Source organism: Coenobita brevimanus, chromosome 108 (genome assembly GCF_032717465.1).
Source record: "Coenobita brevimanus isolate Jiangsu-jjx chromosome 108, ASM3271746v2, whole genome shotgun sequence".
Taxonomy (NCBI): Eukaryota; Metazoa; Arthropoda; class Malacostraca; order Decapoda; family Coenobitidae; genus Coenobita; species Coenobita brevimanus.
In genome coordinates, this window is record NC_137061.1 from 8,846,127 (window position 1) to 8,907,074 (window position 60,948).

At 43.6% G+C, this 60,948-nt stretch overlaps 2 protein-coding genes and 1 pseudogene across 2 annotated transcripts; all 3 read left to right on the forward strand.

Moving 5' to 3' along the window:
- Window positions 1-30,840: 30,840 nt before the first annotated feature.
- LOC145416955 (putative sugar lactone lactonase YvrE) lies at window positions 30,841-33,840 on the forward strand (annotated as a pseudogene).
- A 6,221-nt stretch (window positions 33,841-40,061) lies between these two features.
- On the forward strand, window positions 40,062-49,040 carry LOC145416969 (regucalcin-like). The gene is made up of 7 exons (XM_080285816.1): window positions 40,062-40,142; window positions 40,403-40,484; window positions 45,854-46,069; window positions 46,211-46,317; window positions 46,761-46,875; window positions 48,216-48,331; window positions 48,777-49,040. The coding sequence occupies exons 1-7, from the start codon at window positions 40,062-40,064 to the stop codon at window positions 49,038-49,040; spliced, it is 981 nt and encodes a 326-aa protein (XP_080141942.1).
- A 2,600-nt stretch (window positions 49,041-51,640) lies between these two features.
- On the forward strand, window positions 51,641-60,588 carry LOC145416971 (regucalcin-like). The gene is made up of 7 exons (XM_080285817.1): window positions 51,641-51,721; window positions 51,974-52,055; window positions 57,392-57,607; window positions 57,749-57,855; window positions 58,309-58,423; window positions 59,764-59,879; window positions 60,325-60,588. The coding sequence occupies exons 1-7, from the start codon at window positions 51,641-51,643 to the stop codon at window positions 60,586-60,588; spliced, it is 981 nt and encodes a 326-aa protein (XP_080141943.1).
- The last annotated feature ends 360 nt before the right edge of the window (window positions 60,589-60,948 follow it).

The window sequence follows — 60,948 nt, forward strand, 5'->3', positions numbered from 1 at the left end:
TGTTATGGATTCAGTGGGGGTGTTTTGAGACGTGCTTTGAGGCCATAGGGGAAAATTCAGATCCACTAATTGCTCTGTGCTGCTTCCAAGATCGAACTCGGGACCATACAGTTATTCGGTCACCCCTCTAACCACTCCACTAACACCTGAAATATCAGGTAAAAATAAATGCCCACAAGGACATGGCCGTGAGCGTGTGTGTGTGTGTGTGTGTGTGTGTGTGTGTGTGTGTGTGAAAAAAAATTTGTGTGCCTGTTTCTGTGTATTATTGTGTATGTGTATGTGTGTATGTATGTGTGTGTGTGTGTGTGTGTGTGTGTGTGTGTGTGTGTGTGTGTGTGTGTGTGTGTTGTGTGTTGTGTGTGTGTGTGTGTGTGTGTGTGAAAAAGTTTGTGTGCCTGTTTCTGTGTATTATTGTGTATGTGTATGTGTGTATGTATGTATGTGTGTGTGTGTGTGTGTGTGTGTGTGTGTGTGTGTGTGTGTGTGTGTGTGTGTGTGTGTGTGTGTGTGTGTGTGTGTGTGTGTGTGTGTGTGTGTGTGTGTGTGTGTGTGTGTGTGTGTGTGTGTGTGTGCGTAGAGTAACAGGTAAACGGATAGCTGACGTGCACTCACTCTACCGTTACCTGTACAGTCAGGGACATCAGTTCGCTTCACCCCTTCACCTCGAGGACAGGTGTTGACGAGGAGCCTGCACGCGGTGGCATTGTGTAACCTGCGTGGAGTGATGCAGTGCGGCGTCCACCCGGGAGCCATACCTCCTCATATTTTCCAGCACCTCGCCGTGAGAAGGACCCTGGTGAGACAATGTCTAGCACAGGGGGACGCCTGATCCCTAAGCGGCGTATGTACCAGTAGGACGGCCTCACAGAACAGTTACTTGTCTGTGGTCGACGGGTCTTTTCGGTCTGGGAGGAGAGTGACGGACATGCCTTGAATATAAACACAATGAATTACGGGAAAATTTTTGACTCTCTCTGAGTCAAATTAGGTACAGGGTCTCTCTTTCTCTCTCTCTCTCTCTCTCTCTCTCCATTATCTGTCAGTTCAGATATAGGGCAAGGCTGACATTTTGGCACTACGGCTTGGGCAGTTGAGTCAGGGGCTTGTTTTCATACCCAGAATTTACCTCTATGAATATTTGGTCACCTCTCTCACGACTGGGGCAACTCTAATACTGTAGTCTAATGTAATACTCTAATGTAAAGGTCTACTCTAGGTAACGTCATGCACTTCTGTTCAGGTGGATGTGACACTAAGAACCTAGGAGTGTTAATACTGGCACCATTAACCCTCTCGTAGTCAGGAATATCGTACCTTATATTACCTATCGCCAGGTGACTTTATTTACCTGAGTCAAAAGAGCCTGAGTGACGGCATAGGTAGTGTCGCTGTGCTGCCTTCCAGTAATCTCTCATACAAGTAAATAAAAGGGGAATGAGAGGAAAGATGTACAGTCATCATCATCATCATCATCATCATCATCATTATCATCATCATCATCATTATCATCACAAGCCTGACTTTCCTCCCTCACCTACTGAAATGATGTCTTAGTCTTAGTTTATATCCTCACTACTCTTTTTACTTGAAGCTGGAGAGGGACGCCTTCACGTGGTGGCACCGATCAAATCAGGCTACTTCGGGTTATGCAAACGTGCCTCAGCCCCCTCCCTATCTTATGAGGCGATGGTGGGCTACCGGAGCAGGGTAACTTTATCTTGCAGTCCACCGGTGTGTGTGTGTGTGTGTGTGTGTGTGTGTGTGTGTGTGTGTGTGTGTGTGTGTGTGTGTGTGTGTGTGTGTGTGTGTGTGTGTGTGTGTGTGTGTGTGTGTGTGTGTGTGTGTGTGTGTGTGTGTGTGTGTGTGTGTGTGTGTGTGTGTCCATATGATCCTGGGACCGAAACAAAAACATGTCTGTGCTTCGTGAAAAATAAATAAATAAGTAAACAACTAAATAAAAACAGTAGAGTAACCCCTGCCATGCATCGGTCTAGTGGTCAGATAGGTCAGTATTCCCCCCCCCTCCCCTTCGGCCAGATCATTGGTGTGGGGAGAAGCGCCCCCTAATAACCCCCTTGGCTAATGAATAACCAATATGTAGGCTAATTAGGAAGGCCAGTGTAATTTGTAGGCAATGGGCCGAGTACCAATACTGTCATGCACCTCGCCTCTGTCCTCGTCTACCTCATTTTCCCTCTCCATCTCCTTCTTCTCCCCTCTGTCCCCGTCTTCTCCCCTCTCTCTCGCCTCCTTCTCCCCTCTCTCCCCTCCTTCTCCCCTCTCTCCCCATCCTCCCCCATTAATAACCACCATCAGCAGTCAGTGGACCGAGTAGTACCACTTTCATACATTATCTCTCTCTCTCTCTCTCTCTCTCTCTCTCTCTCTCTCTCTCTCTCATCTGTATGTATGTGTGTGTGTGTGTGTGTGTGTGTGTGTGTGTGTGTGTGTGAATGACTCGAGGTCGATCTTACTGGAGCAGTGAACATTTGTCGGATGTGAACTTAAAATCTGTATTTATTTTTCATAGGTGGTGGCGACCATCATTCACTCACTTGATGTGGTGCCGCCTACTTCTTCCTTCACCTTTATCATTCTTTTTCTGTGTCTGCTCTCTTCTCTTCCTATTTCTTCCATCTATCTGTAACTTTTACTTACTCCTCTGTTCTTTTCAGGTGGTTTTACATTGAGTGAGAAGCCTAATGGTGTCCTGTATGCCAGGAAACCATTTACAGCGCTGAGTGGTAACCATATTACCAACCCATACGTGTTCCCTACATGTCAACAAGTGGGCTAGCCAAGGGTTAGTGCCCCTCCCCGTAAAACACCTAACTCAAAGGAAAACGGTCACCCCTTACGGGATTATGACGTCTGGATATAGATAGATAAATAGATCGATAGATAGATAAATAGATAGATAGGCAGATAGATGAATAGATAGACAGATTCACCAACACGTCATAGAAACACCCCTGCCAACCAACACACCAGTCCTGCGTGCATTCAATATGGACGGTGGGCATCAGCGTCCAGTCGGTGACATGTTGAGGTGTGTGAGGTATCCAGCGAAAGAGTAATACTGGGCCTCAGAAAACGGACTGCCCGGTCTATGCTCAGAATTGGATACACAAACAAGTACTTTCGACGACCGTGTACCTGCGTCATCAGAACCTTTATAAGAACCACAGTCGATATGGCTAATGATATCTCAGCTTGAAGTAATTACCAGTAAATTAGTTGTCAAATGAGGCCACTTAAGGTAATCATTACATTGAGTTTCGAGGTCTGACGAGGAGAGTGTATGTGAGTGAGGCGGAAGGCGGGAGAAGGAGGGGGAGGCCAAGGATGAGATGGAGGGATGGAGTGGAGAAGTATATGAGAGAGGGGGGTGTGAGCTGGGAGCAGGACAAAGAAATGGCGGGGGACAGGGTGACATGGAGGCAATTTGCTTGTGGCCACTCCTTACAGGATTAAGGCGTCTGGCAATAGATAGACAGACAGATAGATTTTTGAAGTCATAACAGTCGTGTTTAGATCAATGCATAGTAAACAAGGACCAGTTTTAATCAGTTTACGTCCAGTTCAGATTTCGTTCATTACATTGGTTCAGGGACACTTGGGTACAATTAGATCTATTAAGGTCAATTTTGCACCATTAGGCCATCTCTAGGTCAAGCCAATTAGGTCCAGGTAGGTTAATTCATGTGCACGTAGTTTCTCTCTCTATCTCTCTGTCTCTGTCTCTGTCTCTCAGTCTGTCTGTCTCTGTCTCTCTGTCTGTCTGTCTGTCTCTGTCTCTGTCTGTCTGTCTGTCTGTCTGTCTGTCTGTCTCTGTCTCTGTCTCTGTCTGTCTGTCTGTCTGTCTGTCTGTCTCTCTCTCTCTCTCTCTCTCTCTCTCTCTGTCTCTGTCTCTGTCTCTCTCTCTTTTTGTCCAGCCCGGCTCAGTGAGGTTTGTCTGTATATCTTTCTGTTTATAGCCAGAACCCTTAGTTCCATAAAGGGTGGCCACAAACAAATCGGCTTCACTTCTCCCTGTCCTCTGTCATTTGGCTGTCTTCTCCCCAACCCACACTCTCTCTTATATCTCTTCACTCCATTCCTCCACCTCATCCTTCATGCCATAAAGGGTGTCCACAAAGAAATCGCCTCCACGTCGCTCTGCCCCTTACAATATGGCTGCCCTTTCTCCAACACACATACTCTCTCTTCATCTCCCGACTCCATCCCTCAGCCATAGTTAATCCTGTTTATTCAGGACCAGTCGCTAAATGGTCCCTCAAAGACCAATTAAACCTCTGGAGATAATTCATGCCTCTTTACATCCGGTCATACATTCATTTTGTCCTAATTATGTCATTTTAGGTCAGCTCAGGTCATTAGGTCGATTCAGGTCATTAACCCTTCAAGTTTTGGTCAGAGTAAAACGTTATTCGGTTCTTATTTATTTTTTTTTTTTTTTTTCAGTCCCCCAGGAAAATGCTTCTCCTTCAAGTTTGACTCCTCCATGATCGGGACAGTTCATGTATTGTATTTCAGCTTAAGACAGACGATGTTATTAAGTTATTTGTGAGTCATATGGCCAGTAATTAAGAGATGGGAGGAGGGCCCCTTGTTCCTCTCTCTCTCTCTCTCTCTCTCTCTCACACACACACACACACACACACACACACACACACACACACACACTTAAAAAAACCATTAAGGAAAAACACAGTAAACAGGAAGGCAGGAGGAAACGGTAATAACAGGGCTCCGTGGGTCGGTGTTGAAGGTACAATATACGCCATTGTTTCACCTGCCGACGCCACCGCCCTCCCGCACCCATTACGACGCCGTACCTGGGGATTAATTGGTCGCAGATCCTGGCGTCGGGCACCGGAACTCCACACCTGAGGGACAAAGCAGATATTTCCTTTCCATCCCTGTCATTTCCTTACTCTCTCTCTCTCTCTCTCTCTCTAACTTATCCCCTGTTCCCCCCCCCCTCTCTTTCCATTTCCCTGCCTCCACTTCCCCCTCCCCCACACTACCCATTCCCTTGCTTCTCCTCCCCATTCCCCTTCGTCCCTCAACCTTTTCCCCTTTCCATTTCCTTGCCTTCTCTTTCCTCCCAGACCTCTTTTCTTGCTGTTCCTCCCCTCTCCATCAATTATTCTCCCTTTCTCTCTCCCCTTCCCCTTCCCTTCCCTTCCCTTCTCTCTCCTTTCCTCCACATTTCCTTGCTATCTCACATCTCCCATTTTTAAATCTTTTCTTTCCCTGTTCCCTTAACCCTTCCTCCTATTCCACCCTCTCTCTCTCTCTCTCTCTCTCTCTCTCAGTCTGTCTGTCTGTCTGTCTGTCTCGTCTCTCCTCCACTTCCAATACCTGTTCCATCCATCTTCTTCCCTCCTCTGTCCCCCTCTCATCTCCCTGTCCTCTTCCTCTCCTTTCCTCCCTTTCACCCCCTCCACACCTGTCTGTCTTCCTGCAGGTGACACAAAGGAGGGGAGGCGAGGGAAGGAAGGGTGGGTGAGGGGAAATGAAAATGATAATTACATACACGACATATATTTATTTTTTTTATCTGTCCCGCGAGAAGCCTGTTTTTCAAGATGGTAAGAGCTTGCTTTCTTCTTTGTGTGTGTGTGTGTGTGTGTGTGTGTGTGTGTGTGTGTGTGTGTGTGTGTGTGTGTGTGTGTGTGTGTGTGTGTGTGTGTGTGTGTGTGTGTGTGTGTGTGTGTGTGTGTGTGTGTGTGTTTTAATTCTTCTGCTTCTAGAATTTTTTTTTAAAGTCATACCATTACTACGTCCAGAATGGCAGACCTGCAAAAAGTCCTATTCCACCTATCCCACTTTTCCTTTTTATCTATTTATTTGTTTATTGATTTATTAATTAGTATTTATTTATTTATTTATTTATGTAGCAGCCGTGGCTCAGTGGGTTAGAGCGCTCCTCTCTGACCGAAGAGTCGGTGGATCGAATCCACCCAAGGGTCATTGGTAGACATCAGGAAGGGCATCCGGTCATAAAATGCTACACGCTCCAGTCCAAAAGTTCTCTACCCAGGGGCAACGCCTTAGCCCTTCAGGGATACCTGGCGTAAAACCAAATTATTTATTTTTTATTATAAAAGTATTTATTTATTTGTATTTATTTATTTTGTACTTATTTGTCTCTATTTATTTATTTGCTTTTTACATTTATTTATTTGTGTTTTTATCTCTTAATTAATTATTTATTTATTTGTATTTATTTATCTCTTTACTTATTTATCTCTTTATTTATTTCTTTGTTTATCTATTTATTTCCCCTCTCCTCAGCATAGTACTTATAACCCTTCACTCTCAGGAGGTAGTTTTAATATTAATCAGGGCGTCATTAAGAGATTTGATTCGGTACAAGATCTCTAGCAGTGAAGATATTAAGGAAGGCCTTATTACCCAACCCCTTCAGGTCCAAAAGGAAATAAAATCGTCTGCAGGGAGCCAGAATATAAAGTAGATGTCGTCGGTCTGAAAGAGTTAAGAGGACTGAAGGCGCTGTAGCAGTAGCCCAGCACCTGAAGCTGATGCTAGTCACGAAGAAGTGGTATGGTCTTCTTTTGCCACTGAACTACGTGAAATAAGCATCAAAACGACAGAAATTTGGGCCAGGTTAAAGTGAAAGGAGTAGCATGCTTTCCCCAGATGAATGTATATGTATATTTTTTTTATGCAAGGAAGAAGGAACCAAAGGCCAGAAACCCGCAAACTGATCCTGCCAAGAAAGAAACAAAATCAGTACCAAAGAGAGCGAAATTCAAGATCCGATCATTTCGAGAAAGACTGGAGATCACAGGAAGTAGGATATACAGACAAAGGGAGAGTTCCAGAGTTGACCTGTTGCATAAATAAAGGACTGGGAGTAACGGTTAACTCTTGCATTAGAGAGTTGGACAGAAAAGAGATGAGCGTTTGTTGCTAGACGGGTGCTACGCTCCCGTCGTAGAGGTGGAGGGATGCAAGCAGACAGTACAGAGGAGCAATGACCATTGATGCAGCAATAGAAAAGAGATAAAGATGCAACAGTGCAGCGAAGAGACAGAGGTTGAAGGGAACCAGTAAGAGGAGGAGAGTTAATGAGACGAAAAGCCTTTGACTCCACCCTAATGAGAAGAGCTGCATGAGGGAAGCCTCCACCACATATGAGAGTTGTACTCTACACAGGGGCGAATAAAACCCGTGTATCAAGTCAACAACTGTAAAGAAGGTACGGAGTCGGCTTAGCACACCTAATCTCTTGGAAGCAGATTTTACAAGAGATGTAGCTGATAACAAGAAGAAGAATAAATTGGGTCATTGGAGTGAAGAGGCTTAGAAATGAAAACACCAAACAGCACTTATTTAAAGGTCACATTTTGGCTGGGGTGAGACGGAATGTGCAGTGGGGTAGAGAGAGCATCAGGCACATCCCATGGACCAGAACAGGTATCGCTAATAAATCACAATTGCACGTGCGTCATGGCAAGGTGAGAGGGTGGAGGTTATTGAGGAAGGGCGGGGGTGACTTAAGGTTGAGGTCAGGGGGTGAGGGAATGTGAGAAAGTGAGAAACTGAACAAATGTGAGTCAGTGTCAGAGTGATATTAGGTAAGTGTGAGGAAGTAAGAATGAACTCGTGTCAGAAGAAGCCAGTATGAGAGTGAGAGTTAACCAGAGTCAGAGTAAGTTAGTGTGTGTGTGTGGTCAGGTGAGAGTGAGGGGATGAGTGAGAGTGATTGATCTAAACACCTGTATTACGTGCCTCACTCCCATCCTGTTGGCGGCAGGTTAACACTTACAAAGGCAAATAACAACCCCATTACGTGAACCCAAACTTTGCTGTCATTAGCAGACCATCATAAATGAGATATCTTAATACAAAGTTTATTGTTAAGGTAGACGTATTCATAAAATCTCAAGGCTTCTCATAATCCATTGCATGATAGCACCTACACTAAGCAAACTCCGAATATTTAATCAGCATTTCTAAGGACGTCATTATGTATGCAGTATTTACACACATGCATAAAATTTGTAATAAAACGATCTATATATTTTTGTATCTTTTCACATAGCATTACATAATGTCACTGTGTGTGAGAAATATTTCTCTTGCATAGTTTACATTTGGAGTCAGCACAAACACAATTTCTTCCTAAGGTAATCTATAGCCGACTCTAAGCTTAGCAGTAGTGACATCCAGGTGTGTTCTCACTTTTGGATGATTCATAAATATGGAGCTCCTCCTGTGTCATAATGATGATAAACAGACAAACAAGAGTTTATTTATCTGTTTCGTCGTTGTAAGAACGCTTGCTGTTGTCCATTTATGCAACTGTCTTCATACTATCATAACAGACCCAAGTTGTAATATACTGTCTCTTTCTGGATAGAGGCTTTAGCCGGCTCATCCTTTAAGCTTCCAAAGCTCAGGACGGCTGCATGTTGGATCTGGTGTCCAGGGCACTTAGCGTACTGCCCTTCTCCTATTGGCTCTTAGTCGCGAAGCTAACAGGTCCTTACCTTGGGGATCCCTCTGTTTTGAAAATGACCCAAGCCGACACTTTTCAATGGCCCTGGGCTCGATAGAGTTAAAGTGTACAATGGTGAGTGAGCGAGCATGGGAGTGGATCAGTGAGAGTGCTAGAGTGAGCAAGAAAGAGTGAGAAACTGAGCGAGCAGGAGTGAACGAATGCGAGTGGACCGATGAGAGAGGGAGGGAATTAGTGAGTGTGAACGAGTTTAAGAACAGAGCATGAGAAAATGTGAAGACAGCTCGTGTGAAAGTGAGCCAGGGAGACAGTAAGTGAAAGTAAACAAGTGAGAGAGCGCAACTGTGAAAATGAGCCAGTGTGACAGCGAGAGAGCGAGGTTCCCCCATCCGGAAGTGCATGGAGGGGATTCAGCTCACCTTGCCGTGAACGAGGCACCTGTCAGAGCAAGGTTGGCACTGTGGCACACCTGACATTAGCTCTAAGAAATTTTTATATCTGTCCAGAGCTAAATTTTGATGACCAGCAGGATAAAGTCTGGCCATAACTATTCCAGAGACTATTTGCTAATGACTGAGTTTTGTCTGCGGTACCCAGCCAATTAGTTAGGCGATAAAATGTCTATTACGTAAGGGATATTAATGAAAAATTCTCTTTCAGTAAAACTGAAGAAACCCAAGACTGACAATCAGCAAAACTTTTCCTAGTCCCCCCCAAAAAAAAAAAAAAAAAAATTGAGGAGGTGACGTTGCGCAACCACTTCTTTTTTCTTTTTCTTTTTCCTTTTTTGCCACACTGTCTTCAAACCGTGTCAAAACTATATGAGATTGTTTTGCATCCATTTCAACTTAACTTGGCCCAGATTTTAGTTCTTTTGCAGCATATTTCACGTCGTTCAGTGACAGAAAAAAAACAATACTACACCATTCCACAGCACTTCTTCATGACGAACACCATGTTCTAGTGTTAATCAACTCAGCATTCATGATATAAAGATGGCAATTCTGGGCCAAGTAAGAATAAAAAGAGTATAACCGACCTATGAACTTCAGAGGAATTTAAAGGTTTAAAATGTCGACATAATTAGTTCGGTGTGTGACTGACAAGGAGAGCACCAGAAAATGTTGGAGGCTAACCACCATGTCGGAAGGAAGGAGAGGGACAGGCGATGCATTAGCTGGTGAGGAAGTGAGAGGAATTCATGACGACTCCAAGAATACCGCCACTGTACATTTTGTAGTTACAATTTGTGCCAGCCCTACAAATGTTCCCTGACAAGCTGCGTATCTAGGGTTTGAGAAAGAAGCAAGATTTATTGTCCAAAGGTAAATCGCGAAGGGATGTGTTTGTCTCTCTGGCCACCAGTGATTCTCCTCGATGTGACGCGTCAGGGAGGAAAGTGGCGGAGAGGATCCAAGCTTGAAAGAAAACAGAGTAATAGTGGGCGATATTGTGCCCCTGAATTTACCTGCCAACTTTCTATTCTGTGAGTCTACCCTGGAGTGAAATGAAGAAAGTGGCCCCTACACAGAAAAAGTCTTCAGAATAATGCCTATCAAGTACACGTGAGTCATTAGGGGAAACAGTGAATTTTTCTAAGGCTCAATCTTGCCCTTGAATACGACTCCCAACCATCGAATTTACATCCAGGTCCCTCTATTGTACTCTTGGGCGATCAGGGACAAATGAGGATGCAAACTTTCTCCAAGAATCTGAACGCCCTGGAATCGAACCCGGGACCATGCTAATCACAACGCCACCTGCTCCCCACCTGTCCCCCACTCAGGTAAATTCCTTCACACGGTCCCCCTCCCCCGGCCTTGTAGGGGCGATGCTTCCCTTTGTTTCTGGCTAGGAGTGTGGGCGGATGGGCTGGGCGGGTGTGACGCTGGATGGTGGTTCCTCCCTCACACCAGGGTCTTGGCCATCCACCGTCACATACCACCACACCGCACCGTTAATATATACATACATACACTTATACCACCATACCACACCATAAATCTATACATAAATCCTCTTATACAATCACACCACACCATAAATATATATACATACACTTTTACCACCACACCACACCATGAATATATACATACATGCAAGTATCACCACGCCACTCCAAGCATACATATACATATACACATAGACACGCATGCACACACATACACATCGGTACACATACATACATATAGATAGACAAACAGATAGATATGTAGATAGATGGATAGATAGATACAGTAGATATACCACACACACACACACACACACACATACACAGAGTCAAGATTCGCTGCTTAACATAGACAAAGAGCGCATCCTTTTGAACTCTTCACATATCAAGTGAGTCTCAAGAGTAGTGTAATATCTGAACCACCCTGTTTATTTCTGTATGACTCTAGGCTGTGTTATATGAGGGAGGGTGGAGTGTAGGAGGGGAAACTCTAATGTAACACCCCCTCTGTCAAACTATACGATTATTTTTATTCCCACCACCGTCAGTTTAAGAGAGAGACCTTGTATTTACGGGCTCGAAGCAGTCCATTAGGAAGTTTGTGTTATGGTGAGAATGTGAGGGTAATGGTGTATGGTAGGCGTGGTGGAAGGGAAACCCCGAAAGGTGGTGGTATTCAATTAAATCTTTAAATCTTTCCTGCTGATTCGGTTTCTCATATTTTATCTAGTTCAAACGCAAGAGGTAAATGCCACATACTGAAACTTTAAATCTTTCCTACTGATTTGGTTTATATTTTTGTGTCTATTCAAATACAGGAATAAATTACACATACGGAAATTGCTTAATGTAGTGATTCAAAAATTTTCAGTCTGACTTCAGCCAAAACTGTAGTATGTCATGCAATAGATTCGTTTCATTATTTGTGTGTGTGTGTGTTTTTTTAGAGATCAATAAATTACTATTGTGTGTCTATCTACCTGGCTATCTATCCGTGACGCAACGTGAGAGCAGCGTGAGAGAAGCCTTATGAGTGACGAAGGTCTTATGGTGTGACGGAGATCCAATGGTATATTTACGATGTGACGGAGATCCTGTGGTATGCTTATGGTGTGACGGAGATCCTGTGGTATACTTATGGTGTGACGGAGATTCTGTGGTATGCTTATGGTGTGACGGAGATCCTGTGGTATACTTATGGTGTGACGGAGATCCTGTGGTATGCTTATGGTGTGACGGAGATCCTGTGGTCTTCTTGTGTGACGGAGCCTGTGGTATATTTATGGTGTGACGGAGATCCTGTGGTATACTTATAATGTGACGGAGATCCTGTGGTATACTTATGGTGTGACGGAGATCCTGTGGTCTTCTTGTGTGACGGAGATCCTGTGGTATACTTATGGTGTGACGGAGATCCTGTGGTATACTTATGGTGTGACGGAGATCCTGTGGTATACTTATAGTGTGACGGAGATCCTGTGGTATACTTATGGTGTGACGGAGATCCTGTGGTATACATATAGTGTGACGGTGATCCTGTGCTATACTTCTTGTGTGACGGAGATCCTATGGTGTTCCTGCCTCACACATGCCAGCAAGGTCTGTGGTGACGCCGTGCAGCCCTGGATGTTTCGGTAAATGAGCGTCACCGTCACCGCATCACCACATAATCACATAGCGTCATCCACACATAATCACATAGCATCATCCACACACATAATCACATAGCATCATCCACACATTCAATCATATAGCATCATCCACACACCTTTTCACATAGCATTATCCCATCACATAATCACATAGCATCATCCACACACATAATCACATAGCAACATCCACAAACATAATCACATAGCAACATCCACACACATAATCACATAGCATCATCCACACACATAATCACATAGCATCATCCACACCCATAACCACATAACATCATCCACACCCATAACCACATAGCATCATCCACACACATCATCATAGAGCATCATCCATACCCATAACCACATAGCATCATCCCATCACATAATCACATAGCATCATCCACACACATAATCACATAGCATCATTCCATCACATAATCACATGGCCTCATCCCATCACATAATCACATAGCATCATCCCATCACATAATCACACAGCATCATCCACACACATAATTACAGCATCATCTACACACATAATCACATAGCATCATCCACACACATAATCACATAGCATCATCCACACACATAATCACATAGCATCATCCACACACATAATCACATAGCATCATCCCATCACATAATCACATAATATCATCCACACACATAATCACAGCATCATCCACACACATAATCATATAGCATCATCCACACACATAATCGTATAGCATCATCCACACACATAAGTACATAGCATCATCCCATCACATAATCACATAGCATCATCCACATCCATAATCACATTCCATAATCCTCACATATAATAACATGGCATCATCCTACCACATAATCACATAACATCATCCACACACATAATCACATAGCATCATCGACATAATCACATTGCATCATCCACACACATAATCACATAGCATCATCCACAGACATAATAACAGCATATTCTACACACATAATCACATAGCATCATCCGCACACATAGTCACATAGCATCATCCACACACATATTTACATAGCATCATCCATATATAATCACATAGCACTATCCACACATAATCACATAGCATCATCCACACACATAATTACATAGCATCATCCCATCATATAATCACATAGCATCAACCACACACAAAATCACATAGCATCATCCACACACACAATCACATAGCATCATCCACACACATAATCACATAGCATCATCCACACACATAATCACATAGCATCATCCCATCACATAATCACATAGCATCACACGCCGGACACTGAAACAATCACTAAAAGTAGCCCAGATTCTCGTCAGTTAAGGAAGCTCCCTAACAACTCTTCCTTTGCGACTTATTTTTAGATATGGGTGGTTAATATCCTTTGGCACGTTATGCATGTAGTGTGAGGCGTTATGGAAAGAATTTACATAATACAGTGAAGGACAGTAAGGTGTAATGAACAGAATAAATCGCTTAGGAAAAGGTGTTAGGGAGCTTCCTTACCCCTTCGAAAATACGGGATAGAGAGTTACCTGAGACCTTTCTTTTCGTTCACACCTTTATACACACCTTTATACACACCTTATTCACACCTTTATACACACCTTTATACACACTTTATACATATCTTTATACACACCTTTATACGCACCTTTATACGCACCTTTATACACACCTTATTCACACCTTTAGACACACCTTTATACATACCTTTCTACACACCTTTATACACACCTTATTCACACCTTTATACACACCTTTATACGCACCTTAATACACACCTTTATACACACTTTATTCACACCTTTATACACACCTTTATACGCACCTTTATACACACCTTTATACGCACCTTTATACACACCTTCATACACACACCTTTTTCACACACTTATACACACCTTTATACCTGTATCATGGGACGCAGGTAAAGCAGGTGTGCATAAATCTACCTGTGTTTGATTACGGATTTTTTTCAGCAATATCTTTCATTATTTTAACAAGGTGGATATTTTTTTGTCCTTTTGCTTCTTATTTCCCTTAGCTCAGTGGCAGAATTAGATATCGACTCAAAGGCCCCTCCATACAACTTCTTCGTGACTAGCACCATATTTAGCGTTATTTACAGCTCAACGTGCTAGATGGAAAAGTGAGAATTTTGCGCCTACTTGAAACGAACAGAGTATGGAATGAGTCTACGCTGACGTGAATGGATTTGACTTAACGTGAATGGAAATACTTGTGGCTCTGATGGCAACAAAAAATAAAGATTATATATAAATTTGACACGTGCTTGCAATGACTGACTAATGAGGTCTCGCTATGCTGGAAATTATGCTCTGGTGGTATTAATAATCTGTTTACCTATCCCGCAAAGAGTGGCCACAGACAAAACTCCTCCAAGTCGCTGTCACCCACCATTTGACTGCCCTCCCCTCAACGCACTCCCCCCTCCGTCATATACCTCTGAACTCCATAATAATAAAGTATAAATAACGCCATCGTACTGAAGAGCCAAATGACATAACCGGGTGACACAGACTGGGTCATTAAGGTGAATTATACACGAGGTAATTAGGCTGTGGAAGACAGTAATTAGCACATCCACTCCCGCTCTGAGGATAACGGGATTCAACCCTTCAGTTTAGCGATTTATTTACCCACGCCACAGCAAAATGTGAGTGTACGAGACACAGCATTTTTCCAGGAGCAGGGAAGGGAAGAGGAGGAGGATGGTGGTAGATGGAGAATTTTTCCAGAAGGAGGAAGAAGAGAAGGTAGATGGTGGTAGACACAGAATTTTTCCAGAAGGAGCAAGAAGAAGAGGAGGAGGATGGTGGCAGACACAGCATTTTTATAGGAGATGGGAAAGAGAGGAGGAGGATGGTAGCAGACACAGCATTTTTCCATGAGCAGGGGTGGGAAGAGGAGGAGGATGGTAGTAGACACAGCATTTTTTCGGGAGGAGAGAGAGGAGGAGGATGGCAGTAACGAAAAGCATTACCTATCAAGAGTACAATTTTAGGGCTAACTATGCTATTGTTACAGAAATTGGTTTAAGGCTTCCCATTATATTGCCTGTGTTTGCTTTGAGTCTGTATGTTACGTAGTGTCCTGCTGGTGAGTGGAGCATGCTATGTGATTATGTGTGTGGATGATGCTACGTGACTGTGTGTGGATGATGCTATGTGATCATGTGTGGATGATGCTATGTGATCATGTGTGGATGATGCTATGTGATCATGTGTGGATGATGCTATGTGATCATGTGTGGATGATGCTATGTGATCATGTGTGGATGATGCTATGTGATCATGTGTGTAGATGATGCTATGTGATTATATGTGTGGATGATGCTATGAGACTATGTGTGTGGATGATGTTATGTGATTATGTGATGAGATGATGCTGTGATTATGTATATGGATGATGCTGTGTGATTATGTGTGTGGATTATACTATGTGATTATGTGTGTGGATAATTCTTTGTGATAATATGTGTGTGGATGATGCTATGTGATCATGTGTGTGGATGATGCTATGTGATTGTGTGTGGATGATGCTATATGATTATGTGATGGGATGATGCTGTGTGATCACATGTGTGGATGATGCTATGTGATTATGTGTGGATGATGCTATGTAATTATGAATGTGGATGATGCTATGTGTTTATATGCGGATGATGGTATGTGATTATGTGATGGGATAATGCTATGTGATTGTGTGTGTATTATGCTATGTGATTATGTGTGGATGATGCTACGAGTATGTGCTTGTGTGTGGATTATGCTATGTGACTGTGAGCGGATGGTGCTGGAGTGGAGCTTTACTTATCAATAGTTATTCAGGCTTCCTCCAGACGATTTTATTCAGCTCAGGAAACCCCCCTAGCCGTGAAGGGGTTGCGAAGGCCTTTATCTTACCCCTGAGACTCATAAACCCTCCCCTGAGTTAATAAATCGTCTGGCGGAAGGTGGAACAGGTAAAAATAAACACACCAGTGGACTGAAGGGATTTACGTCGCCTGTAGATTGTGTTGTTTGGGGGAGATTTTTGTCTCTCTCTCTCTCTCTCTCTCTCCCTCAGTCAGTTCCAGTCCATTCACACCCAGTTAGGTCAGTTTACAGTAGGCCTGTTCTGGTCACTGTACCTCATTTCAGCTGCGGTTCGTACCTAAGTCAATTTTTAAACAACTTAAGTCTTATCACGATAGTTCAAATCCATCAAATCATTTTAGGTCAATATACGAGGAGTGATTGATTAAGGACATGCCTATTTGTGTGTTTGTATGTGTGTGTGTGTGTGTGTGTGTGTGTGTGTTAAAACTCAGCCCTATCGGTGTAATGTATTTTGAGGTGTTCGCACAGGTCTCTCAGGATGGGGTAGGATGGACAGAGGAAAAAGAGCAGGATGGGTCTGGATGGTGATGGGTGGTGGGAAGCGATGGGGGGGTGGGGGTATACCTGAAAAACATGGACTTTGTAGAATGGGTGGGAGTTAAGAGAGTCATTGTTTTGATATTTACTATACTCTTTTTGCTCCAACTTGGCTTAACAGTGCCATATCTCCATGAATGCTGAGTTTTAACACTAGGCCAATACCAGAATAGGATGCTAGTCGCGAAGAAGTACAATGGAATGATGTAGAGCTGTAGTATTCTTTTTCTGCCATATAGCTACGTGAAATAAGGAGCAAAATGACAACACTAGGCCAAGTTAAGATGAAAGAACTATAGTTACATATGAGCAGCAGTGTGTGGAATGGGAGGAGAGGAGTGAGCAGGATAGGCTGAGATGGTGGTCGGTGATGGAGTACGCTGGGGGAAGTATAGTGCTATGATGAGTGTTGCAGGTAGGCAGGCAAGGTGAAAATCAAGGACTCTAGAACAACAAATGGGTAAGATGGACGGAAATGAGTGGAGAGAGTTGGGAAGGGGTTTAAGATGGTGAGTAGTGAAACAAAGCAGTACGTATACACCCTGTGAAGTGGGTGTTGCATAAGTTGTGAAATGTAAGTCACAGAAATTCGATGTAAAGGTGGCTCAGAAAAAGGTAGGGCTGGTGCAGAGGAGTAAGTGGGACGAGCGAGAGTGGAGCTGGATGGTGGGTCTGGATGGGGGTAATATTCCCTGCAGAGATGGGCGTTGTGAGTCGGTCGGTATGGGCGTAGCGGTGGATTTACCCCAAACTTTCTCCGTGGACAAGAAAAAAAACTTTACAGTAAGCACGCGACGCTCTTATATATCAGTCCAGCTTCCCACCATGCTTCTAGTGATACAAATGATTCCCTCGACAGTCAGAATTATCGAACATGACACAGGGGCAAATACTACGTTTTTCTGATTCCAGGCAATTACATTTTTCCCTCACTGCTGGCACCACACCTCACACTCACACGTCACGCCACAGACCTGCACTGACTAACCCTTAACCCCTGCAGTACCATGACCTTTTTTCTGTATTTGATTCTGGCTACATAAAAAAAAAAAATGTTTATTAAAATTTGGGATGAGTTCTCGTAGCAAAAAATAAATCTGTTTCAAATGATAGGCTACTCCATTTCATCATCTGCATTGAAATATAACATACAAAATGAACGGATCTTGAATTTGGCTTTCCGTTATCTCTTTTTTTATTTGTTTATTTATTTTTTTCGTGGAGGGAACAATTTGTGAATTCCTGGCCTTTGGTTCCCTCTTTCTTGTATAAAAAAAAAAAATACTCTAAACTGATCAAATGAGACTAACATTTTATTCCGTGTGATAAACTTCCCTTCATCTTTCTGCAATATAAAACAAAAATCTTGGAGTAATTATTGAAGACTCTAACTTCTTCATCTAGAGAGGAAGATAGACTGCACCACCGACTCCCCCAATAATAATAATAAAAAAAAAAGCGATGAATGTCCATAAATCAGTGACGTCATGCGGTGTTTTTCACGACACAGGAGGGATGGTTACGTCCTTGGATTTCACACCTGGTGGTCTGGAGAAATTACCTGCCCAGGGAGACACAGACACACCCGGTTTACTGCAGGACAGAAGGGGGAAAAAAAGAAAAGAAAAAAAAAGAAACACTCTGATGTGGTTCGGCCATGTGGAGCGGAGGAAGTGAGTGAAAGACTATACTCCTTCCACCTTAACTTGGCTCAATTTTTCATCCTTCTTCGTCTTGTGTCACGTAGCTTAGTTGCAGGATAAGGCAATACAGCGGCTCTACATCCTTCCCATAGCACTTCTTCGTGACTAGCACCATAATCCAGTGTTATTCTATCTTTACAGCTTAGCATTCAGGATGGGAGGATGAAAATTTTAGGTCAGGTTAGAGTAAAAAGGTACAATATTCGTTTTGTAATTACCTGTAATTTGTACCTATTATTACCTGTTCTTGTAGTAGTAGTAGTAGTGGTAGTAATAGTAGTAGTAGTAGTAGTAGTACTCCTCGGTATGGTGGGCAGCTCTCATCTTAAATCACTCTCATCTTAAATGTCAGGAACAACTTGCCTAGCCCCGGGTTCCTACGCTCCTCTATGGGGTGACATAGGATTGGATGATGGATGGATGGATGGATTACCTGTTATTTTGTTACTACCTATTATTATTATTACCTGTTATTATCTGCTATTACCTGTTATTTTTACCTATTATTACCTGTTATTATCACCTGTTATTACCTGTTAATATTGCCTGTTATTACTTGTTATTATTGCCTGTTATTATAACCTGTTATTATTACCTGTTATTTCCTGTTATTGCCTGGTATTACATGTTATCACCTGTTATTACCTGTTATTATTACCTCATATTACCTGTTATTTTCACCTGTTATTACCTGTTATTTTTACCTGTTATTACCTGTTATTTTCACCTGTAATTTTTACCTGTTATTATTACCTGTTATTACCTGTTATTCTTACGTGTAATACCTGTTATTTTTAGCTGTTATTACCTGCTATTACCAGTTATTTTTACCTGTTATTACCTGATATTTTGTTATTCATTTTCTTTTTAACTGACCTGGGATATACTGATTGAATATTAGGCCGTGGTATTCAGTGAGCCATAATTATGAAGTAGGAATGAATCTCCTTGGTTACTATCACAAATTTTTACCTAACAGATCTATGCTACCTTCACAACTTGAAATTTAAGTCGTGGCTGCATAAAATTCGATCTACCCTGATTACGAAATAGGCATGAGTCTCCTTGGTTACTAATCAACCCTCCAATCTGACTACACCTGGCCATTAATTGAGGTGAGAGTGGTTAGTGATCGTTAGGTTAGAGGAAACGTCTGAAGGAAATATACAACTGACGAAATACAATGAAAACCCTCTATTTACTAATGCGTGTTCCAAATGGTTCGTTTTTTTTCCATATATATTTGATCAAACTTTGGGAAGACACTAATTGCTCTCTCTCCCTCTCTGTCTCTGTCTCTGTCTCTGTCTCTCTCTGTCTCTGTCTCTGTCTGTCTGTCTGTCTGTCTGTCTGTCTGTTTCTCTCTCTCTCTCCCTCTTTCTCAGGTGTGTCGTGCGAGGAGGGGTCGTTGCTGAGTAAGGTCAGATGCTCCTTAAGGTCCTCATGTCGAGGCCAACCGCTCATGAGATGTGGCGTCAAGGAATAGATAGATAGATAGAGAGATAGGCAGATAGACAGAGATAGACAGAAACAGTAGATAGATGGATGGCTAAATGGATGGATGGATGCATGTACAGGTGGATGGATGGATGGATGGATGGATGGAAAAATCAATGGATGCATGGATGGATGGACATATAGATAGAAGATAGATATGGATTGAATTATGGATGGATAAATAGACAGTTAGACAGGAGATAGATAAATAGATGGATAGAAAGACAGATAGAGAGATAGGGAAGTACAGAGATAGACAGACAGGCAGATTGACGGGCGGAAGAGAAAAAAAGAACGGGACAGGGGGACACGCACACCCCCCCTGACCCCCACCCACACCCCCTCACTTACCCCTCCCCACCACCACCCACACCCACTCTCTTCTCTTACCCCTCCCCACCCACACCCACACCCCCACGACCTCTCCTACCCGTCCCCCACCCACCCGTCCCTCTCCCTATCCCTCCCCCACCCACCCCTCCCTCTCCCTACCCCTCCCCCACCCACTCCTCCCTCTCCCTACCCCTCCCCCACCCACCCCTCCCTCTCCCACACCCTCCCACCCCACCCCACCCACATACCTCAAGCGCACACCTGGCCAATTTAGTTTACCTGTAATTTGTTCATCTTACCTTGGCGGAGATTTTTTGTCATCCTCAGTGGCCAAATTGTCAGTACTAGGGATCTACATCTTTTCCATAGCACTTCTTCGTGACTAGCACCATCTTCTACTGCTAATTTCACGGTATAGCTCAGTGCCAGAGGACAGTACTACAGCTCATAGCACTTCTTCGTGACCAGCATCATATTCTAGTGGCAGATTAAGACAGTAACACAGCTCTACATCCTCTTCATGGCACTTCTTCGTGACTAGCACCATATTCTAGTGTTGTTCTCTTACTACAGATCAGTATTCAAATTGGAGAGACGTCAGTTTTTAGGCCAAGTTAAGGTGAACAGAATATAGCTACATTTTCATAGCAAATTTAGCAGCATCTGACAAGATTGCAGTATTACGGGTTAATTCCTTTCTATAGCACTTCTTCGTGACTAGCACCACCTTCAAGTGTAGTTACAGTTTAGTAAAGGTGGGGTGACGGCAATTTTAGGCCAAGTAAAAGTGAGCAAAGATATTCTGTAGCAAGTTTAGCAGCATCTGTTCTCCCTTCTCGCCTCCCCTTCCCCTCCTCCTCCCGCCACGCCCTCTTGCATCTCATCCCCGCCCCTTCATGCCCCCCCCCACCCCGTAATGGCGGCAAGAAGGGCGAAATTTCCATGGCCACAAGGACGACGGGCTTAATTACCGTAAATGATAGCCTCTCCTGGCGGGGAAAGCAAAGGAGGAATCGCAGTTCAAACGCATCCTCCCCCGCCACTGTCCTTCTGAGCTAACCACTGTGGTATTGATCCCTTCAGCTCGATGACGCGGTGCTGGAGGGGGACGCCTTCACGTGGTGGTACCCATAGTTCAAGGCGGTGGGGCTACCCGGTTATATAAACGTTGCTCAGTCCCCTACCTATCCTCCGACAGTTTGATGGTGGACTGCATAAGAAAGGCAGGTTGGGGATATTGAAGGGAGGGAGGTAATGGAGGGAGAGAGGGAGGTAATGGAGGGAGGGAGGGAGGTAATGGAGAGAGGGAGGGAGAGGTAACGGAGAGACGTAAGATAGGAGGTAGTGAAGAGAGGGAGCAAGGTAATGGAGAGAGGGACCGAGGTAATGGAGAGAAAGGGCGAGGTAATGGAGAGAGGTAGGGAGGTAATGGAGAGAGGGAGGGAGGTAATGGAAGGAGGGAGGGAGGTAATGGAGGGAGGGAGGGAAGAAGAGGGAAGAGGGAAGGAAGAAAATAATAGAGGAAGAGAGGGAGAGAAGGAAGAAATGTAGAGAGAGAGGGAGGGAGGGAAGAAGATAATGAAAGGGGAGAGGGAGGGAAGAAAATAATAGAGGGAGAGCAGGAGGTGATGAAGAAAGGGAGGAAGGTAATGAAGGGAGGGAAGAGAGAAAATAATAGAGGGAGAGAGGGAGGGAAGGGGGTGCTGGAGAGGGAGGGAAGAGAGAAAATAATAGAGGGAGAGAGGGAGGGAAGAGGGTAGTGAAGAGAGGGAGTGAGTGAGATAATGAAGAGTAGCCTACAGTCCACAGGGTTCACATTAAGATGAGCCTGGTGTTGCAGCTACACCACCACGTAAGGGTTTATGTATAGGAAGAACGTGACAAAGACATCATCGAACTGAAGGGCCTATGACTCATCCAAGGAGAGTGTGTGGGTAAGCTTGTAGATAATGAATTTTAAAAACGTGGGTCCATTTTGCTTACCTCTATACTCTCTTCACTTTAACTGGGCGTAAATTTACCATGTCACCTTTACTTAAGAAGAGATTAGCAGTAGAATATACAGTAGTTCCAGTCACGAAGAAGTGCTGTAGAAAGGATGTAGAGGCATATTATTAATCTCCCACTGAGGTACGTGAAATAAGCTGCAAAAGGACTAAAATCTCCGGCTGTCGCTAATATACAACTTAACCCTTGTGACTGGAAAAGCTTTAACTCACTGTCACCCACACTGCAATAGGTCGAGGTGTGTGGGCACGATAGGAAGAATGACATAATTACGTGACGGCCACACTTCTCTTACACCTGCAGTGGCGAGGTGGGTTGGAGCACCACGCAGACGAGGATTCTTTACGGTACCAACTACAGAGAACTGTACCAGTTTAGGCCTCATGTTTTAAAGCAGAAATACAGAAGAAGCATTTCCCATCGCTGTGGAGAACCAAAGATCATTTTCCTGTCGCAAATTTGAGTGTTTGCAGATGTCATGAAAGAAGAGATGTAGATTCCTCCCCTTTACTCTTTGGTCTTCCTAGGATGAGGCAATATACAGTCTGGGGATTTCAGTATCGTAAGAACAGCAGTAAATCATCTCCCATGGCACCCCTAGACATGTCATAAAGTCACCCCTGCTGGCACCATCACACCAGTTCAAAGTGAGATAGTCCTGGCGTGTAAGAGTGGTTAGTAAGGTCCAAGTGGTGAAATGTGAAGTTATGCGGGAGTGTTTGTTACACGCGCGAGGACTGCTGGGCCTCAGAAGCTAAGTAGTCTATGTCCAGAGTAGGATAATTAAAATAAAAACAAGGAAAAAAGAAAAGAAAAAAATGACTCCCAGCCCAATTACACAAGAGGTGACTGGGGCAAATTTACGCTTGGTTTGACTTGGCGTTCTTTATTCACGAAAGGAAATGGAGAACAACAGTGACTAAGCTTATTACGTAAGTTCTGTGCATGGGGAAGATTGATATAGGCTTTTTTAACTATTTGAATATGGCGACTCCTTTAATTAGTCTATGCTTGCTACCTCCAGGAATTTCATTTAGTTAGGAAAGCACTCAAGAAGTTAGGAAGGCTCAGTGAAGGCAATGTTCAACCACTCCAGTTTAAAAATATCGACTATGGTGCATAAAATCGCCTGAAGACACGAAAAATGAAATAAAAATAGACATAATCGTACTGATGGAATTGATCAGGAAAGGAAATGGAGAACACTAATGACTAAGCTGATCAGGTGAGCTTCGGTGCATGAAAGGAAATTAATGTTTTTTTTTTTTCTTCCCTCTCAAATTCCGGTGCTCACTCTTTACACCCTGAGAGCACAAAAACACTGCGAGACACAAAGACTTCCAGGATGCAGACTGAATTGCAATCTGGGGATCAACAAATTGCAATGAGGGAGCTGTGGCAATGAATTAATCGGTGAGGGAGATTCCTGTTCCGCGTGGACCCCCTCGCCCAGCAAAACACCGGAACATCCTCTCTCTCATCACCTCCTGTTTTCAAGGTTAGCAAAGCCTCTCTTCCTCCATTTCTACACCCCACTCCCGCTTCCCTCTTCCCTCTCAGTCTGTGGTTTATATTCTAATTCTGGTACCGCCAAACTTCTACTCAGCTTAGGACAAACCTTTAGTAGCGAAGGGATTAGTGAAGGTTGCATCTAATTCCTCAAGTTCGAAAAATTGTTCCAAAGGTAAATAAAATCGTCCACAGATAGCATGAATAAAAAATACGTTACTGGATTCACTGGATTAACCTCCTAAATACGGCCTACAACTGCGGTCAGAACAGAATCATCTCAACTTTCACCACCTTTTGTTGTTGTTGTTGTTGTTGTCTTTGTTGTTGCTCTACTTCGGTCTGCCTGGTCAAGCAAACCCATCAACCACGCGAAAGCAGCCGCCTTCCTGTAGCATACATTCCTCGCCAGGGTGCAAACGCAGTCCTTACCCATGGTGAGGTGCAGGAAGGTTGGGGTAGGCATAGTCCCCAAGAAAATGAGAAAATGAACCCTAGCCTCATATTTAGGTCTTTCAACTGGTGGGTGAGTTTATAACATGGAACTTCCTTCGACTGCACTGTACAATTACGGTTTTCCTCCCTGTTCATACCTTCCTACATACAGAGAGGTTCGCTACTGCTTTGATCACGGTCTGGTCACTCCCTGGAAATAAAACCTTGATCTTGGTTCACTTAGTATAGTCATTAAGTGAGGGATGAGGGGAATAGCGTCTAACATTAGAGTACTCCGTTACATTCACAGAGGTTCGGAACTGCTTCGGTTGGCGCCTGTTCACAACCCGGAAAGGAAGCTGTGGTGTTGGGTTCAATTAGGGTTTATACCGAACCTAAACATTTGTAGATAAAAACAAATAGGGAGGAACTTAAGAACGTAACTGTCACTCCCTCAGAAAAACCCGCCCTGTTATCCCCAGACGATTTTATGCGGGGAAGATACTCGTAGCGAAGGTTTTATTTGTAGGCTTCATGAACCCCTCTCGTGATAAAAGGGTCAGATACAGGTCCGTATTCTCGCCTGCTAAGGAAGCTCCCTAACACTTTTTCTTAAGCGATTTATTATTACACCTTGCTGTCCTCCCTGCATTTTATAAATTGTTCCAATATCACCATACTCTGCATAGATAACGTACAAAAGGACATCAACAATCCATACCCAAAAATAAATCGCTAAGGAAAAGGTATTAGGGAGCTTCCTTAGCCGACGGGAATACCAGCCCCAGCCACCATTAACCCCTAAATGTCCTTCTTGATGTTGGGGGCAAGAAAGAAACACAAGGGAGCGTCATAGCAGTGGAAATTTAACTGATTTTTTTTTAGCTTTTTTTATTTCTTGCTAACTCCAGACAAGAATAGTTCATCCAAGGAAACACGTCTCGTCTAGAAAGGGTTAAGCCGGAAAAAGAGGGTCCTAGAGAGAGAGAGAGAGAGAGAGAGAGAGAGAGAGAGAGAGAGAGAGAGAGAGAGAGAGAGAGAGAGCTATTATCTGTGCTAAGGCGATCATTATGTCCCATCACCGCAATGCACAGACAAAGAGTTTTATTACCACAAAAAACAACAATTCGCAACGATTACCTTTTTTCTGTACCTGTTTAAGCAATATAGTTAAAGAATTGGAAAGCGGAAGTGCTGAGTGGAGCTTGAGTTCCCTGTCGCTTCATATATAAGCTATTTACCAAGGATTATAGCGTCGACTTCATTTTCATCCTTACAGACCTATATATATATTTTGTTTTTGCTCTTCCCGTTTCCATGTGAACCTGTTGAGCTCAGGAAAACAACAGGTTATAGTAAATGTGTTAATGAAGGCTACTGTTAACCCACAAAACTCTAAGTCTCTCTTAAGATGAATTAAGTCCCGGGCGGTATGTAGAATAATATAAACAAGAGTGATCAAGAGGGTACATTGACGTCACTCCCGAACTTTGACCTCAACCCGTGACCTTGACCTTGGCTAGATCTGCACCTTAGCTCCACCGACACACAAATATAACCATTACAACACTTCCACTTTCACATACATCACTATCAGCAGAGGAACCCCTCCTCATTCGTACCTGGCCAGCATGTGGAAGGGTTGATTGTAGCTGTCATTCTATAAAATGTCTTGTTCTGTAGTGCATTTTGCAGTGTCTCGCAGCAACCATTCTTCGTCACTGCTAACCGCTGTCATGACTCAGTGACCATTTTACTTTGCTTTGAACAAGATTAGTTAACCTTTTCGGCAAGAGGACGTTCTTCCCATTTTACTTTTGCTGTTTATAGACGATTTTACTCAGCTTAGGAGACTTAAACTGGACGGGTTAGATAAATATAACTTCAATAACCTCTTTAGTACGAGAAGGCTTTCCTTAGTTGAATAAAATTGTCAAAAATAGCAAAACTAACTTTTAAGAAGACGCCATCGTATTGAAGGGGTTAAAGAGCTTGAAGGCATGAAGACGCCTGGTGGTCTAGTGGCTCAAGGTGCCAGTGGGAGTGGCGGCCTTGCTTTCCGCGCGTGGGATCAAATCTCCAAGAGGCGCCTGGGAGTTTTCTATCATGTAATGCCGCCAGGGACTCAAGCTGGTCATCTACCCTTAACTCTCCTGAACTACGGTTGCTCAGTCTTGGGTCCCTATCTAATAAAGGAATTGCTACAGGTGCATATACAGGTGATCCATATGCAACACTCGTCTTCCACTCCGCCGGGTGATTTCTCCCGTGTTGCAGGGACGGCTCAGTGATTTCAATGTGTACCATGCATCTCTTATTAGTTTCCCATTCCCACTGCTATACCCACGCCTACACCAGCAGATTGAGCCGACCCCGCAGCACATAAGATACCGCCAGTTGTTTATAATGGAGTGCTGTTTATGTACCACCCTGTATAAGCGATGGGTCGTGTTAATAGATCTATTCTTCAACGGTGTCTTCTTAATACTTAGAGTACATCCGTCACTCTCCCTCCTGACGCACATGAGAGAGAGAGAGAGAGAGAGAGAGAGAGAGAGAGAGAGAGAGAGAGAGAGAGAGAGAGAGAGAGAGAGAGAGAGAGAGAGAGAGAGAGAGAGAGAGAGAAACATACCAAGCCCCTCTTGGTTTGAGAATATTAGCCAGCAGAAGAGAATGAGATCTGGAATAGGTGAAATATAAGACGAACTTTTGTAGCTAACTGCACCAATCCACCAATACACCTGTGTCAGTCCAGTCTAGCCTCAGTTCACAGAAAGATGAACGTTCCCCAGCCGTTCATGTTACTGTATTGTGTATCAGTGTCTCATAAAAGAAGAGGGTAAAAAATTAGTCGTAAGAGGGCAGTATCAGAACCATGAAAGACCAAGATTAGCGAGATGATTATCAGAATTAGTCACGACACGCCAGGTTTTGAGTCACGGGGAGCAGGGATTAGGAAAGTTGGAGTACTTAGAGTCATGAGACCAAGATTAGAGCCATGAGAAAGTAGGATTAGAGACACAAAAAATTAGAATTAAAGACATTAAAGATTGGAGTCAGTCATGAGTAACGGGGATCAGTGTCATGAGAGGCGAGCACTAGTCATGAGAAACCAGGATTAGATCAAAGAGGGACAAGGATTAGGCTCATGAAGTGCCAGGATTAGGGTAAAGAGGGACAAGGATTAGGCTCATGAAGTGACAGGATTAGGGTCACGAGGATTGCAGCCGTAAGGGGCGAGGATTACCACGGCAACACTACGTAGCGGTTGTGGTCGCCCTAAATCGGGGTCACATACTGGTGGACACTCCCCAGTTTTGCGGTTAGGGACAAGCATTATCTGCGGGCGTTCCCCCCTCTCTCTCCCTCTCGCCAGCCATAAATACTCCTGGTTAATAACTGCCAACCACGATGCCATAGCTCGCATTTTTTACACATTTTTTTTACATTTTTTTACATCCATTGTGGGAGTGCAGTGTGAATGGGGTTACATGAGTTCCTATAATTTGTAAACATGGTCGTGAATGCTGCCTAACCACAACTACTTCCTCCCTCTGACCCTTCCTGCTCTGTCTCTGTGTGTATGTGTTTTTTTTTAGGGTTGTGTTTGTGTACCTGTCTGGCCCATGCTGTCTCCTGTTTGTTTTCCGCCTGTCTGACCCTTTCTCTCCTATGCTTTTGGGTTTGGTACTCTGCCCTCTGAAGTTTAATATCTGTGTGTTTTTTTTTTTTAATGTGTGTTTTTTCAGCCTTCTCTAACCTCTGTTTTTATTTCTGTGTTTGCTTTGCCGTCTGGCCCTTCCTCCTCCCCCCTTCTATCTGTGTGTTTTTATGTCTTCTTTATACCTGTCTTTTATCTTGTGTTTTTTTGCCTTGTTTTTCTGTAGGTGTCTGATCCCTTCTCCTTTTGTGTGCTGTTTGTTTAGCTGTGTGTTTGGGCAGCCCTTTAATTTCTACTTCTTTCTCTGTGATTTTAGCTGTGTGTTTGCTTAGCTGTCTGGCTCTTGTTATCTGATGCAAGTTTGTGTTTGTTCATCTGGGCGTCCCTCCTTTCTCTGCCTGTGTTTCATTCGTGTGTGTGTGTGTGTGTGTGTGTGTGTGTGTGTGTATTAATTGTGTTTGTCCACTATTATAATTGTATTGTTTACTCCTCCAACCAATTTTGTGTCTAATGATCAGTTGATTTATGTGTTTATTTCGCTTTCCCATTTCTCTGTGTTAATCTTAAGTTTGTCTAGCCATCCAAACCTTCCTCCTTCCTCATGTCTCTGTGTTTTTTCTGTGTGTTTACCTCCTGTTTTTTCTTGCTATCTAAGGTGTGTTTGTCCGTATCTTTGACTCATTATTTACCCTGCTCTCATTTCTCTGTTTATAAAGCTTTGTCTGTGTTTTTCTGTATGTTTATTATTGTGTTTTGTTAGTTATCTCTGTTTTTGTCTATGTTTGTCTTACTGGCTCTCCTTTGCTGTCTCATTATTTGTTCGCGCGCGCGCGCGTGTGTGTGTGTGTGTGTGTGTGTGTGTGTGTGTGTGTGTGTGTGTGTGTGTGTGTGTGTGTGTGTGTGTGTGTGTGTGTGCCTTTTATTCTCCTCTTTGTTTATCTGTATGTTCATCCTCCAATCTGGGACATTATCACACACACACACACACACACACACACACAATTGGAATCCTTTATACTGATATGAACAGGATTTTGGAAGGATCTAAAATAACTGTAGAGAATGATAACATGAAAGAGTCTCTCTCTCTCTCTCTCTCTCTACCCTCTTCATAGCTTCTAGTCTTAACCCTTCAGCAGTACAAACTCTTTCTTAATTAAGCTCAAGAAAATCGTTTATTGTCAGAAGGAAAATAATAAGTCTTTTTTTCCCGTCGTTAACCCCTTCAGGTCGATGGCGGGTCTTCCATTTCCTTCTCCCTTCCTCCAGACGATTTTATTCATCTTAACAAACGCTTTGAGAACTGGAGGAGCTTGATGTAGTCTTCAGTAACCCCTTCACTACCTGAAATCTGTGCTAAGTTTAATAATGATAATAATAATAATAATAGCAATAATAGTAGTAGTAGTAATAGTAGCAGTAGTAATAGTAGTAGTAGTAGTGGTAGTGGTAGTAGTAATAATAATAATAATAATAATATTAATAACAATAATAGTAGTAGTAGTAGTAGTGGTAGTAGTTGTAATAATAATAATAATAATAATAATAATAATAATAATAATAATCATCATCTGGCAGAAGAAATATTATAAAAAGGCGTCATCGTAGAAAAAGGGTGCAATGCAAATGACATGCAATAAAGTAGGTGGTGTTAAAGAAAAAGGTTGACTAGAACATGCATGAGAAAGTTAATCGTGGTGTATGCAAGAGAGAGAGAGAGAGAGAGAGAGAGAGAGAGAGAGAGAGAGGAATCATTCCCGTTTTAATTCTGATGAGTTTTTTTTTTTTATACACATCTAAAACCAGTTCACACCACGCTCATGTACATTTATCTGGTGTGTGTGTGTGTGTGTGTGTGTGTGTGTGTGTGTGTGTGTGTGTGTGTGTGTGTGTCCTTAATCTCTACCTACCGTTTCAAGGTCATGGCTGATAAGATAGAGCCTCTTGGTCACTCTGCATATCCATCAGACCTTCAGTACCAGGACTTTTTTTTTTTTTATGCTTATCGTGAGAAGACTGTGCATGAAAACTGTGTACTGGTTATTATTATTATTATTATTATTATTATTAGTAGTAGTAGTAGTAGTAGTAGTGGTATTGCTGTTATTGTGTCTTTGGTTGTTATTGTTGCTGTTCTGCATGGAGAGAACTGCATCACTTGGCGGCAAAGACAAAAGTAACTCTGCTGCCCCTGCCTGACCCCCGAGAAAAGAATGGCGGACTGCAAGAGATGGGCAACTTCAGCCTGCAGTCCACTGGTTTCACGTTTCAGATGAGCCTGGGACCACAACAGCTACAACCTTCACGACATCCATAACATCTATCCACAACATTCATCTCTCAAGGTCATCCCTGAGCAAAATACAGATACTTATGCTAAATATAAATACTTTCACATAATACTAAAGTGCTTAAATGAGACAAAGTTTCTTCAGTGCTGAAATATGGAACCAGAAACACTCAGGAACGGCATACCTCCGCCAGTGCCGTTGCCATAAAAAAGGACCCTGATTCTGATCCATGGAGATATTGTGTGGAATACATAGGATCCGGATCCGGATCCGCCCCCAAATTTAATCAGTTCTTTCGTGGCCCATGGATCACCCTTCCACTAAATTTCATTTGAAATTCACTGAGAACTTTTGGAGATATCGTGTGGAAAAATAAACAGACAAACATAGGTGAATACATAACCTCCTTCAACTTCGTTGGTGGAAGCAATAAACTGCTTAGTAAAGAGAGGTGTCCTTAAAGTAAACGGAAATTGCAAAGAAATCTCATCAGAAATACGATAAGAGTTTCCCCTTTCCCAATCTGGGTTTTTCTTGTGACCACTGGAGCTTTGAGAGAATGTAAGCTTGTATGTTTAAGCTAGACTGTCATTTTCATCCGTGTTTGCCAAGTCTCATGTTTTTGTTCATTATTGTGCTTGTAGTGATAATTACTTCTATACCTTCTATGCCCTAAGATACCGATTTTGTTTTCCTCTTGCATCCCTCCCTGCTTGGCCTTCAGGGACAGTGTTCCCCAGAGTGTTGGGGCTTGTACTAAATGGTAAATAAAGAACCTAATTAAAAAAGAAAAAAAAATCTGTCATTTTCCCCACCGAGCAGCTAATTAAGTAATTCCATCAATGCAGCAGCATCATATATTGGCACAGATGACGGTGGATCAGCAGAGACGGTGAGCTTCGTGATCCCAGTGGCTGGTGATCCACATCTTATGATGACGGGGTTTATTTGGACAATGATAATGGCGCTTCATAACACTTATAACCGGGAATCATTTACTACGCAGCATCATAATTGCCACAGATGACGGTGGGTCAGCAGAGACGGTGAGCTTCGTGATCCCAGTGGCTGGTGACCCACATCTTATGATGAAGTGCTTTATTTGCACGATGATTATATTGCTATGCAACAGGTACAGCCGGGAATAATTTACTAAGCAGATTCCTATATTATATTGGCATAGATGACGGTGGGTCAGCAGAGACGGTGAGCTTCGTGATCCCAGTGGCTGTTGATCCAGACCTGCTGGTGACGGGTCTGGGCAACACACTGGCTCTGGTGCGGTGGTCCCCCTCAGACCCCGACACCCACACCACCACACCCACCACACTCCACACCACCACCGACGACCACTTCAACGACGCAAAGTGTGACCCACAGGGACGACTGTGGGCAGGTATGTACCCATACCACCACTCCACCACACTACCACACCACCACACCACCACACTCCACACCACCACCACCGACGACCACTTCAACGATGTAAAGTGTGACTCACAGGGATGACTGTGGGCAGATATGTACCCACATCACCACTCCATACCACCACCACTCACCACACAAACTCCACACCACCACACCCACCACACCACCACACCCACACCACCACCACACCACACCACCACCACACCACACCACCACCACACCACACCACCACACTCCACATCATCATCACACCACCACCACCACACCACCACACCCACCACACCACCAAACCCACCTCACCACCACACCCACTACACGATCACGCCACACCAGCACACTACCGCACTCCACACCACACAACACCACCACACTCCACACCACCACACCACCACACCCACCACACTACCACACCCACCACACTACCACACCACCACACCACCACACTCATTACACCACCACACCCACCACACAACCATACCCACCACACCACCACACCACCACCACCCCCTCCACACCACAACACCACGATACCCACCACACCATCCCACCCACCACACGCACCACACCACCACGCCACCATACCACCACACCACTACATTCCACCCCACCACACCGCAACACCACCACACTCCACCGCACCACAACACCATACCACCACCACACTCTGCATCACCACAATCCACACTATCACACTCCACACCGCCACACCCACAATACCATCAAACCACCACATCACCACATCACAACACTCCACTCCACCACATCATCACACCTCACACCACTACATCGCCACACTCCACACCACCACACTCCACACCACCACACTACATACCGCCACACCCAACACACCTACCACACTCCACACCACATCACAACATTCTACATCACCACACTCCACATCACTACACCACCCCACTCCACACCACTTCATCACCACACTCCACACCACATTATCACACTTCACACCACCACATCACTACACACCACACCACCATATTCCACACCACGACACCCGCAACATCCGCTACACCTACCACTTTCCGCGCCAACACGCCACCACACTCCACACCTCTACACCTCACACCAATACACAACACTCCACGCCCACCACACTTCATTGCATTACGGCATGACCATTGACGTGGACGGCAACCTGTGGGTGGCCTGCTTCGGCGGTGGACAGGTTAGTGACCAAGTGGCCAGTGGCCAACTGTAACTGTTAAGTGGCCAGTGGCCAACTGTAACTGTTAAGTGGCCAGTGGTCAACTGCAAGTGTTAAGTGGCCAGTGGCCAACTGTAAGTGTTAAGTGGCCAGTGGCCAACTGTAACTGTTAAGTGGCCAGTGGCCAACTGTAACTGTTAAGTGGCCAATATAGCATTTAGTAACATTGAGGCTGATTCCCTGCTCTGCCCTAACCTTTACAAAATATATTATTGATATGTTCCCATAAATTCCACTCCTACATTTACAAGGAGCATCACTGCCTACAAAAGCCCATGTTATCATTAGTAACAATGCGGTACATGTGTGGTGAGATTAACTGGACCATTTTTTCCTTCATTCAACCACCCTGAGTGCTTTATGTGTTGGTTCTTGCAGGTGATCTGCGTGGATCCCCAGGCAGGTCGTGTGATACGCAAGGTGGCGCTACCGTCACTTAACGTCACGTCGGTGTGCTGGGGCGGCGCCGACTACGCCACACTGTACGTCACGTCAGGCACAGGCAGGCTGTCTGCTGAACAGATGGCCGCCTGGCCCTCTGCTGGCGGCACCTTCGCCATCACCGGCCTCGGCACCAGAGGGGTTACCCCCATACAACTACAAGGTTGACCTCCACAAGCTCAAGGACATGATGAAAAGGTAATCCTCAGCCTCCACCTATACCCCCACCTCCACCAGACCTACTTATTGGCAGATGAAGCAGATGAACACAGTCCACTACCACCATTACACACACACACACACACACACACACACACACACACCACGCTGGTGCAGTGGTAACGCTCTCGCTTGCCAACTGGTGGACGGGAGTTCGCGCCTCGCTCAGGTTGCGAAAAGTTTCACTGACGAAGTGGGTGGTTACTGTCCCCCTTGAGCAAGGGGACGGGTGTGTGCGTGTGTGAAGGTCACAGCCTTGCCCTTAGATCGGACTATATGAGCTCTCAGCTCCCTTCCGGGAGGGTAAAAAGCTGACGATCACGACCATCAAGTGATCCTGACCGACCCGGTGAATTACACACATGGCTTCCTGAGTTCTTGTTGGTTGAGGGTTGCATCAACCTTTTTTTTTTTTTAATTTGTTGCTAATATTATTGAATAAAAATACATTTATAGACATGCGTATTGTCCCTATGAGTGTTACCATTAAATGGTATTTGCTTCTGTTCATAGATCAGTTAACCTGTCCAGGCGGGTAATGGAGACACAGAAGGTCTAGAGGAACAGACAAGGGTGGAGTCGGAGGCTGGGTGACGCTAAGCACTGCCACGCCATTTGCCCCAATGGAGTGTTTGGCTAATTTCGTGGTGTGTCGGTGTTAAGGTACGGTACAGTCAGGGAAGCAAAAATTCAACCAATTTTATCCGAAGATCATTGAATATTACCCAAAACATGACCGAAGCCTTAGCCAGCCTAATTTTGTGTGTGTGTGTGTGTGTGTGTGTGTGTGTGGTCGACTCTGGGCATAGGCTTCACAACCCGTTCTCAAGGCCCAGTAGTTCTCCTACATTCCATACACCTCCACATGTCACCGCTTCGACGCTAACATTCACCGTCCATATTGAATACATGTTATAGTAGCCGCAGCGAGAAATGAACGCTGTGGTGGGGCAGCCGGTCATCCGGGGATTCCCCCACTGTAGCCATATCCACATGTCACCGACCATAGAGGTAGGATGTCACCGACCATCGGCCACCTCTGCAGCCCCGCTCCATGATCCTTACCCTGTGTCTCTGGCTTTCTCTTTCTCTCTCGGTTTCTATATAAACTGGTGTATTTCCGAAACTAATTATGAAATTATTATGACTTTTGTTCCACACCACCACTGAGGTAAAAATCAAGGAGAGTTTTCTGTATAAAGGTTTCCCCCCCCCTTGTCTGAGGGCAGGTCAGTTCTGGCGAGTGTATAATTATAGGTCAGGCGGAGGTATCGGCAAGGCCGCACTCCCCCGCTCATATGCCACATTTAGGAGGGGGGGGAAACCTTTATACAGAAAACTCTCCTTGATTTTTACCTCAAAGGTGGTGTGGAACAAAAGTCATCAATCAATCAATCAATCATTTCCTGTGGCACCCTCGGGGATGCATAGGGCCTCGATGAACTCACACCACCACATCCTATCTTGTGCTAACTCCTCAAGATCTCCCCAACACTCATCTCCAGCTTCCCGTCTCATTGTCCTCACCCACGTCTCTTTTGGCCTTCCTCTACCTCTCCTACCAGGTGCCACCCACCCTGGTGTACCTCGTACTATTCCCTGTCTCCTATACACATGTCCTAGCCACTTCCATCGTAAGAATCTAACATATTCATCGATCGGCTGCACTCCCGTTATTTCTCTAATTCTACTATTTGGTATCCTTTCCCACCACTTAACTCCTAATATTCTTCTAAGTGCTTTATTTTCAAACACCAAGAATTTATTTTCCATAGTCACTGTGCTGTACCAAGACTCGTGTCCATAAATTAAGATACTCCTAACCATTACCTTATAAAGTTTGATTTTTGTATGCACAGAGAAATTGTTATTATTCCAAATATTTTTAAGCATTCCCATTGCCTGATTAGCCTTCTTTAACCTTTCCTCGAATTCAAAGTTCAAAGAACCATCCTTGGCTAAATAAGTACCTAAATATTTAAACCTATCAACTTGCTTTACAACCATACCTCCAATTACACATTCCTGCGCATTTTCCATATTCATATTGATTATTTCAGTTTTTCCACAATTAATAACCAAACCCACCTTGCGACCTTCACTCACCAAACAGTCCAACACTCTCTGCATCTCTTCTGGCCCATCACAAATCAAAACTATATCATCTGCATAATCTAAATCCAAAAGTTTCCTGTTCTCTCCCCAAAGTATACCTGCACCGGTTTCTGTTCCAACACGTTTCATAATGTAATCAATGACCAATATAAATAGTAAAGGCGATAGAACACCACCTTGAATTACTCGGACTTGACTTCAAACGAATCACTCAGACAACCATCAACCATCACTTTACAAAATGTGTCCTCATGCATGTTCATAATGACCCTCACAAACTCCTCTGGTATTCCATAATGTCTCATGATCTTCCCCATAGACTCTCTCGAAACACTATCAAAAGCCTTTTCAAAATCAACAAAACAAAGACTTAACGGTACTCATTTCATTAACTTGCTGCATCAAATGCCTAACTATAAAGATCTGATCATTGCAACCACGTCCCTTTCTAAAACCAGCCTGTTCATCCCTCAGAATACCCTCAACCACCGGCTCCAACCTATTTAACAACACTCTACTGAAAACTTTCAAAGCTATCGGTGACAAAGAGATTCCCCTCCAATTACCACATTCACTCAGGTCTCCCTTCTTCGGAACTTTAACAATTACACCATTCTTCCAAACTGATGGGAGTAACCCCGTCACCCATATCTTATTGAATAGCTTAGTCAAGATCATTATTAATCTATCCCCCTCCACTTTAAACATTTCCGGAAATAAACCTTCCTCCCCTGGTGCCTTATTATTCTTTAACTGTTTTACTGCTTTCTCCACTTCTGCAAGCCTCAACTCTCCTGTTTCTATATTTAAATCTTCCTGAGCAGACGGTATATCCTCTTCTGGTGGTATTGGTCTATTAAGAACTGTCTCAAAATGCTCTTTCCATCTATTTTTAATATCTCCATCTTTGGTCAATAAATTTCCTTCCCTGTCTCTAACTGGTATTTCCTTGCGTTTACCTGCATTACCACTCAGTTCTCTAATCGATTCATATGCTATTCTTTGACTCTGTCCATCATTTTTGTTTATTAGGATTTCAGTCTCTGCAACCTTTTCATCCACACATCTTCTTTTATCTCTCCTAGCTAACCTTCTTACTTCTGAATTCAAACTCCAGTACGCAGCTCTTGCTAATTCAATCTCTCGTTCATCAACGCATTGCATCTCACTCCTCAATTTAGCCTCACCTCTCTTTTTTATCATATCCCACGTTTCCTCTGATATCCATTTCTTTCTCCTGAATCTATGTCTCCTTCCAATCGTACATTCAGCAGTCTCATACCAAAACTTTGTTCACATCCTCCCACATCTCATCTACACTTCTCTCCCCCTCTTCCAACGTTTCCAACACCAAAAACCTATTTCTGCATTCTAATCTGAATTCCTCCTTTTCTTCTCCTTCTCTTCTAAGCTTAACAATATCGTATCTACCAACACCAGATTTTTCCTTCTTCTGATTTTTTAAGTTTAAACCTTATTTTTGCAATGCTGAGTTGATGGTCACTACCAATATCCGCTCCCCGTTTAACATGAACATCTAGCAGAGAACTTCTATGGCTCCTACTGATAGCGATGTGATCAATCTGATTTTTATATTTTCCACACGGCGACACCCAAGTTGTCTTGTGTATTGCAATGCTGAAAGAGTGTGCCCCCAATGACTAAGTCATTTGCTAGACAGAAGCTTCCAAACCTCACTCCGTTTTCACTCATCCTACTACCAACTCCCATCTTACCCATACATGCCTCAAATCCCTCATTTGAACAGCCCATTACTGCATTAAAGTCTCCAACGCAGATCAAAACATCATGTCTAGGTACCCTTCCTACTCCTTCTTGCAACTTTTCATAAAATGTGTCTTTCCTTTCATCGAGTGCATCATTAGTAGGTGCATAACACACAAACAGACTGATGTTGCCATGATTTGATTTAAACCGTGCGTATAGCAATCGCTCATCTATAGGATCCCACTCACATAAAGCCTTATTTGCTTTACAACCCAGCAACAATCCTACTCCCTGATAATGCATTCCGTCCTGTCGGCCAGATATCAATAAACGTATACCATCCTCCAAATCCAACTTATCGACTCCAGTTAATCTAGTTTCTGTCAGAGCACAAATATCAAGTCCGTAATTTTGAAAAACCTTCACTAACTCATCGATTTTACCGTCATGATTTAGCGTTCTCACATTCCAGTTACCAATTTTAATTGTATTTTTTGCATTGACAAAGGAATTAGATTGTAACTGAGGCAACCGTGAGATTCTTAGCACCCCCTGCCCATTTAAGGGCTGCACGGGACTGGGGGCCATTATTGTTCTTTCAGAGTCCATCAAGGTTTCTTTGGCTAACTTCCTGAACACCTCGCCATTGTGTTGCAGTCGCAGTAGGCAGCTAACTTGCCTGATTGCCCACACCCGAAAGACCCAGCTATGCTGTAGCCAGTCACGTGCCGGCATGCTTCCCAGCCATTTCACTCTCAAGGAGTTCCTCTGCCTGAGAAAGCAACCACCCCCCTGCTCCCGAGGGCTTTTGATCTGTGTAGGTAGAGGGCGATCACTCCCTCACTAGCCATATACAGTGTATATACAGTGTGTAGGCTATGACAAAAGTCATAATAATTTCATAATTAGTTTCGGAAATACACCAGTTTATATAGAAACCGAGAGAGAAAGAGAAAGCCAGAGACACAGGGTAAGGATCATGGAGCGGGGCTGCAGCGGTGGCCGATGGTCGGTGACATGTGGGTATGGCTACAGTGGGGGAATCCCCGGTCATCCCGGCTGCCCCACCACAGCGTTCATTTCTCGCTGCGGCTACTATAGGACTGTCTCATACAGGACTGGTGCACTGGTATTAGCGGGGGTATTTTTATGACATGTCGGCGGGCCTTCTGGCAGATCATTAAGTCTGCTTTAATGAAATTCGAATCCTTAAACTGTTCCCTGTCCCAGCCGGGATTCGAACGTGGGTCCATTAGGACTGCAGGCCACCTCTCTACCAATTCAGCCACCGCCTCCCCGTAATTGAACTTGAGGCTACAGTAGCATCATATTTACATCAAAATAACAAAAATAAAGTGAAAAATATATATAATAATAATAGTAGTAGTAGCTGTAACCCCAGACTCGTCTGAACGAGAACCCGGTGGACAGCAGGCCAACATTTCCTTTTCTTTGCTGTCCACCTTTCTCCGTTCGGGGGATAAGGAGGGCGTTAAGGGACGTTTGTATAACCAGGCACGTCCACCGCCTGGTTGGATCAGTGCCATCACGTGAAGGTGTCCCTCTTCAGCTCCGGCATCGTAGTAGAAGGGTTAAATGTTACTTCCACTGTTTTAAAATGCAAAGACTGAAAACATAGACACTCTTTGGAACGACTGGATTGTGCATCATTGAAGGCTCTTGCTGGTGAGGTGGAGCCAGGATTCTATGGTCTGAGTGTTGTGTGAATGACTGTGTGACCTGGTTCATTGGGCATGCCGTTTGATAGTTCCTTTTTTTTATCATTTGTTTACTTTTTCTTGGATCTTATTTCATCCTAGTTGTTTGGTGATGATGATAATGATGATACACGAGATATATGAGTATATAACTCTTGCTCACTTTCGTCTTGGAACTGTTGTTTTTAGAGGAAATATGATGATGATGATGATGATGATGATGATGATGATGATGATGACCGGACGCCAGGAACAGTACATGATACCTGCTCACACGCCTCTTTGTAGTTGTTCCTGGAGAAAGCGTTCATCATCACCATCATCATCCCAACCTTTCATTGACCTTCACACCGCATATTCTGCTGATAATAAATGAATCTGCGTAATGATGAGAGCAGCAGTGATAAGTCAGTGGGCAGACGGTTATCTTCAGTGCTCTGCTTCACCCTATACCGCCACCACCATCACCACCACACTCTCTCTCCTCTCTGTACCGTAAGTCCACATGCTCTTTATTAAAACACACAGGCTCCTATGACTCCCTACCAGCTGAATAAAAGCATCTGAAATAGAGTACTAAGAACTAAAATACAGTACTAAGAGTTGTCCCGAGATGAGAGGGTTAGTGTGTATATTTGGAAACAGTACAGGGGGAAGGAGGAAGTGGGAGGATAGGACAGACAGCAAAAAAATAATATAAAGACAATGTTTACTGATTTTACTGGGACCGGATGGAGCAGGCTAAGTTGATCAGAGTGGACAAGCCTTCACCCATCAGTGTATGTACAGCCATGTGCAAAATCTCGACGACAGTCCTTTGCCAGCACTGTGTCCTGCCTTCCATGTTTCTCAGTCCTTTCATTCTCATTTTGTGTGTGCTTCATACTGCTATAACAAGTTCATGTAGCACCTTCCGAAAAATAGATATGGAGATAGACAGATACATAGATAGGTAGGTAGATATGATTCTGGACATGGAGCTTTCTTGTTTTGCTAGCTTTGTCATCTGTTCATATAATTATGTATCATAGCCATAGTTTCTGTAACAAAACAGCCACGAGACGACCACCATGTTTGTTGCTCTTTACTTTCCTTTGTACTCCTTTTGTACTCACGTGACACTCCTTCCCGTGAGGCCCAGTAGTCCTTTAGTCCAATTTCCGAAACCCCCACAGCATAGACCACGTTTCCCCTTCATCAGGAGACCACACAAGGGAGTATGTCTGCAGTGGAGGTGAAGCAGGTGCCTGTCCCGTGCCTGCACTTGGGGGAGGGTCCACACTGGCTGCAGGACCAAAAGGTACCAAGTTCACAACTTTCCTGACCGTACACTGTGCATAAAGTCGTTTTTAATGCTTTTAATTTTACATATATATATATATATATATATATATATATATATATATATATATATATATATATATATATATATATATATATATATATATATATACTGTACACCAGCCACAAAGCATGTCCAGGCAAAATTATTCTTGGTGATAATTGATACAGGGATTTGTCTATGATTGGTCAATTTCCTTCATAAATATTTGCCCACAGGCTCTGCTGTATGTCGACATCTGGACCAAGACACTGTGGCGGTTTTTCGTTGACACCGGCAGTCATGAGACGCTGAAAATTGGTGAGTGAATCTCACACACACACACACACACACACACACACACACACACACACACACACACACACACACACACACACACACACACACACACACACACACACACACACACATACAATTTTCCTAGAGCTAAGTCAACCATTTCAACAGATACAGAGGAAACACGAAATTTCAAGAACAAATACGAGATTTCCCGAGTGGACTTGAGCTGCTGTAGGTTTAAGTCTGTGGGGTAATTATTCCGGGGAAGCAAATTCCAAAGGGGTGTAGTTAGGAGAGTAAATTTGTTTTGATAGGTAGATGTTCTGCAATATGGCAGTGTGACAGTCTGGTCATGAGCCCTACCAGATGCCCGTGTAGCGCAGGGGAAGGCGTGGAGAGGTGGCATAATGGATGCAGCTTCGTCTGAGTAATTGCCATAAAATTACCTGTAAAATACTGCAAAGGAAACAACATTCTCTCTTACTTATAGAGGAAGTAGTTCACTAGTAATTGCTGGGTTATTAATAATTCTTATAGCATAGTTCTTAATTTTGTTGTTTTAGTACAACCTCTCCGCATGTACTCCACAAGGGTGGGCAATATTCGAGCTGATGGTGCACTTGACTCTTGTAAATTATAGCTCATTGCTCCTCAGTGAAGAAGTTACGGATTCTATGCTATAAGCCAAGTTTCTCTGATGTGGTTTTTGCAAGTGGTTTAACGTTCGAGGTCCAGCTGAGGGTATTGTCGAAACACCGAGTGTTTCAATACTTTTAGGAATAGGAATATTGATTGCACTGAAGGTAGCCTAATATGGGAATCAGGCAATATCTATATCTTAATAAAATGGATATATTTGGTTTTCCTGGCACTGAATGAGACAAAGTTATTTTGCCCCCATTCAATGATCTTAAATACGTCTTGATTTATGGAGACTGCTGTGCTTAGAGCTATCAAAATTTGTGAATGGGTGTTTAAGTGTGAACGATGTGTGAAGCGTTGAGTCATCTGCAAATGAGTGAATGGGGTTATAGGTGCTAGATAAGAGATAATTAATATGAATTAGGAGAAGGGATGTCCCAGGACTCATCCTTGTGACATGCTGGCATTTATAATCTTTCTGTTGCTAAGATAAGAGGACAGCAGGGGGACAAAAGATGATAAGCCTTATCAAGGGAGTTTAGATAGCAGGGAACGACACCACACTCTGTCAAAAGCTTTAGAAATATTATAGGCTACTCCATGTGTTTCTCCATGTTGGTCAATTGACTGATGGATGGTATGAGTCAGGAGATTGAGTATATCGACACTGGATCTTTCGTGGTGGAAACCATACTGTCTGTCAATAATTAAGCTGTTGGATTTACAGTATGATGTTTAACAATGTGCTTATTAATGACAACCTCAAATACTTTACCAAGAAGTATGATAGCTATTGGTCTGTGATCAGAGGGATAAGAGGAAATTCTCTTCTATAAAATTGGGTTGATGTTGGCTTCTTTCCAAGAATTAGAGAATAAAAGTATGTATGCATAGTCTGAATAATTTAGCGAGGACAAGAGCAAGTGAACACTTATTCAAAACTATTGGAGGAATTCCACCTGGACCTGGAGCTTTGTACGTTGGTAAAGTGTTCATGATAGATTTTATGTATTTAGTTTGTATCTTTGGTGGAGAAATTCTGGGTGAGTCAAGTTCTGGTGTTTGTTCTGCATCTGCTGAAATGCTTGAGAGCCCTGGGAAAATTGTACTTGGTTTGTGTAGATTGAAATGATTAACTTAGAGTGGGTTAGTTTTGGTTTTCTCTCTCCTCCCTTAGCTATTATAGAAAACGGAATTGCCTGTCCATTGACTTCGTCTCCGACTCTGTACGGTGTGTGGTGTGTGGTGTCCTGCTGCTACTCAGACAGAAACAACAAATTATTGTCATTATCTTAGCATTTGTGACGGGCCTCCAGAACCAGAAACATCTAAATGAAATGCCTTCTCAGCTGTGCAATAAATAATTTTAATGCTATTATGACCATCCCTTGCTGGAGAACTGTCATCACATGTAGGCTAAGACAAGACAATATAAAGTGCTAGCATTGAGACAGAATATTTTCAGATTTAATAATACACCCGTTGTTGGGAAGTTCGAAATATCCTGCATCACTAGGATTCATCTTGTCATGGCTTCACAGAGACACTGTTTCGAGGTTTGCCAGAACAAAAGATTCATGCCAGTCCGTATCCAGCACAGAGGACGACAGTACTGGAGGCTGGTGGTGTTTTGGATTTAACCCTTTCACTGTTGGCATTTCTGGCATTTCTCTTGATTGAACAAAATTTTCTGGTATTTGCTCAACCCCTTCAACCCGAGAACCCTTTATTCTTTTAAATTTTTGCTTTCTAAAAATTATACTATTGAGGTTCGGACAGAGACTTCGAACAGAGCGAGCTAGAGATACCCTTCATTAACCACTTTATATATATATATATATATATATATATATATAAAGAGAGAGAGAGAGAGAGAGAGAGAGAGAGAGAGAAGCATTTATTAAAAATACATAGATGTCTATAAGTAAGAAGATAAACCAGTAAAATGGGCCACTGGAATGAAATTATCCACAAAGCTTTAGAGGGAAAGGGCTACTCGAGATATCTTTAAACTCTTTAATTCCCGGGATTTCTCAAGCTAATCAAAATAATCTGGTATTAGACTGAATAGATGTCTATAGGTCCCGGATTCTCTTTGCTTAAGGACGCTCCCTAGCTCCTCTTCCTTAGCGATTTATACTGGTATAAAACTGGTTATAATTAAACCTTTCTACGTTATTTATGCAGAGTATGGCGACACTGGAAGGATTTTTGTACCATAAGAGGACAGTAAGGTATAATAGGCAAAATAAATCTCTTAGGAAAAGGTGTTAAGGAGCTCTCTTAGCCGACAGGAATACGGGCCTAAGTTCGTCTAGAGAAGGGGTTAATAAAGACCTCTTAACCCTCTGGCTGCAGAGACTTCTATAAGCTAAGCAAAATGGTCTTAGCATCAGTAATCATCTAAGCAGTTTGTCTTTACCAGGGACAGTGTTGATCTTCAATGTTCACTTGTATTTGGCAGTCTTCCAGGGCGTCTGGTGGTGTAGTGGTTAGAATGCCCCAGTCGTGGTGATAGCCCTGCCACACACACGGGTTCACTTCCCAATGGGGTGAATGATTTTAGGGAGGGGATATTTTCAGAAGAGGCCCAGTCCGTCTGTCTGTCACTAACGATTATCGTTCGAGATGTGGCTCACTCCTGTAGACTTAAGGTTTTTAGCGAAGGCAAACCACACTAAGCAACACATACAACCCTGTCTCCCGAAACCACACAAAATCATCATCCACACATCACCACACCACAACACACTAAGCAACACACCTTATAACCTTCTCCCACCACACCTCACAAGATCATCTTCCACACCACACGCACACCACACTAAGCTACACCACACAACTTTCTCTCACAATTACACAAAATCATCATACCACACTAAGCAACACAATACAACATTGTCTCACTGCACCAAACAAACTCACCTTCCACACACCACGCTACACCACACTAAGCAACATTATACCATCTCCTCCCACCACACCACACAAATCCATCATGCACGCCACTTCATGGACATTAATCGATGACCCCTGAACTTCCTGTAATTTATACCACAGGTGTTACACGTGGGCTCAGGTGTAGACGGCAAAGGAAACTCGGGATGGCGTTACTTGATTTATTAAGCCTAATAGGACAGGTGAGGCGACGTGTATTTCCCAGATTTATACACTGCATTCCTACAAATACATCCTACAACCAGCTATACAGTAAGGTATATACATTACATTCGCACAGAATTACTCATATACTTTTTAATCACCTCGCGATTTGTTTGTGGCCACCCCAAACGGGATTGAGGCGTCTGGCAATAGATAGATAAATAGATAGACTTTTTAATCATGTAATACCACCAAGGGAAGTCAACAGGTAATCCACGTGCACAGTAGCCTAACTGAGGGATCCTTCACCTCGACAGTGTTATTTGGAACTAGCTGGTCCAGTCTCGTATTTTAATCCTTCGTTCCATAAAGCTAGAGGGAAAGGTAGCCAATTAAATCCATCTTTTCGTCTTAAAAAATGGTAACTATGAGACTGACTATATAAACTGTTACGTTATTAGGATCAGTTTCTTAATCAGTCTGGTGAGAAGGTGTGTGAGAGACGGGATAACAGAGATGAACATAGTGGGAAAGTGAGCAGAGTGGGGAGGGACACACACCACTTACCTTAACAACACCTCTAAGTGCCTCACCTACATGACACACACACACACACACGCACTTTTTTTTTTTTTTTTGCTTGCCGCTATTTCCAAGTCATGCTTACTGTATGCAGTGATAAATCTCTTCAGATTTCCCTTGTAACCCAACCTGAAGGCCACTGAGATAACTCCATGCCCGTGAGTGATTGCTGCCTTGAAGGGTGTTATAACATGTGCCAGTTATCACTTGTTATTTCTCTGTTCTTCCCACGCAATGTGAACACACGAAAACGCTTGGATAAACGGTGTTGATAATGTTCTTTCTCTGTTCTTCCCACGTAATAGGAACACAGGAAAACCTTTGGATAAAGGGTGATGGTAGTGTTCTTTCTCTGTTCTTCGCAAGTAATGTGAACACAGGAAAATGCTTGGATTATTGGTGTTGGTAGTGCCACCATCTTTTTTACTTAGGGTTGTAAGATATTTGGGGGTGGTGGAGAGGGACGCCTTCAGGTGGTTGCATCGATAAACCCGGTCGACTCCACTGACCGGCTATACAAGCGTCACTAATCTTCGTCCGTGTCCCTCTGAAAGGAGGATAGTGGACTGCAGGAGGCGGAAAACTTCAGCCTGCAGTCCACTGGGTTCACAATGAGATGAGCCTCTGGTTACAACCAATTTTATTACGAAGATACAGGCAGACGGACGCAAACAAATACAGATACAGACAGATGCATGCAGGTACACGTATAGACAGATACATGCAGGTACACGTACAGACAGATACATGAAGGTACACGTACAGACAGATACATGCAGGTACACGTACAGACAGATACATGCAGGTACACGTACAGACAGATACATGCAAGTACACGTACAGACAGATACATGCAGGTACACGTACAGACAGATACATGCAGGTACACGTACAGACAGATACATGCAGGTACACGTACAGACAGATACATGCAGGTACACGTACAGACAGATACATGCAGATACTGACAGAGACATACAGAGAAATACAGATACAGAGAGACATGCAAGTACAGACAGATAAATACAGACACAGGTAGATATTAATGTCTTATGTGTCTCGAGATGACGGAGGGCATGCGTCGAGCGTCAACTTCGTGGTGCCGGTGGAGGGTGATGCAGACCTACTGGTGGTTGGCCTGGGCAAGACGCTGAGCCTGGTGCGTTGGCCACTGGACCACCGCCACTCCCAGCCCCTCACCGTCACCCCCACTACTCTGTACACCGCTGACAGGCGATTTAACGACGCCAAGTGTGATTTTCAAGGCAGACTCTGGGCAGGTTAGAATTGTGAGGCTCTGTTCCTAATGTTTTCTGGGCTTGTGTTGTATAAGAGTGCTTGTTTTTCTTATCGTCAGTAATGATAATAATAATAATAATAATAATAATTAATAATAATCTGATGACTACTCCCTGCCCCAGGCACTGTGGCGCCCACGGCAGGTGACAGCTGGGAGATTCTGGAGTACAACACGTCGCCAATCCTCAGCTTCGACCACCACCTCAACCCCACCACTTGGATTAAGACGGTTTGTGGCAGGGGGTTTGTGGCAGGGGGGGTTGTGTTGTGTGTTGTTTTATGGGTTTGTGTTACAGAGGTAAACCAAGTGAGATACCAGAGAACATCACGTCAGTACACCCTACATTCATCCAAACACCTCAGTCCTAGCGATTGACATAAGACGGTTTGTGGTAAGGGGATTTGTGTATTTCTAGCTGGACTGTGTATGGGAGGGATTGTAATTTGGAGGGACTGTGTCGTTGAGGGATTTATATGAGTTCTGGGGTTTCGTGCTCTACATGGATCAAGGCGTTTTTTTTGGATCATTGAGGGTTTGAGTTTGAAAGGTAAGTTATTAGTTGAGTAGACTCACACGCTCCTGCGTGTGTGTGTGTGTGTGTGTGTGTGTGTGTGTGTGTGTGTGAAATAATATAACGATGAAGCATAAAGCTTGGCCTGGTCATTTTACAGATGACCGTCTCCAACGGCCTGGCATGGAGTCCCGACAAGAAGTCCTTTTACTTCATCGACACCTCCGCTAAGGACATCTATCACTTCGACTATGATGACACAGCTGGGGCCATCAGTGAGTGGGTTTATTACCTCCACCAAGGAGGTTATGTTTTCACCTGTCAGTTTGTTGGTTTGTTGGTTGGTTGGTTTGTGAGCAAGATTACACAAAAACTACTAGGCTGATTTCCACGAAATCTGGTAGAAGAATGGGCCTTGGCCCAGAATATACTCCATTAAATTTTGGTGCGGATCCGGATAATGGTGCGGATCCAGGATTTTTTTTTTTTTTTTTCACTTTCTTTAACACTGCGAGATAGGGCGTTTCTCGACATCTTCATAAATTTTTCAGTGAGTATTGCATGGATCTTGATTTAAATTAAATAAAATAGGCATATTTAGAATGTTGGTATCTACGAATGTGTACAGTTTGGCACGGATCCATGTAAAATTTCGAATCTAGCGGATTTAGATATGCTTTTATATGGGGGCTTTTGGGCCTTGGGGGAGATGTGCGCTGTACTGAGTGTCATTCTAGTTTTCACTGTTTTGTCATTAATGTTGTGCCTTAATATTGCCTATGGTCGTCTGTGCGTGGCGACCAAATGACGCTCACGACAAGTCTGCCAAATAACACTTGGGACATGGCTACCAAATGATGCTCAGAATATGGCTACCAAATGACTCGGGACATGGCTATCAAATGACGCTCGGGACATGGCTATCAAATGACGATCGGAACGTGGCTACTAAATGTTAATCGGGACATGCTTGCAAAACTCTCAGTGGGGAATGCATGTCTTGTTGTTCTTGTCATCCCTGGATCATGTGGACGTGAACCCAGTGGACTGCAGGCAAAACTGCCCACCTCCTGCAGTCAACGATCCTCCTTTAGGGAAGAGGAAGGCAGGGTTATAGTAGTGCCACCACATGAAGGCGTCCCTCCACAGCACCAAAACTTGCCTCAAAACCAATATTGTGCTTGTCTATACTCTCCTAATTCTAACTTGTCCTAACATTATCATCCCTCCATCTTGAATGCTGAGGTAAAGTATGACATTAATACAGGAATATGTTACTACTTACGAAGGAGTGCTGTGAAAAGGATGTACAGTCATAGTATTATATTCTTCTGCCACTGAGCTACGTCAAATAAGCTGCAAAAGGACGACAGTCTGAACCAAGTGAAGGTGAAAGAGGTATAGTTGTGGGTGGTGATTCAGTGACGGTTCAGCCAGTCAGAAAACCCACAACCGGGCACAGTGAAAATATACCCTTAACATCCCATGCTCATATGGAGGTAAAAACTGCTATTAGATTCAGGTATAATATATCTGTGCTTATTTCTGTGCGTGTGCGTGTGCCTGCGCCTGTGTCTGCTCCTGTGCCTGTGCCTGATATTGGTGTGTGGTGCAGGTAACCAGCGTGTGCTGTTGAACTACGAGGCAGCGGGCCTGACTGACCAGATGCCTGACGGCATGACCGTTGACGTGGACGGCAACCTGTGGGTGGCCTGCGCCCGTGGTGGACAGGTTAGTGACCAAGTGGCCAGTGGCCAACTGCAAGTGTTAAGTGGCCAGTGGCCAACTGCAAGTGTTAAGTGGCCAGTGGTCAACTGCAAGTGTTAAGTGGCCAGTGGTCAACTGCAAGTGTTAAGTGGCCAGTGGTCAACTGTAAGTGTTAAGTGGCCAGTGGTCAATTGTAAGTGTTAAGTGGCCAGTGGCCAACTGTAACTGTTAAGTGGCCAATATAGCATTTAGTAACATTGAGGCTGATTCCCTGCTCTGCCCTAACCTTTACAAAATATATTATTGATATGTTCCCATAAATTCCACTCCTACATTTACAAGGAGCATCACTGCCTACAAAAGCCCATGTTATCATTAGTAACAATGCGGTACATGTGTGGTGAGATTAACTGGACCATTTTTTCCTTCATTCAACCACCCTGAGTGCTTTATGTGTTGGTTCTTGCAGGTGATCTGCGTGGATCCCCAGGCCGGTCGTGTGATACGCAAGGTGTCGGTACCGTCACCTAACGTCACGTCGGTGTGCTGGGGCGGCGCCGACTACGCCACACTATTCGTCACGTCAGCCACAGGCAGGCTGTCTGCTGAACAGATGGCCGCCTGGCCCTCCGCTGGCGGCACCTTCGCCATCACCGGCCTCGGCACCAGAGGATTACCCCCATACAACTACAAGGTTGACCTCCACAAGCTCAAGGACAAGATGAAAAAGTAATCCTCAGCCTCCACCTATACCCCCACCTCCACCAGACCTACTTATTGACAGATGAAGCAGATGAACACAGTCCACTACCACCATTACACACACACACACACACACACACACACACACACACATGGCTTCCTGCGTTCTTGTGGGATGAGGGTTGGATCATTTTTCATTTGTTGCTAATTTTATTGAATATGAATACATTTATAGACATGTTTTTTTTTTTTCCAAATGATTGCTACCATTAAATGTTATTTGCTTCTGTTAATATTTCAGTATGTTACCATTAAATGGTATTTGCTTCTGTTGAAAGATCAGTTAACCTGTCCAGACGTGTAATGGAGACACAGAAGGTCTAGAGGAACAGACAAGGGTAGAGTCGGAGGCTGGGTGACGCTAAGCACTGCCACGCCATTTGCCCCAATGAAGTGTTTGGCTAATTTCGTGGTGTGTCGGTGTTAAGGTACGGTACAGTCAGGGAAGCAAAAATTCAACCAATTTTATCCGAAGATGATTGAAAATCACCCAAAACATGATCGAACCCATTGCCAGCCTAACGTTTTTATTTATTTATTTATTTTTTTTTATGTGTTCGACTCTGGGCATAGGCTTCACAACCCGTTCTCAAGGCCCAGTAGTCCTCCTGCATTCCATACAGCTCCCCCTGTCACCGCTTCGGCGCTAACACCCACCGTCCATATTGAATACATGTTAGGGCTGTCTCATACAGGACTGGTGTACTAGTATTAGCGGGGGTATTTTTATGACATGTCGGCGGGCCTTCTGGCAGATCATTAAGTCTGCTTTAATGAAATTCGAATCCTTAAAGTGTTCCCTGCCCCAGCCGGGATTCGAACGTGGGTCCATTAGGACTGCAGGCCACCTCTCTACCAATTCAGCCACCGTCTCCCCGTAATTGAACTTGAGGCTACAGTAGCATCATATTTATATCAAAATAACAAAAATAAAGTGAAAAATATACATAATAATAATAGTAGTAGTAGCTGTAACCCCAGACTCGTCTGAACGAGAACCCGGTGGACAGCAGGCCAACATTTCCTTTTCTTTGCTGTCCACCTTTCTCCGTTCGGGGGATAAGGAGGGCGTTAAGGGACGTTTGTATAACCAGGCACGTCCACCGCCTGGTTGGATCGGTGCCACCACGTCACGGTGTCCCTCTCCAAGTCCTGCATCGACGTAGAAGGGTTAAATGTTTATTCACTGTTTTAAAATGCAAATACTGAAAACGGAGGCACTTCTGAAACGACTGGATTGAACATCATTGAAGGCTTTGCTGGTGAGGTGGTGCCAGGAATTCGATTGTCTGGTTGTGGATGACTGTGTGACCGACTTCACTAGGCACGCCGTCCGATTGTTCTGCCATTTTTTTTTAAATCATTTTTTTGCTTGTTCCTGGATCTTACTTCATTCCATTTCTTTAGTGATGATGATGATGATGATACACGAGATATATGAGTAACCCTTGCTCACTTTCGTCTTGATATTGTTGTTCTTGGAGGAAATATGATGATGATGAGGAGAAGGAGGGGGATGATGATGATGATGATGATGATGATGATGATGATGATGATGATGATGACGATGATGACTGAGCGCCAAGAACAGTACATGATACCTGCTCACATGTACTGATACCTGCTCACATGCCTCTTTGTAGTTACTCTTGGAGAAAACGTTCATCATCATCATCATCCCAACCTTTCATTGACCTTCACACTGCATAATCTGCTGATAAGATATGATTCTGTGTAATGATGAGAGCAGCAGTGATAAGTCAGTGGGCAGACGGTTATCTTCAGTGCTCTGCTTAACCCTATACCGCCACCGCCATCACCACCACACTCTCTCTCCTCTCCGTACCGTAAGTCCACATGCTCTTTATTAAAACACACAGGCTCCTATGACTCCCTACCAGCTGAATAAAAGCATCTGAAATAGAGTACTAAGAACTAAAATACAGTACTAAGAGTTGTCCCGAGATGAGAGGGTTAGTGTGTATATTTGGAAACAGTACAGGGGGGAGGAGGAAGTGGGAGGATAGGACAGACAGCAAAAAAATAATATAAAGACAATGTTTACTGATTTTACTGGGACCGGATGGAGCAGGCTAAGTTGATCAGAGTGGACAAGCCTTCACCCTTCAGTGTATGTACAGCCATGTGCAAAATCTCGACGACTGTCCTTTGCCAGCACTGTGTCCTGCCTTCCATGTTTCTCAGTCCTTTCATTCTCATTTTGTGTGTGCTTCATACTGCTATAACAAGTTCATGTAGCACCTTCCGAAAAATAGATATGGAGATAGACAGATACATTGATAGGTAGGTAGATATGATTCTGGACATGGAGCTTTCTTGTTTTGCTAGCTTTGTCATCTGTTCATATAATTATGTATCATAGCCATAGTTTCTGTAACAAAACAGCCACGAGACGACCACCATGTTTGTTGCTCTTTACTTTCCTTTGTACTCCTTTTGTACTCACGTGACACTCCTTCCCGTGAGGCCCAGTAGTCCTTTAGTCCAATTTCCGAAACCCCCACAGCATAGACCACGTTTCCCCTTCATCAGGAGACCACACAAGGGAGTATGTCTGCGGTGGAGGTGAAGCAGGTGCCTGTCCCGTGCCTGCACTTGGGGGAGGGTCCACACTGGCTGCAGGACCAAAAGGTACCATGTTCACAACTTTCCTGACCGTACACTGTGCATAAAGTCGTTTTTTATGCTTTTAATCTTATATATATATATATATATATATATATATATATATATATATATATATATATATATATATATATATATATATATATATATACTGTACACCAGCCACAAAGCATGTCCAGGCAAAATTATTCTTGGTGATAATTGATACAGGGATTTGTCTATGATTGGTCAATTTCCTTCATAAATATTTGCCCACAGGCTCTGCTGTATGTCGACATCTGGACCAAGACACTGTGGCGGTTTTTCTTTGACACCGGCAGTCATGAGACGCTGAAAATTGGTGAGTGAATCTCTCTCTCACACACACACACACACACACACACACACACACACACACACACACACACACACACACACACACACACACACACACACATACACACACACACATACACACACACATACAATTTTCCTAGAGCTAAGTCAACCATTTCAACAGATACAGAGGAAACACGAAATTTCAAGAACAAATACGAGATTTCCCGAGTGGACTTGAGCTGCTGTAGGTTTAAGTCTGTGGGGTAATTATTCCGGGGAAGCAAATTCCAAAGGGGTGTAGTTAGGAGAGTAAATTTGTTTTGATAGGTAGATGTTCTGCAATATGGCAGTGTGACAGTCTGGTCAAGAGCCCTACCAGATGCCCGTGTAGCGCAGGGGAAGGCGTGGAGAGGTGGCATAATGGATGCAGCTTCGTCTGAGTAATTGCCATAAAAGTACCTGTAAAATACTGCAAAGGAAACAACATTCTCTCTTACTTATAGAGGAAGTAGTTCACTAGTAATTGCTGGGTTATTAATAATTCTTATAGCATAGTTCTTAATTTTGTTGTTTTAGTACAACCTCTCCGCATGTACTCCACAAGGGTGGGCAATATTCGAGCTGATGGTGCACTTGACTCTTGTAAATTATAGCTCATTGCTCCTCAGTGAAGAAGTTACGGATTCTATGCTATAAGCCAAGTTTCTCTGATGTGGTTTTTGCAAGTGGTTTAACGTTAGAGGTCCAGCTGAGGGTATTGTCGAAACACCGAGTGTTTCAATACTTTTAGGAATAGGAATATTGATTGCACTGAAGGTAGCCTAATATGGGAATCAGGCAATATCTATATCTTAATAAAATGGATGTTTTTGGTTTTCCTGGCACTGAATGAGACAAAGTTATTTTGCCCCCATTCAATGATCTTAAATACGTCTTGATTTATGGAGACTGCTGTGCTTAGAGCTATCAAAATTTGTGAATGGGTGTTTAAGTGTGAACGATGTGTGAAGCGTTGAGTCATCTGCAAATGAGTGAATGGGGTTATAGGTGCTAGATAAGAGATAATTAATATGAATTAGGAGAAGGGATGTCCCAGGACTCATCCTTGTGACATGCTGGCATTTATAATCTTTCTGTTGCTAAGATAAGAGGACAGCAGGGGGACAAAAGATGATAAGCCTTATCAAGGGAGTTTAGATAGCAGGGAACGGCACCACACTCTGTCAAAAGCTTTAGAAATATTATAGACTACTCCATGTGTTTCTCCATGTTGGTCAATTGACTGATGGATGGCATGAGTCAGGAGATTGAGTATATCGACACTGGATCTTTCGTGGTGGAAAGCATACTGTCTGTCAATAATTAAGCTGTTGGATTTACAGTATGATGTTTAACAATGTGCTTATTAATGACAACCTCAAATACTTTACCAAGAAGTATGATAGCTATTGGTCTGTGATCAGAGGGATAAGAGGAAATTCTCTTCTATAAAATTGGGTTGATGTTGGCTTCTTTCCAAGAATTAGAGAATAAAAGTATGTATGCATAGTCTGAATAATTTAGCGAGGACAAGAGCAAGTGAACACTTATTCAAAACTATTGGAGGAATTCCACCTGGACCTGGAGCTTTGTAGGTTGGTAAAGTGTTCATGATAGATTTTATGTATTTAGTTTGTATCTTTGGTGGAGAAATTCTGGGTGAGTCAAGTTCTGGTGTTTGTTCTGCATCTGCTGAAATGCTTGAGAGCCCTGGGAAAATTGTGCTTGGTTTGTGTAGATTGAAATGATTAACTTAGAGTGGGTTAGTTTTGGTTTTCTCTCTCCTCCCTTAGCTATTATAGAAAACGGAATTGCCTGTCCATTGATTTCGTCTCCGATTCTGTACGGTGTGTGGTGTCCTGCTGCTACTCAGACAGAAGCAACAAATTATTGTCATTATCTTAGCATTTGTGACGGGCCTCCAGAACCAGAAACATCTAAATGAAATGCCTTCTCAGCTGTGCAAGAAATAATTTTAATGCTATTATGACCATCCCTTGCTGGAGAACTGTCATCACATGTAGGCTAAGACAAGACAATATTTATAAAGTGCTAGGATTGAGACAGAATATTTTCAGATTTAATAATACACCCGTTGTTGGGAAGTTCGAAATATCCTGCATCACTAGGATTCATCTTGTCATGGCTTCACAGAGACACTGTTTCGAGGTTTGCCAGAACAAAAGATTCATGCCAGTCCATATCCAGCACAGAGGACGACAGTACTGGAGGCTGGTGGTGTTTTGGATTTAACCCTTTCACTGTTGGCATTTCTGGCATTTCTCTTGATTGAACAAAATTTTCTGGTATTTGCTCAACCCCTTCAACCCGAGAACCCTTTATTCTTTTAAATTTTTGCTTTCTAAAAATTATACTATTGAGGTTCGGACAGAGACTTCGAACAGAGCGAGCTAGAGATACCCTTCATTAACCACTTTATATATATATATATATATATATATCTATATATATATATCTATATCTATATATATATATATATATATATATATATATATATAAAGAGAGAGAGAGAGAGAGAGAAGCATTTATTAAGAATACATAGATGTCTAGAAGTAAGAAGATAAACCAGTAAAATGGGCCACTGGAATGAAATTATCCACAGAGCTTTAGAGGGAAAGGGCTACTAGAGACATCTTTAAACTCTTTAATTCCCGGGATTTCTCAAGCTAATCAAAATAATCTGGTATTAGACTAAATAGATGTCTATAGGTCCCGGATTCTCTTTGCTTAAGGACGCTCCCTAGCTCCTCTTCCTTAGCGATTTATACTGGTATAAAACTGGTTATAATTAAACCTTTCTACGTTATTTATGCAGAGTATGGCGACACTGGAAGGATTTTTGTACCATAAGAGGACAGTAAGGTATAATAGGCAAAATAAATCTCTTAGGAAAAGGTGTTAAGGAGCTCTCTTAGCCGACAGGAATACGGGCCTAAGTTCGTCTAGAGAAGGGGTTAATAAAGACCTCTTCACCCTGTGGCTGCAGAGACTTCTATAAGCTAAGCAAAATGGTCTTAGCATCAGTAATCATCTAAGCAGTTTGTCTTTACCAGGGACAGTGTTGATCTTCAATGTTCACTTGTATTTGGCAGTCTTCCAGGGCGTCTGGTGGTGTAGTGGTTAGAATGCCCCAGTCGTGGTGATAGCCCTGCCACACACACGGGTTCACTTCCCAATGGGGTGAATGATTTTAGGGAGGGGATATTTTCAGAAGAGGCCCAGTCCGTCTGTCTGTCACTAACGATTATCGTTCGAGATGTGGCTCACTCCTGTAGACTTAGGGTTTTTAGCGAAGGCAAACCACACTAAGCAACACATACAACCCTGTCTCCCGAAACCACACAAAATCATCATCCACACATCACCACACCACAACACACTAAGCAACACACCTTATAACCTTCTCCCACCACACCTCACAAGATCATCTTCCACACCACACGCACACCACACTAAGCTACACCACACAACTTTCTCTCACAATTACACAAAATCATCATACCACACTAAGCAACACAATACAACATTGTCTCACTGCACCAAACAAACTCACCTTCCACACACCACGCTACACCACACTAAGCAACATTATACCATCTCCTCCCACCACACCACACAAATCCATCATGCACGCCACTTCATGGACATTAATCGATGACCCCTGAACTTCCTGTAATTTATACCACAGGTGTTACACGTGGGCTCAGGTGTAGACGGCAAAGGAAACTCGGGATGGCGTTACTTGATTTATTAAGCCTAATAGGACGGGTGAGGCGACGTGTATTTCCCAGATTTATACACTGCATTCCTACAAATACATCCTACAACCAGCTATACAGTAAGGTATATACATTACACTCGCACAGAATTACTCATATACTTTTTAATCACCTCGCGATTTGTTTGTGGCCACCCCAAACGGGATTGAGGCGTCTGGCAATAGATAGATAGATAGATAGACTTTTTAATCATGTAATACCACCAAGGGAAGTCAACAGGTAATCCACGTGCACAGTAGCCTAACTGAGGGATCCTTCACCTCGACAGTGTTATTTGGAACTAGCTGGTCCAGTCTCGTATTTTAATCCTTCGTTCCATAAAGCTAGAGGGAAAGGTAGCCAATTAAATCCATCTTTTCGTCTTAAAAAATGGTAACTATGAGACTGACTATATAAACTGTTACGTTATTAGGATCAGTTTCTTAATCAGTCTGGTGAGAAGGTGTGTGAGAGACGGGATAACAGAGATGAACATAGTGGGAAAGTGAGCAGAGTGGGGAGGGACACACACCACTTACCTTAACAACACCTCTAAGTGCCTCACCTACATGACACACACACACACACACGCACTTTTTTTTTTTTTTTTGCTTGCCGCTATTTCCAAGTCATGCTTACTGTATGCAGTGATAAATCTCTTCAGATTTCCCTTGTAACCCAACCTGAAGGCCACTGAGATAACTCCATGCCCGTGAGTGATTGCTGCCTTGAAGGGTGTTATAACATGTGCCAGTTATCACTTGTTATTTCTCTGTTCTTCCCACGCAATGTGAACACACGAAAACGCTTGGGTAAACGGTGTTGATAATGTTCTTTCTCTGTTCTTCCCACGTAATAGGAACACAGGAAAACCTTTGAATAAATGGTGATGGTAGTGTTCATTCTCTGTTCTTCGCAAGTAATGTGAACACAGGAAAATGCTTGGATTATTGGTGTTGGTAGTGCCACCATCTTTTTTACTTAGGGTTGTAAGATATTTGGGGGTGGTGGAGAGGGACGCCTTCAGGTGGTGGCACCGATAAACCCGGTCGACTCCACTGACCGGCTATACAAGCGTCACTAATCTTCGTCCGTATCCCTCTGAAAGGAGGATAGTGGACTGCAGGAGGCGGAAAACTTCAGCCTGCAGTCCACTGGGTTCACAATGAGATGAGCCTTTGGTTACAACCAATTTTATTACGAAGATACAGGCAGACGGACGCAAACAAATACAGATACAGACAGATGCATGCAGGTACACGTATAGACAGATACATGCAGGTACACGTACAGACAGATACATGCAGGTACACGTACAGACAGATACATGCAAGTACACGTACAGACAGATACATGCAGGTACACGTACAGACAGATACATGCAGGTACACGTACAGACAGATACATGCAGGTACACGTACAGACAGATACATGCAGATACTGACAGAGACATACAGAGAAATACAGATACAGAGAGACATGCAAGTACAGACAGATAAATACAGACACAGGTAGATATTAATGTCTTATGTGTCTCGAGATGACGGAGGGCATGCGTCGAGCGTCAACTTCGTGGTGCCGGTGGAGGGTGATGCAGACCTACTGGTGGTTGGCCTGGGCAAGACGCTGAGCCTGGTGCGTTGGCCACTGGACCACCGCCACTCCCAGCCCCTCACCGTCACCCCCACTACTCTGTACACCGCTGACAGGCGATTTAACGACGCCAAGTGTGATTTTCAAGGCAGACTCTGGGCAGGTTAGAATTGTGAGGCTCTGTTCCTAATGTTTTCTGGGCTTGTGTTGTATAAGAGTGCTTGTTTTTCTTATCGTCAGTAATGATAATAATAATAATAATAATAATAATTAATAATAATCTGATGACTACTCCCTGCCCCAGGCACTGTGGCGCCCACGGCAGGTGACAGCTGGGAGATTCTGGAGTACAACACGTCGCCAATCCTCAGCTTCGACCACCACCTCAACCCCACCACTTGGATTAAGACGGTTTGTGGCAGGGGGTTTGTGGCAGGGGGGGTTGTGTTGTGTGTTGTTTTATGGGTTTGTGTTACAGAGGTAAACCAAGTGAGATACCAGAGAACATCACGTCAGTACACCCTACATTCATCCAAACACCTCAGTCCTAGCGATTGACATAAGACGGTTTGTGGTAAGGGGATTTGTGTATTTCTAGCTGGACTGTGTATGGGAGGGATTGTAATTTGGAGGGACTGTGTCGTTGAGGGATTTATATGAGTTCTGGGGTTTCGTGCTCTACACGGATCAAGGCGTTTTTTTTGGATCATTGAGGGTTTGAGTTTGAAAGGTAAGTTATTAGTTGAGTAGACTCACACGCTCCTGCGTGTGTGTGTGTGTGTGTGTGTGTGTGTGTGTGTGTGTGTGTGTGTGTGTGAAATAATATAACGATGAAGCATAAAGCTTGGCCTGGTCATTTTACAGATGACCGTCTCCAACGGCCTGGCATGGAGTCCCGACAAGAAGTCCTTTTACTTCATCGACACCTCCGCTAAGGACATCTATCACTTCGACTATGATGACACAGCTGGGGCCATCAGTGAGTGGGTTTATTACCTCCACCAAGGAGGTTATGTTTTCACCTGTCAGTTTGTTGGTTTGTTGGTTGGTTGGTTTGTGAGCAAGATTACACAAAAACTACTAGGCTGATTTCCACGAAATCTGGTAGAAGAATGGGCCTTGGCCCAGAATATACTCCATTAAATTTTGGTGCGGATCCGGATAATGGTGCGGATCCAGGATTTTTTTTTTTTTTTTTCACTTTCTTTAACACTGCGAGATAGGGCGTTTCTCGACATCTTCATAAATTTTTCAGTGAGTATTGCATGGATCTTGATGAAAAAAAAATAAAAAAGGCATATTTAGAATGTTGGTATCTACGAATGTGTACAGTTTGGCACGGATCCATGTAAAATTTCGAATCTAGCGGATTTAGATATGCTTTTATATGGGGGCTTTTGGGCCTTGGGGGAGATGTGCGCTGTACTGAGTGTCATTCTAGTTTTCACTGTTTTGTCATTAATGTTGTGCCTTAATATTGCCTATGGTCGTCTGTGCGTGGCGACCAAATGACGCTCACGACAAGTCTGCCAAATAACACTTGGGACATGGCTACCAAATGATGCTCAGAATATGGCTACCAAATGACTCGGGACATGGCTATCAAATGACGCTCGGGACATGGCTATCAAATGACGATCGGAACGTGGCTACTAAATGTTAATCGGGACATGCTTGCAAAACTCTCAGTGGGGAATGCATGTCTTGTTGTTCTTGTCATCCCTGGATCATGTGGACGTGAACCCAGTGGACTGCAGGCAAAACTGCCCACCTCCTGCAGTCAACGATCCTCCTTTAGGGAAGAGGAAGGCAGGGTTATAGTAGTGCCACCACATGAAGGCGTCCCTCCACAGCACCAAAACTTGCCTCAAAACCAATATTGTGCTTGTCTATACTCTCCTAATTCTAACTTGTCCTAACATTATCATCCCTCCATCTTGAATGCTGAGGTAAAGTATGACATTAATACAGGAATATGTTACTACTTACGAAGGAGTGCTGTGAAAAGGATGTACAGTCATAGTATTATATTCTTCTGCCACTGAGCTACGTCAAATAAGCTGCAAAAGGACGACAGTCTGAACCAAGTGAAGGTGAAAGAGGTATAGTTGTGGGTGGTGATTCAGTGACGGTTCAGCCAGTCAGAAAACCCACAACCGGGCACAGTGAAAATATACCCTTAACATCCCATGCTCATATGGAGGTAAAAACTGCTATTAGATTCAGGTATAATATATCTGTGCTTATTTCTGTGCGTGTGCGTGTGCCTGCGCCTGTGTCTGCTCCTGTGCCTGTGCCTGATATTGGTGTGTGGTGCAGGTAACCAGCGTGTGCTGTTGAACTACGAGGCAGCGGGCCTGACTGACCAGATGCCTGACGGCATGACCGTTGACGTGGACGGCAACCTGTGGGTGGCCTGCGCCCGTGGTGGACAGGTTAGTGACCAAGTGGCCAGTGGCCAACTGCAAGTGTTAAGTGGCCAGTGGCCAACTGCAAGTGTTAAGTGGCCAGTGGTCAACTGCAAGTGTTAAGTGGCCAGTGGTCAACTGCAAGTGTTAAGTGGCCAGTGGTCAACTGTAAGTGTTAAGTGGCCAGTGGTCAATTGTAAGTGTTAAGTGGCCAGTGGCCAACTGTAACTGTTAAGTGGCCAATATAGCATTTAGTAACATTGAGGCTGATTCCCTGCTCTGCCCTAACCTTTACAAAATATATTATTGATATGTTCCCATAAATTCCACTCCTACATTTACAAGGAGCATCACTGCCTACAAAAGCCCATGTTATCATTAGTAACAATGCGGTACATGTGTGGTGAGATTAACTGGACCATTTTTTCCTTCATTCAACCACCCTGAGTGCTTTATGTGTTGGTTCTTGCAGGTGATCTGCGTGGATCCCCAGGCCGGTCGTGTGATACGCAAGGTGTCGGTACCGTCACCTAACGTCACGTCTGTGTGCTGGGGCGGCGCCGACTACGCCACACTATTCGTCACGTCAGCCACAGGCAGGCTGTCTGCTGAACAGATGGCCGCCTGGCCCTCCGCTGGCGGCACCTTCGCCATCACCGGCCTCGGCACCAGAGGATTACCCCCATACAACTACAAGGTTGACCTCCACAAGCTCAAGGACAAGATGAAAAAGTAATCCTCAGCCTCCACCTATACCCCCACCTCCACCAGACCTACTTATTGACAGATGAAGCAGATGAACACAGTCCACTACCACCATTACACACACACACACACACACACACACACACACACACACACACACACACACACATGGCTTCCTGCGTTCTTGTGGGATGAGGGTTGCATCATTTTTCATTTGTTGCTAATTTTATTGAATATGAATACATTTATAGACATGTTTTTTTTTTCCAAATGATTGCTACCATTAAATGTTATTTGCTTCTGTTGATATTTCAGTATGTTACCATTAAATGGTATTTGCTTCTGTTGATAGATCAGTTAACCTGTCCAGGCGTGTAATGGAGACACAGAA

Coding starts and splice junctions, on each gene's coding strand:
- LOC145416969 (XM_080285816.1), top strand. CDS start 40,062: ATGTCTGCAGTGGAGGTGAAGCAGGTGCCTGTCCCGTGCCTGCACTTG. Junction 40,485..45,853: donor TCATGAGACGCTGAAAATTG/GTGAGTGAATCT, acceptor ATGTGTCTCGAG/ATGACGGAGGGCATGCGTCG. Junction 46,070..46,210: donor TCAAGGCAGACTCTGGGCAG/GTTAGAATTGTG, acceptor TCCCTGCCCCAG/GCACTGTGGCGCCCACGGCA.
- LOC145416971 (XM_080285817.1), top strand. CDS start 51,641: ATGTCTGCGGTGGAGGTGAAGCAGGTGCCTGTCCCGTGCCTGCACTTG. Junction 51,722..51,973: donor ACTGGCTGCAGGACCAAAAG/GTACCATGTTCA, acceptor ATTTGCCCACAG/GCTCTGCTGTATGTCGACAT. Junction 57,608..57,748: donor TCAAGGCAGACTCTGGGCAG/GTTAGAATTGTG, acceptor TCCCTGCCCCAG/GCACTGTGGCGCCCACGGCA.